This window comes from Durio zibethinus, chromosome 4 (genome assembly GCF_047325235.1).
Source record: "Durio zibethinus cultivar Kanyao isolate XHJ-2024 chromosome 4, ASM4732523v1, whole genome shotgun sequence".
NCBI lineage: Eukaryota > Viridiplantae > Streptophyta > Magnoliopsida > Malvales > Malvaceae > Durio > Durio zibethinus.
Window position 1 is genome coordinate 33,959,741 of NC_143165.1, and position 72,089 is coordinate 34,031,829.

The window sequence follows — 72,089 nt, forward strand, 5'->3', positions numbered from 1 at the left end:
TATAAAACAAAGGCATTGGATAATTAATTGAGAGAAAATGTTAATGAGATGATCTTGAGCTTATAAATTAAGGATCTTTCTTTTATCTTATGAACATAATTTTTGAGCTAAAAGTATGAGGCAGTGACGCAGTGAAATGTTAATTAAACACCCTGACAGCACAGCCGGAATGACTTGCAAAAACAAAACACAATTATGTAAATTAAACATGTTTAAAACTCGAAAGTGGTTGGGTTTAAATTAAAGAGAGATGCTTTCTTTATGGAACTTTAAAAGCCTTTTAGGTTTAATCCTCCCGACAGCAACTTGTCAGCTGTTTCTTTGGACAATGGGTGGGTGCAATGCTTTATGCCGTGATCTTGACTCTTGGTTTGATTCTTAATGGAATACACTATGTGCCAGCTGCCAGGGTTCATGAGAATGACCTAAGTCTGTTTAATCATTCGGCTTTTGGTCTAACATTCAACTTTTTCATCTTCGATTGCTTTCGATGTTTGCAAATTTAAACCGAGTTTTTCGCGTTTGAACAATTTTTTTATTTAATGTTAAAAAAAGTATTAAATATATTAATAATAATTTTTTAAATTTTATTTATAAAATTAATAAGATGATTCATATTTTTAATAAAAATTTTAAAAAAATAAAAAAAAATTAATTAAAAAAATGAGATATATTTTATTTTGTTAACTTTTTTATAAAAATAAAAATTAAATTTAATAAAATATATATTATATTATTTTTAATTCATATATATAATTTATACATATATAAGTTTAGGTTAATTTAAATTTAATTTTTTTGTTTAAAATATGATTTAAAATTTAAATAAATTTAAAAATTATATCCAAATTTATTTAATAAATTTTAATTCTCAACATCTTTTTAAAATTTAAATAAACCTTCAATCTTAAATAATTTAACCTTTGAATTGATGTAATCCAAAATATTAATAACAGGACAAAAGAATACTTCATCCTCAAAGATACATCTCTAACCAAACAAAAACTAGTTAATTACACAAGGACAAAAGGTGATGGTGACTTTACAAAGCTTGGAAAACATATATATATATATATATATAGTTATCCCAAATAAAAAAAGCCAATCAACAAATCGATGAAACCGGTCATAAAAAATACAAAGAAATGAAATTATAGTGAAAAAGCCTTTTTCATGATCAATAAATAATTAATTCAATCAAATAATTAATGAAAATGAAAGCCCCACGGGTGCCACCAGATAAAGCGAATGCCCGTTACAGGGATTACACGTGGGAGCCTTGGATTGGGTGGAGAAAGAAGAGAACCGGCGCGCTAACGTGGGGCATCGCTATCACCCAAAGCCACAAATAAAGAAGTGGGCTGTGATGGCCTAATCAGTAATCACCCGCTTCGTGACTTCGCCTTCATTAAAGTGCCTTCCTTTTCGCCACGGCCTTTTCTCCTTAATTACTGTTTTGTCACTGCTGTCGCCAACAATCATCCCATCTTTTTACAACATTGCCCCTTCCGCTAGCTCCTTATTTACAACAAACTCCAAACCCATTTCCCTTGTCTTCTTTTGATTTTTGGTACAGTAAAGCTTGTTCTATGATTGATGGGTTTTATCTTGTTTTGTTTTTAAACATGTTAAAAATGTGCTGAGGTTAAGAGAGAAGAATTACTCCTTCTATTTTAAAATATTTATCGTATATTAATTTTTATGAAATTAAAAAAATAAGTTTGATTTTAATATATTTAACATTAAAATTTAAGTTTTTTTATAAAATTAAAGTTTTATGATTTTTAATATTAAAAAATATAAAAATATAAAAGTTTTGAATATTTAAAAATTATATATAATTTTGAGATAAAAAAAAACAAAAAAAATGAAATAGAGGGAATATTACATTTTTGGTGTGTAAAAATCCCATCCCAATTGCCATCATCATGTCATTAAAGAAGAACATTTGGAAGAAAGATATGTATTTTTGTGATACAATCATAATTTTTTGGACGTTTATTTATAATATATAAAAATTACGATAAATTTATTAATTTTATTGAAAAAAATAAAAAATTTTAAAAATAAATAAAAATAAATTTTTTATTTTTATTAATATTTATAATGTCTATAAATATCCTAATTTAAAGGGTAAATCTACTGTGACATGATTATTTCGCTTAGGACAAAACGAGTAAAATGGGATATTTAGGCTTTTAGCAAGTAGTGAAAGCTAGAAAATAGTGAGCGTTTGTAACGAAACAGAGTCCCCTGACCTAGATTCCATTATCTGCAGAAGCATAATAACACCGAGAGAGGTTTCAATCATGGAAAAGGAAGAGAAGCAGTAGAGGAAAGGCAGGGGTGGGCTTTGGCTTGGTCTCTTTACCTACTCTTTTGACTCGGTCCTGTTTTGGCAATTTTGCAAAAGCGCAGGGCATCTGATGCCAAAATGGGTGCGAAAATGGTTAATGTCAATTAATAGAAATTTTGTTTACATGCAAGGGTACTTTTGTCAACCTAAAGTACAACCATACAAAGATTTAAATGAAGTTGTATACCATTTAAATAAAAATTATAAAATTATTTATTATAAATAATTAAATTAAAAATAAAATAACAAATTAAAAATTAAAAATTTTATCATATAAATTAAATATATAAAATTTTAATAAATTTTGATATGTTTTTTAAATATACATTTTAGTAAAATATTTAAATTTTTACTTTTAAATAAATATTAATTAAATTTAAATTATAAATAATTTTTTAATAATTTTTTAAATATATTAATTTTTATATTAAAAACCTAAAAATTTTGGCTAAATTTTATCTTCCGGATGGTGGGGATGCGATCACGAAGTAAAGGAAAAACCAAAAAGAGTCATTTTCTTCTGAGTGGAAGTATGCCTTTCCTATCTTTTATTAAATTAATCATAATTTGCATATTTAAAGAATAAAAAAAGATTGGGGGTGAATGGTATGGAATGGATAGAGATAATGGCCTATGCTAGCAGACAATTCTATCTATTTTCTTTTCATCTTTCTTTCACAGGTTCCTTCATTCTTAAATATCCATGAAGTTCTCTGTCTTCTACTACAGCAGCAACTTGTGAGGGTAGTGTCACCTTAATAATACTACTTGTATTAGTCTTATTTCACCTGTAAATTCTGTTGATGGATCTCTACAGGTTGTTACAGGTGAACTCTGGGGTCAAACCTTAATACCCACATGTTTGATAGTTGTCTTCCTGCTTGATTTTAGGAATTTAAGGACTTTCTCTCCTTAAACTGGATTCCTGTCAGATTCTTTTGCCTGGGGAGACGGGGAAGCTTAACTATTTTTTATCGATTTCATATCTAAATTTGGCCCATTTCTTGTTCTGGACTCTGGTTGGTAATTAACAGGATAAAATCAAATTCTGTTTAGAATTAGAAACACAGAATCTTGAAGGATTCTTTGATTTTTTTTTTTGTGTTAATTGAGAAAATTTTCTTTATCTTCGTCAATTCTGGGCCTTGTATTTGCATTTCTTAGTTAGTAGGCTATATTGCTGGATAATATGGCATCTTTTTTCTTTTCTTTTTCTTTGCCTCTCGGGTACAACCCCTTCCAATCAGTCTGTCTTGTAGTCAATTTGGAGTTTGCTGTGTTTTTCTTCTTATCCCAAGTTTCTTGATCTTCTGGTGATGTTGGATTTTACTAGACAGTTTCTATAGATTTGACAGAGGGTCTCTCTCCGTCTAGCTAGAGTTAACAAGCAAGAGCCACGTCAGTCTAGGAGTACTGTTTCTTCAATAAGCTGGGAATTGGTCACTGTTATTTGGATGAGTCTGCTCCATGTGTTTGGTTTTGGTTTAAAGTTGGGGCATCTGCTTTGGTTGTTATGTTGCTGGGTAGCAGCTATGATTTCCAAGAATTGTTTCAATAATGGTGAATTTAAGAACACCAAGGCTGGTCTCCTCGGTGATAGTGGTAGCAAGATGTGGTTCAAATGCTGGGATAAAATCTCAAGCTATAACTTCAAGATCCAACATCACTACTACCAGTATATTGGTTCCAGGAGAGTTAGCAAAACTTGGTGGAAAAAGCTCTTGTTTTCATGGGTAATTGGTTGGACGTTAGCCTCTATTTGGATCTACTGTTATATGAGCTCTCAAGCTACCGAAAAGATGAAGGAGACACTTGCTAGCATGTGTGATGAGAGAGCTAGGATGTTGCAGGATCAGTTTAATGTAAGCATGAACCATATCCAGGCTATGTCCATTTTGATCTCAACTTTCCACCATGGCAAAAACCCCTCTGCTATAGATCAGGTAAGTTAAATCATCTTCTTGTAACTTTTAGTTAAGATAATATAACTAGTTGAGATAGATAATTATGCATTTGTAGTGCTTGATTGCCATCAGTTAGTGTCTTCTTCATCTTGTGCTGAGTTCAAAGTGTCAAACTTGTTGCTTTTGGCAATTGAGCTACTTGATGTGGATTAATCTGGGGTACTCACCTGATGTGATTGATTGCCTATAATTATGCAATTTCAACCAAAATTGGTACTCTTGATTTTGGATCAAATAAGAATTTTGCTAACTTGATGCCCATTTCTGCTTAAGAACGTTAAACACGATTATTTAAGCGTAGAACAAACAGATCTGAGTTTTTTAGTTATTCATTATGATCACTTGTTTTTTAGTCAACAAAGCAAACTCACTTTAAGAACTGTAGAGGACTTTTGCAAGGTACACCGAACGAACTGCTTTTGAGAGGCCCCTCACAAGTGGTGTTGCATATGCTGTAAGGGTGCTCCACTCTGAAAGGGAGCAATTTGAGAAGCAACAGGGCTGGACTATTAAGAGGATGGATACCCTTGAACAAAATCCAGTTCATAAGGATGATTATAATCCTGACTTCTTGGAACCATCACCGATTCAGGAAGAATATGCTCCTGTTATCTTTGCACAAGATATCATTTCACATGTGGTTTCTATTGATGTGCTGTCAGGCAAGGTAGGTTCTTTTACTATTTTCTAAAATGTTCTTATGGTTTTTCTCCAGCCATAACCAATACCGATGATATCACTGAAAGTTGTACTATTTCTAATTAAAGAAAATGGCATAGATGAGAAACCCTAATTTCCTTCAGTAACTTGTACTAAGCTTAATAGAGCTGAAGAGTTAATTAGCTTACTTTCTAGTTTGGAAGAATACTAAGTATTTTCAATCTCTCAAGAGCTTCAACACTTTGACACCGCTTGAACAAAGAATTTTGAATTCCCTCATTACATTCTTAGGTTGTGAATCTGTAATTCCTTGTGTACCAACAGGAAGATCGCGAGAATGTATTGCGTGCAAGAAAATCAGGAAAAGGGGTGCTAACAGCTCCTTTTAGGTTACTCAAAACAAATCGCCTTGGAGTTATCTTGACATTTGCTGTCTACAAGAGGGATCTTCCCTCAAATGCAACTCCTAATGAGAGGATTCAAGCAACTGATGGGTATGTTTTCAGTATGAAAAAAGTAACATGGAATGTTTAATCAATGTCTGCTTGTTTTATAGGAATTAGCATGAGTTGAATTCATTTGGTTCCTTATCTCTGTAAACATGCATACATACATGGAAAAAATAGGTAAAAGTTGGGAGAAGAAATCCAATAGCGTAAGGCTCTAAAATTGATCATATACATCAATCAAAATAAATGCCATGCAGAAAAAGGTGAAACAAGCTCTTTCCTTTTTAACAAGAGGTCCCTGAATGTTCTAGTTAATGGCTTTGGTGATCTCATTCATGATAGTTAAGGAGAAGTTATCCTAATACCATCATTGCTCAATCAGGTATCTTGGTGGAGTGTTTGATATTGAGTCACTCGTGGAGAAGTTGCTACAACAGCTTGCAAGTAAACAAACAATCCTTGTCAATGTGTTGGACACAACTAATCAGTCTTATCCTATCAGTATGTATGGCTCAAATGTATCAGATGATGGATTGGAGCATGTCAGCCACCTTAATTTTGGAGATCCTTTCAGAAAACATGAGATGCGCTGCAGGTAGTCTGTAGATCTTGTATCATTTATCGATATGGGGTTCACCTTCTCTTCATATGGTCTTTTATTGTTGGTTTTTAACTTCAGTTCAACATAAATACTGCTATTTCCTTAATAACAAAGGATTGTAGTAAATTGGCCTTTGCAAGTGACATGTCAACCTATATATAAGTTTCACTGTTATCTATGTCCATAAAACTAGATAACTTAATCTATCAGAGAGGTTCTAAATTCTTTTTTCTCCTGTTTTTAAAAAAAACATTTCAAATGTAAGGAACTTGAATGTAAATCATGGACTAAGTTTGTTCTTCAAATAGGTTTAAGCAAAAGCCACCATGGCCATGGTTAGCAATAACCACTTCGATTGGCATCCTTGTGATTGCATTACTTGTTGGGCACATATTCCATGCAACTGTTAATCGAATTGCCAAGGTGGAGGATGATTGCCATAAGATGATGGAGCTAAAAAAACAGGCTGAGGCAGCTGATGTTGCCAAATCTCAGGTATAAGATATATCTGATTTATACTCTAAGCCATCTGACCTGTTATTGGCATCTGATCCTAATTAATTGTGACCTTTTTGCAGTTCCTTGCTACTGTTTCCCATGAGATCAGAACCCCAATGAATGGTGTTCTGGGTGAGCCTTGAAGCTTTCATCTATTTCTGTGAAATTATCCCTATGTATTGTATAAATATGCTTAGAAATTAAATTAAAAGAACTAGTAGAGAATAAAGTTTACTTAGCTGTGACAGTGAGGCACTATTTTTACAGGAATGTTGCATATGCTTATGGACACGGATTTAGATGTTACACAACTAGATTATGTCAGAACTGCACAAGCTAGTGGAAGGGCTCTGGTTGCACTTATAAATGAGGTTTTGGATCAGGCTAAGATCGAATCTGGTAAGCTAGAGCTTGAGGAAGTGCAGTTTGATCTACGAGCAGTCTTGGATGATGTTTTGTCACTCTTTTCTGGGAAGTCTCAGGACAAAGGAGTAGAGGTGAGATGCCTACATTGCACTGACTTATCATATTTACTCCCCCTTCTCTCCTCTCTTTTTTCATTCTCTTTTACCCTATATGCAGTGTTCATCCAAGAGTCTAACCTATATGCAATTTTGTATAATCAATTTGTGGGTGAGTGCAGTTGGCTGTTTACATCTCTGATCAAGTGCCTGAAATGCTAATTGGAGATCCCGGGAGATTTAGACAAATCATCACCAATCTCATGGGAAACTCAATTAAAGTATGTGGTTGGTTCTCTATTTATAATATATTTAAAATTTCTCAGGACTTGAGAATTTTTTTTATTTTAATTTTTATATATTATTAGGAAGAGATAGAGCTATGCATGATCAATCTGTTTTCAAATTTAAACATTCTGCCTTGTATCCAAAACTATATTCCTTTGTATCCAAGGAAGAATAGTTAACACATTTACAAGCATGTGGATCTAAAAGTTTTAGTTATGTTGAATAGTGTCATGACTTTATTATTTACCCAACAAAGTCATTATATATATGAATGCTGAAACTTACTTGTTAGAAGAATCTTTGAATATTTTTACACTTTTTGTCTTTCTAGAAATCCAGGGAACCAGAAGCTTCAATTTATGTTCAGTTTTATCTAGACTATGCTTTAGTAGCAATAAACTTATAATTTACTTATTTGGTGCAGTTCACGGAGAAAGGGCACATCCTTGTTACAGTTCATCTTGTGGAGGAGGTGATTGATTCAATAGAAGTTGAGACAGAATCTTCATCCAAGAACACTTTGAGTGGTTTTGCTGTCGCAGATAGATGTCAGAGCTGGAAAGGATTTAGAACTTTCAGTCAAGAAGGGTCCTTGCATCCTTTCTCTGACAGCATTAATCTTATCGTATCAGTTGAAGATACAGGAGAAGGAATCCCTCTAGAAGCTCAGTCTCGTGTTTTCACCCCTTTTATGCAAGTGGGTCCTTCAATTTCCCGAACGCATGGAGGCACGGGCATTGGACTAAGCATAAGCAAGTGTTTGGTTGGTCTAATGAAAGGAGAAATTGGTTTTGTGAGCATTCCTAAGATTGGGTCCACCTTTACATTTACTGCTGTTTTCACCAGTGGCTGCTCTAGTCCAAGGGAGTACAAGAGCCAGCAAATCAACAACCAGTCTAACTCTTTTTCCTCAGAGTTTCATGGGATGAGAGCAATAGTTATGGATCCTAGACCTGTCCGGGCCAAGGTGTCAAGATATCATATTCAACGACTGGGAATTGATGTTGAAGTAGTTTCTTACTGGAAACAGTGTTTATCTAGCATTAACAGGGGGAATAATGCTATTGACATGGTTCTAATTGAACAGGAAGTGTGGGACAGGGATCTGAACAGTTCAACTCTCTTCATCAATAACTTAGAGAAAATAGATCATGGTACTCCTCCAAAGGTATTCCTTTTGTCTAATTCTATCAACTCTTCCAGAGCAAATACGACTACTTCTGGTGTCTGTAACTTGACCGTCATCCCAAAGCCCTTGAGGGCTAGCATGTTAGCAGCATCTCTACAACGAGCCATGGGTGTTGGGAACAAAGGGAATCCCCGTAATGGGGAGTTACCTAGCTTGTCGCCTCGGAATATTCTTCTTGGGAGAAAAATTCTAATTGTAGATGACAACAATGTGAACCTAAAAGTAGCCGCTGGTGCATTGAAAAAATATGGAGCTGATGTGGTTAGTGCCACAAGAGGAATAGAGGCTATTGAACTGCTTACACCACCTCACCAGTTTGATGCCTGTTTCATGGATATCCAAATGCCAGAAATGGATGGGTATGTTATCCCTTATTGCATTTAAAACTCTCTGATGCAATTCTGATCTGGAATTAAAATTTGAAAATTAAGATAACAAATTAGGGGAAAAAAATCCTTCTCTAGTTGGTGCAATGAGCATTGAAGATGGCTTTTGTGATGTCTTATGTTTGCTGGCCACTGTTTGCATTTCGGTAGTTTATTGGTTTGCTAATAGTTCCCAAGTGATTATATTCCAACTTAGTCATGTTTAATACTAATAGTGTTTTCTTCACCCCCGTACAGGTTTGAAGCTACACAGAGAATTCGGGATATGGAACGGAATATCAATAATCGTATTCAATTTGGAGACTTATCAGTGGAAACTTATAACAATGTTTCAAACTGGCATGTACGCATATTGGCTATGACTGCAGATGTTATTCAGGCTACCCATGAGGAATGCCTAAGGTGTGGCATGGATGGATATGTGTCAAAACCATTTGAAGCTGAGCAATTATACCGGGAAGTTTCACGATTTTTCTAGTAGGTGTCAGATCAGGATCTGTTTGGGGGACTTCGGCTCGTGACATGCCAATTGCATCAATAGGACTGCCCGCACTCTGGCATACTTTGGGATATTTTAATAAATTCTGAATCTTCCCAACAGTGAGTTCCTTTGACCTCATGTTGAACTCTGCATTTTTTAAGTATTTCCCCTCAAATTTTTTTCCTCGTGAAGATTTATTTTCTTTCCAAGCCTGAGAAAACCCAGCAATTATTTCTCAAACCTTTACAAAATTAAGCATCATGATTTTTTGTTTAGCAGTCTGTTGACATCTTGCCCTGATTGATGTTTTCGCAGGGAAAATTTTGTTTTGTGGCAGATGTAATATAGAATCATGCTTGAATATGGGATTTGAGTTCTCTTTTATTTTACAATGCAGATGCAAAGCGATTTTTTTGCTTGTAAATTTGGTCGCAATTCCAAACCCTTTCAGCAGGTTGGTGAATTGAGATTTCTGTGCAGTTAAAAGCCCTTTGATATGAAGCAAATGAATAATCATCTGCTTCCAAAAGAAATCGAAGAATTTTTTGGGAATCCTACAAGATCCATTCGTTCTTTTGTCTCTGATAAATGGTCAGAACTTCATTTGCGTTCGAATCCTATTGAGAGGTCTACATCGACGAAATCCTATTCCTTGAGTGTAATATAGAAACTGCATCCTCCTTGCATTAGTAATAAAAACTCCCCAATTCAAAGACATACTGCTGTTTTTCTGAACATGATTTAGTGTCTCATACTCACCAATTCAGTTAAAAGAATTGAAGGTTGCTTGCTTCTCGGCAACAGGGGGGGAGATTGCACCTTGTACATTAACCTTGTAATAAAAATAATTGATTTGTACTTCTATTAGGTTGTGTGTGTGCGTGTGTGTTTTTTTTTTTAATTTTGTAACAATGTTAAAGAGTCTGTTGAAACTAGGAAAGAGGAATCCATGTTACTGGTAAGAGTCTGTTTAAACAGTGACAATGTATCTATTTGAGCAATCTCATGATTTTTGCAAAATTTCAGAGCCATCTAGATCTATTTTTGTCACTACTTTCGTAATCAAATTGGATAGAAATCACCATACCTTTTCAGTTAGAAAACAGCACGACTATAATCTGGAAATGCTTGCATTTGGGACGTATATTACATAATACACTAGGTAAAAAGAAAATAATTGGATTAGCTGCAGACCAGAAGGGTGAAGAAAAAAAAAAAGATAAAAGATAAAAGGTGGTCAAATTGACAATTCTTCATGACCCATCAGTACGGATCTTGTCTTTGTTTGGCTACGATTATAAAATAAGAATTATAAAGCTACTAAAGGCATTGAAGACACCCAAGTAATGAGTTGATATATCCAAGCGGCGAAGGAGACAGACTTGAAATCTGTTGGGTTTCGCCCGAGCAGGATTGAACCTTGCTGTCGACGAAATTGTGTTTATCTTATTGTATACAAGTTTGGCCATTTTTTCACCCAACAATTGGATGTTATAAGCAAGGAGAAGTTCAAAAATGTGCAAATGGACCCTTTCCCTCCGCAGCAATAATAATAATAAGCATTATCCTCATAAATATTACACATGATTAAGATCAAAATGAAAGTATTGTGACATTTTAAAATGTGATACTTAACTATTTTGATTTGTTGATTTTTTTTTTTAAAGTGGTTACTTTTTTTTATTTTTTTCATCTCAATTCATATTTTTTTTTTTTAAATTTACTCTCTCTTTAAAACCAAATCAATTCTATCTCTAATGTTTTTGTTTGGTTGGGTTTTAGAAAATTGGTTTGATTTTAGAGAGAGAATGAATTTGTCAATCTAAAAACTGAGTCAAAATCATTCTCAGCAAATAGTAATTTTGATTCAACAAAACCTAGACAATTGAGTAAGCAGAGGCAAAACAATTGAGTAAACAGAGGCAAAACGTAGATAAGCATATAACCAAAAGAGAAGAAATTTTGGTAATGAGTAATTTCAAGCAATTCAGCAACCTGAATTTAACAATCCTAAAAAAATAACCAACAAGCAATTCAATGCTAAAATCTATAAAACAAAAGGTAAAAGATCTACCAACAAAGCCTCAATATAGATCAACAATTAATAAACTCAGAATCGACAATTAACCAAACCCAGAAAAGACTTATTTAGCAATGCAAAATCAACAATTACTTATGAGCAAGCAATCATAAACATACAAATTAACAGCAAAACACTCATAGAAAAAATTGAAAATAAAATAAAAAGTATTCATTATAAGAGTTTTTGGTCTTTTTTTTCGATTGTGGGGCTATTTAGGGTTTTGAAATAGAATAAAAAATATTGTTTTAGGATTATTAAGTGGTGAATAGTGGCAGAGACGATTTGAAAAGTTTTGAATTTTGGTTTGTGTCTTGGAGTGCTCAAATAGAGATGAAGGTAATGGCATCTTTTATCAGATATTAAGCTTTTATTGGCCATTAGGTAGATAAGGAAAAAAAGGAACGATGCCATACAGAGTAAAACGCAGGTGGTGGTTTTTTAACTGATTTCTGGGTTTGTTCTTGAGTTTATAGTATCACTATGTTTGGATTATGGGAAGGAGAAGGAAATAAAATGAAAATAAAGAAAAATAATGAAAACAAAAAACATTTCATTTGTTTGGATAAATTTTTGATTTGAAGGAAAGAAAATAGGTGAAAACTCAATAACAGTTGATTTTTATTATAATTTTTATTTTTTTAATACTCTAATTTGGGGGAAAAGCTAAGGAAAGAAAAGTTAAAAAAAATTTATTTTTGTAAAAAAATTATTATATCTAGGAAGGCTTTAAAATCATAACCTATGAAAAGTTATAAATTGAAAAAAATTATTATAGTGAATCATTTCTGTTTATTTTTACTCTTTATTCAAACAAAAGTTATTAGAATTCTTTTTCTTTCATTTCATTTATTAATTTTAATTATCTAAACAAAATGTATATATATAATTTCCCTTTCTTTAAATTTTTTTTCCCTTTCTTTTGCTTTAAAAAACTTTCTTTTCCTTTCTTTTCTTTTATTAATATTTATTTAAACATTGTGTTGAAACTGGTAGAGAGAAGTTAAAGAATGTTCAAAGTATTTGGTTTGGTTAGAGAGAGAAGTTAGAGAGAGAATTATTTTGGTTTTATAGAGAGAATATGAATTTTCAGAAAAAGAATATGAATTGAGATGAAAATAAAAGAAAAAATAAAAAAAATAAAAAGTAATGGCAAAAGCAATGAAAAAGGTAACAGAAAAAAACAAATCAACAAATCATAAAACAGTTAAGTGTTAGATTTTAAGCTTTAAGGGATATTTTCATTTTGTCTTTAACTACATGGTATATTTCTAAAATTAACCTTAAAAATAATATAAATTTTGAAGAGAAATGTGATGGCAAGAATAGAAGAAAAAAGAAGCATAGAAGAACAACATTATTTAGAAAAAAAAAAACTCATTTCTCCTTTAAATTGCATATCATCCCATTTCTTTATTTCGAATATGATGTTACTAATTTATTTAGCTAAAAAAAAAAAATCAACCAAACAAGAATTTGATTTATTGTTTTGATTGACATCCAAGATGTATAGAGTAAAAAATTTTCTCTTATAACGAAAAAAGTGTAGACAGGCTGAGTTAAATTTAAATATAATAATTTTAAATGTAACACGATAATACGATATAAAAATGACATGAAAAAATCATATGTGTTTAGCATAATAGTGTTTCATGTCTTACAGGTTGAGTTAAATTTAAATATGATAATTTTAAATGTAACATGATAATACGATATGAAAATAACATGAAAAAATAGTATGTTTTTAACATAATATTGTTTCATGTCTTAATTATGTCAATACGGTTAAGATACAACATTATTTATGTTGTGTTCATATTAAATAATAATGATATGCTTAAAACACGATACTATTCATAATATAAATTTTTTAAAAAAATTAAATTAATAATCATATTTATAATATTATTTTAATATTTAAATAGATTATAAAATTTTAATTTTTAAATAATGTTATATGTAATACTAATTTAAATGATATTTTTTATTTAAATAAATAAATTAATCGTGTTTAATTATATTATTCAAATATAAATTTATTAATCATGTATTATTTTTATATAAATTAATTATATCGTATCATATGTAATATAAATAATAAATATATCATATTTACATTTAAGTTATTTATATTATTTAAATATTTTTATTATACATATGTTAAAATTCTTCTTATTATATTTAAAATTGTATCTAACACAAAAAACGATGCGAATTTTCAGATGCAGTAAAATTGACGCAAAAAGCGATCCGCTGGTTGATAGACGGTAAAGAGGGTCTATAAAAGAGGAGCGTATACTATATACAGTGACTGATCAAAACTTCGAATGAATAAAAACACGCAGGCAGCCACCCGTTAGATTTCTTTTTCCTATTCAAATTCTGCCGTTAGATCAATCCTCCTATATATATAATATATATTTATTTGAGCAAAAAAAAAACTTATACCTATTTATAAAAGCCACACATTTATTCTTCACTACCCTCTGAACCGCTCTCTGAATTTGAAGCGACCGCTCAAACTCAGATTAAAAAAAAAAAAAATAGATGGATCCGGACACAGTGGCGAAGGCGTTCGTCGAGCACTACTACAGGACGTTCGATGCGAATCGGGCCGGTCTAGCCAACCTCTACCAGGAAGGCTCCATGTTGACCTTCGAAGGTCAAAAGATCCAAGGTTCTCAGAACATCGTGGCTAAGCTAACCAGCCTTCCTTTCCAGCAGTGCCAGCATAACATCACCACCGTCGATTGCCAGCCTTCTGGCGCCGGAGGCATGCTCGTCTTCGTCAGTGGCACCCTCCAACTCGCCGGCGAACAACATGCTCTCAAGTTCAGCCAGGTAACTCTCTTATGTCCTTGCATCTTTCTCTTTTTGGATTTTTAGGGCTTTTAGGGTTTGATGTGTGCTCCGTGATCGATCTAGGGATAATTTGTGCCACTGTTGATTTCATCGGTCATAACGGTGGTGTTAATTTCGCGGTGCGATTTGGTGGAAGTTGGAGTTTGGATTGAATCAATGGGTTTTTGATCTATTCATCGGGATCTTAATAATCGAATTAACTGTGATGTCTATACTGTTTACCGCTCATTACATTTTCAGGAATTTCATGTTTTTCATTCATTTTGAATTTGTAGTAATTGAATTAAGAAGGGAAAAAATTGTAAGCAATCTAAATAGTGAACATTGTCGATTTCGTGGAACTGTGTCATGAATATATTGCGAAAGATATGGATATTTTGGATCCACCATCTCGCCAAAGAACCTGCCGAGCCTCTGCATATTTACATGTTCATCTTCATTATTTATGACAATTATTTGGACTCTGTGGGTTCTGGGTATTCCTATTATCTTGCCTTAGGGTGCCGTAGTTGTTAGTAACTGTATGATTACCATGGACAGCAATCAAGGGATTTCCTCTGTTTCCTGTTGTTTGTTATCCAAGGGCTAGCCTTTGCTGTTATATATTTTCTTCTTGCCTGCTTATGTTTTTCTCATGATTAATTGACAGAGTGCACTCTCGTTGCTTGCTTTCTGAACAATTATCTGGCATCTCTCTCAATGTTGTCTCTTGGCACACTGTGCAGGATATAAAAGAAATCCACTGTGACATCTCTTCTCCTCGCCTGGAGACATTGATTTTTTCCTTGTGGCTAATGTCTTGCTTTCAAACTCGTATAAGTTTCGTCTATGTTTATAGTTAACTGTTCTATGTTGTCCTAATTATTTGTGCAAGACATGTTTTTATCTTTTGTGAAGAAATTAATAGATTTCTCATCCACCAATGCATTGGTTCTGATATTTTGACATCATCTTGTTATCAACTTTTACTAATGAATGTCTCTTGTCATGCTTTCTGCTCTTAGATGTTTCATTTAATGCCAACACCGCAGGGAAGCTTCTACGTGTTGAATGACATATTCAGGTTGAACTATGCGTGAAGACACAACCAGTTCCATTAATCAGGGGATGGGAATACAATGTCAAGGATTTAAACAAGTTTGCTTATCTTTCTGTTAAGTTTTAGGCATTTTAAATGAAAAATGAAAAAATTTTGGGTTGATAATGTTTCATTATGGTTTCCATGGTTCTCCATATTCAAAAACTTCTTTGTTGTGATTGGTTTAGCTGGTGAAAGACGTTGTCTTATGAATTGGATATTGGATATTTGAAGACTTATTTTAGTTAAGCTTGCAGCTTTCAAACAGATTTTGCATTAACGAATCACAGATATTTGCAATCTTATGCTTATTGTGTATGGTCAATTTTTGTTTCATTATTTTGAGTGATTGACCCTAGTTCATGCAGAGTTCTGGACCCTTGGTTTTAAAAACTGGGTGGATTATATTTATACTTTGTTGGTAGTCTTAAAGCTGTGCTATTACAGTTAATTTTCTCCGCCCATTAAATTTAATTGTTGGAAATTGGTGGTGGAACTGACATCAGTATTATCTATAATGGATGATCAAGCATCCATAAGGGGATTATTTGCAGAGTAATGTGCTCCACCAATGTTGAATTTGGTAGGAATGCACTTTGATGTTGATAAACTGTTTGCAGTGGAAATGTACATTATTGGATTTGAAAAACAAAGGACAGCAATATTTTATTTCTTGAAACCGAAACTGAAAGTTGAATCAATGAAATTTGATTTCTCGAATCCTAAATATCCCATCTGATTCCCATCGGTGAAATGGTTTATCGTACTTTGCTACTAACGTTTCAACAGAACAAAGAAATAAAAGTGAGAAAAAAGTATAAATTTCATCTACTCAAACCTTCAATGGTTCAGTGTCCACTGCTTGATCCCAAATGTGGAAACTCAATGTGGGGAAGGTCGGGAATTTTAACAGAGGAGAGTGAAGGGTCAATAAGGAGAATATCGTCGTGTTTTGTAGATAGAGAACGTTTCTCTCCGTCATGGATGTTAATCTCAGGACTTGGCAGCATTCCTACAAGCATACTTCCAAATGATCTAAAATGGTGACTCAAACCTTTTTTAACTTTGAGAGAGAGACACTTCAGAGAGTTGCCAGATTACAGTGACAACAATCATCACTGAAAGCAGGCAATGAGTTATAGTATTCTGCCTCTTAACAGCTTTAAGCTCTTTCACTATCTACCAATTTTCCTACATCCAGTTTCCACTTGACTGCCATTTTCACTCTTTGCCCTGCTTTATCAACCCTTCGGGACGTTACCTTTTCCTTCTAATGATTCTAACTATTAAACAAAAGTAAGACAACATCAATTTCCTTTTTCCCAAGTTGTAAAAATTACATCAGATCAGATATCTATACCGTTTGAATTTGGTTAAACAGTGATATAGACAATAAAAATCCATCTTACAGGGGATTTAACCTATGGGGTTGGTGTCTCTGAAGCCCATCCGTCTTTAATTATGTCAAGGGAAAAGGAAGGTAAATTAGTCGAAAAACGAGGTTCCGGTTGATTCCTATGAAGTTGCTATTTTTGTTCTAGTTTTAGATTTGTCATGTACCTAGCTGAGAGAGCAATCTGTAGAGGAGCTGCTCATCGTCTTCAGAGAGTTTATTATCCCCAGAGGTATCTTTGATTGTGTTTTCTTCAATGAGTTTCTGGATTGCCAGATTGATCAGCTCAATATCTTCATTGATTCTACTCGATAAGGTTGAGAGATGGAAATTTCACTATTTTGGGGGGATGAATATGCTGCTTGATAATTTGCTTGGCTTGGAGCTTCGACAGGTGGAAGTTGCCACTTCCAAAAGCTAAACGAAAGTTGGGGTCACTCGGCAATGATGTGAGTGAGCTTGCCAGGTCCACTCGCCCATATGGGAGTGCTCGAAACAGCCTATTCTTGCCGGAGTAACAAAATTCGGTTTGAAACAATTAAATCGACTATAATTAAATAAATTTGATTGATTTGTTTCAGTTCATTTATTTTTAATTGTAATCAATTTTTTTTATTGATTAAATTGATTAACTTCATCGATTTCTAATTTTTAAAATTAATAATCAAATATTTCGACTTAATTAATTTTTTAATAAATAAAAATAAAAATTTGAGATGAATATTTTTATTTATTTATTTTTTATAAAATGTTGTTAAAATTATTAAATTTTTTAATAATTTAATTTAAATAATATTCACATATTAATTTTATTAGATTAAATTTGTGATTAAATAATTATTTATAATAAAAAAATAAAAAATTCAGTTATTTAATTGAATCGATCAAATCGAATCGATTTTGATCGATTTATTTATGATCGGTTATTTAAAATTGTTTTATTAATTCGATTATTTGTTGAATGAAAATAAATTAATTCGATTATTGATTTTTTTAAACCAAATCAACTAACTTGATTAATTGCTCATCTTTACTTGACGGTGGATTACAACTTAACAACAATATATATACATATATATATATATATATATATATATATATATTGTTTGTTGCAAATTACAAGGAATAGAGCAAGGGCATTTTTTAGGGAATTTTAGGTCACAAAAGATCAATCAACCCTATCAGAAATAAAGATGTAAATTTTATTCATATCTAGTAAAAAATTAAATTTTTTATTTTAATGGAGATGTGAATGAATATTATATTATAGGTATAATGATTGAAATGAATATGATTTTAATTTTTTATTGAGTATGAAGATTAAGAGAGATAATATAACATCCGTCCCATACTTATATCCTATATATATTTATATATATTTAATAAATAAATTTTTTATTAAATAATATAAATTATTATTTTACATTAATTAAAATTAATATATTTTTATTGAAAAATAAATATTAATATATTTATAAAAATTATTTAAATATACAAGATAAAAATAAAAATATTCAAAAAATAAATTTAAATTTAAATTTTTTATTTTTTAAAGTTACGACATAACATAACGATTACTTATACCTATTAAAAACCCGTAAAATAAAGATAAAGATAGATTTGAAATACCATATCGACACAAATACGAGTATAACACAAAATTTCAAGGATAAGGATGCGGAATTTTTACTCTTCCCATATCCACGACTGACATCCCTAATCAGAAATCAATTATAGTAATTACTAATTGCGAGAAGCATATACAGCACAACTGCAGGAACAATAGGCAAATCAATCCAAGTTACAAGTTACGCGACTACGCCTAAATGCAGGCCATTATACAACCAATCCAGGAAATTATCAAATTAGGTTAAGAAGAAGAAGTTTAGAGTGATCAGAAGATGCTCCCATGGAAAATAGAAAAGATCATCACTTTCCATATCATAAATATCACCTACAGAAGTTGATGCCGCTGGTTCATTTGTGTTAACAAGTTCAGTCTGCAAGAATAGTTGAATATATTTAGAGTTATAATCCCATTGCAAAAGAAGTTCCAAAACCAGGACATTAAAACAATAGCATAACTTTTGGAGGGAGAAAATTCGGGTCTTGAATAACACTTTCAACCGGAAATTTGTCACCCTCTAAAGCAAAAACGTCCATGATAAGTTGTAGGTTTAGGATTTTGTGTGTTTTAAATCTTTTGTGACCACTCCTTGCTACCAATATCATAAATTCTACAGTCAACAGATCATTCAAAGCAGTAGGTCAACTTACCTTAGCTTGGCGATATCTTTCAAGCATCCTGCGATATTGTTGACGTCCATCTGGAGAATCAACCACAGACAACACACGTGAGACAGCCTCATCAACAGCTAAGCCCACTTTCTATTTGCGGAACACTTTTGAGAATGCCCTCATCTTCACTTTCATCAATGGAATCCGGCTCACTGCGAAAACCTCGCAAGCCAACACCTTTCCGTCGCTAACGAAGTACAACCTTATCTAGAACACCAACAGCCCAACAGATTAACTTGTAATTCTTCCTGACCTGATAACCTCTGACACAGGCCTGATAAAGAAGGCAAAGAAAACAATTTTGAAACATTCCATCTCATAAACCGACACGGAAAATAAGGATTTGACGGGGGAAGAGGGAAGAGGGAAGTTCCCTGTATCTTTTCAAGCAAGCAAATTCTGACAAATAGCAAGATACCTGTATCTTTACAACTTTCTGGCGAAGTGCCAAAAATCTTTGTGACCTTTCCAGCCTCTAAATTTCTTCTGAATATATAAAGCCGCTGAATTGTCTTTTATGAAGAGATTTTGACACGAAGATTATCGTTAATAAAATACCTTTCTCTATAGTTAATGAAAAAGATTTTAAACTTTGTCCTTAAATCTCTCAGAAAGAATAGATTGATTTTCACACCAAACTTATTATTTGAAATATATTATTTTGAAATCTAAAGAAAAAAAAAAAAGTTAATGAATTTCCTCATCAAAATATTTTTGTTTTTTCTAACGAATGTAGAATGTCAATAATATGTACAGCTCATGATGAGGTTAATAAGGGATGTAGGCACATCTAAGAGGGACAAAACCTTCAGGGGCTTTTGAATGGAGGAATGTTCGATAGCTTTAAACCTTCAAGGGGCCTAAGGCAGGGGGACCTCTATCCTTGTACTTGTCTTTTATGTGTATATAATTTCTTAACTTGAGGATTTTGGAAGCAAGTGAAGAAAAGAGATGGTTAACTTATAACCATCCATAAATGGCCCTCATTTTTCCCATGTTATCTTCGCGGATGACATAATTCTTTTTGGAAAAGAAGATAAAGGTACTGTTGAAGTAATGAAGGAGGTTACCAGTTCCTTTTGTAATGAATCTGGCCAGAAGATCAATCTTAACAAGTCACGTATTTTTTTCTCAGCTAACACTAGCCACAGTCACAAGAAGAGTGCAACAAATATCTTACAAATCTACGAAAGTGAAGATTTAGGTAGATACTTAAGGTTTTCCCTTCATAAGGGCCGAATTAGTAAATATGAGTATTCCTTTATCATTGATAAAGTTAAGGCCAAGTTGACGGGATGGAAGGTGGGCTTGCTATCTCTTAGAGAAAGATTACTGTTGATTAAATATGTTATGTAAATTATCCCATCCTATTACATACAATGTTGTGCACTACCCTCAAGTATTTGCAAGGAGCTCAATAGAATCAATAGAAGATTTTTTATGGGAGACTTAGAGCAGAAGAAGAAAATACACTTCTTAAATTGGAAGGAAATAACCAAGAATAAAGATAACGGTGGACTAAGATTAAGGGATGCCAAGATACATAACCAAGCCCAACTAAATAAGTTGGTATAGAGGTTTATCTATCACAAGGAAGAACCCTGGGCCCTAACCATTCAAGCTAAGTATCTAAGTAGTGATGGTAGTAAAAAACCAAAACAAAACCCCATAATAACATGGAAAACGATGAAGTGGGTAGGTTTTGTCCTCGAAAGAGGTCTTGGTTGGGTCATCTAAAATGGGACAAACACCAGTTTTAGGTATGACAAATGGATGGGGGGTGAAACAATACGATCTCTAGTCTAGGGACCCTTTTAATAGCAATGAGGAAAGAATTAAGGTCAAAAAAATTTTACATGTTCTTTACCTTTAGTAGGAGTGTCCGATCTTCTTCCAATTATCATTGTCAATAATTGAGGCTATGAGAGCTTTTCCTGCTCAGTTATATGAACACAAAAAAGACATATCTTATTGGATAGCTACTGCAAATGAAGAATTTACTACCCACTCAACTTACGATCTTATAAAAGGAAGAAGTGGTAGTGCTAGAAAAACTGAGTTTAATTGGATTTGGAGATTGAAGGTTCTACTTAAACTCTAATTTTTTGTTTGATAATGTATGCATGAGATTTTACCTATGAAAGGTTTTCTCATACAACATGGAATAAATGTTCAAAATAGCTGCATGTTATATGGCCAAGGGCAGGAGGACATTTAGCTTTTTTTACGAGAATGCCAATGGACCAAGCACGTATGGAGGAACTAAAGAGAGGTTATGGGCCTGTCTTTGGGTGACGATTTTAGGGATTGGGTCCAACTTAACACTACTAACAATAGAAGATCGAAACACCATTCTATTCCCTGGGGCTTGTTATTCATTCTTATCATGCGAGAAGTTTGGCTAAAGAGAAACCATAGGACTTTAAAGGGGAATAGCATAATGGTGGATATAGTTAAGCATGCGATTATGAAAGTGAAGGAATTCTATGCCTTAAACTAGAGATAGGGGAGAAACATCCAAGTCTCTGTCATTCCTATTAAATAGAAACCACCTGAGTGTGGACGTTTTAAGCCAAACATTGATGGGTCCTTTATAGGAAATCTAAAAAGAGTAGAGGCTGGCACCATCATTAGAGACCATACAAGAAAATGGGTGGCTGGCTCTACTAGATTTATAGGATATGGAACAAATACATTGGCTGAATTATGGGCTCTTAGGGATGGGTTAATGTTGGCTAAACAACTAAATATTTCTAACTTGGATATGGAAATAGATGTTGTTGCTGTCATTTCTTTGATAAAAAACCAATCCACTCCTAACCTGCGTTTGCAATCTTTAATTGATGACAGCAAGAAGTTGCTATTGGGAATTAATTGTTGTGAAATCATGAATACCTTCAGGGAGAGAAACACTTACACTAATGCTTTGGCTTGTTTTGGTAGTGATCGCTTTGCAAAATATGAATGTTATGCAAACCCTTTTGTGTTATTCCAAGACACTTCTGTTTTAATTTTGAACCTGCTTGCCGATGATGCTACAAGGAGAATTTTGTACCATACTATTTTATGATGTTTATCTAGTTTTAGTTTCTTACAAAAAAAATAATATGTACATATTAGTTTAATGATTTATATTTATTTATTTATACCTAAATGAACATATTTTATAAGTAATATATATATTTATAAGTATTATCTATATATACTTATATTTAGATATACGAATCCTATAAGTAATATGTATATATCCTATAAAAAAATAAATCAGAATTAGGATTTTAACATTATGATAAGATATACATGTCATTAATAATTTAGAATATGATTGATCTTATATTAAATAGAAAGACTTAATTATTAGTAAATAGATTTAATTTTTATAATAATTTTATTCATATTTTGAATAATTATGTTTGAAAAAAATAATTATAATATGATAAATGATCATAATTATTTGAATATAAATAAATAATTATTTTTATAAATTATATTTATACAAATAATTATAATCATTTGAATAAAAATTTATACCTATTCATTTATTATAAATAAAATTTTACAAATTTTTGGCGAAGTGCTAGAAAATCTTTACGACCTTTTTGGCCTTTAAATTTCTTCTGAATAAATAAAGCAACCAAATTGTCTTTTATGAAAAGATTTTGACACTTAGATTATCGTTAATAAAATCATAGTTATGCACATTTCTCTATGGTTAAGGAAAAAAATTTTAAACTTTGTCCTTAAATCCTTTGACATATCAAACTTATTATTTGAAATATATTATTTTGAAATCTAAAGAAATAAAAAAAATAAAGTTAATGAATTTCCTCATCAAAATATCTTTGTTTTTTTTTTTTTGAATGCTTGTAGCACGTCAATAATATGTACATAATAGTTGAATAATATATATATATATATGTATATATATTTATACCTAAATGAATATATCTTATAAGTAATATATATATTTTCTATAAGTATTATGTATATATTCTTATATTCAGATATACATATTTTGTAAGTAATATGTACACCTTATAAAAAAAAACAATAAGTCATAATTAAGATTTTGACATTATGATAAGATATACATGTTATTAGCAGTCTAGAATATGATGTATCTCACATTAAATAGAAAGATTTAATTGTTGGTAGGGATGTAAATGAACAAAACTTTTGATGAATTATTCGTGATCAAGTTTGGTTTATGTTCATTTATTAAGTTTAATAAACGATCTTGAAGAATATTTTTATTTTTGTTTATTAACTAAACATGAACAAAGATTTGTTTGGCTCATTTATATTTATAAACAAGCTTGTTTAAAGTTCATTTAAAATCCATTCATTTATTATTCATTCATTGTTCGTTGCTATTCGTGTATAATAATACTAATAAAATTATATTTTTATCTTTTACCATAATTCTATTTTAAGGTTCATTTATATTTATTTGGGTTCATTTAAGATTTGTTTGTTTAAATTTATTTGATTATGGTTTATTTATTGTTCATGAATATATTTGTTTATATATGTTTATAAACATGTTTATTAAATGTTCATGAACGATCTCATTTAACTTAATTGAATGAACACAAATTGAATATAAACAACCTATTACTTAAATGAATGAATATGAATGGATAGAACAATTTTCTTAGTGAATATGAATTGAACATAAATACCTCTAAAAATAAATGAACAAACCACAGATATATATATTCATTCATTCATATTCGATTCATTTACAACCCTAATTATTAATGAATAGACTTAATTTTTATATTAATTTTATTTATATTCTGAATAATTATGTTTGAACAAAAATAATTACTATATGACAAATGGACATAACTATTTGAATATAAATAGATGATTGTTCATATAAGTTATGATTATACAAATGGTTATAACCATTTGATAAAAATTTATGTTGATCATTCATTATAAATAGAGGAATAATTATCTTTAAGAAAATGTTCTTCGCAGTTTAAAGCCAAACTTCTTTTTTTATTATTTATATTTCTTTATTTGGGTTTTTTTAACAATCTAAAGGCAATTATATAAAATTCATATTTCGCATGAGGAAGATACAATAAAAAGAAATTAGCAAAATTGGCTTTAGAAACATGTATAGAAAGTTTCAAATATCCAAATGGTTTATTTGTGAAATACATCTTAAAGATCAGATAAGTTCTTTGTTTTTATCTTTCTAGTTTTTATAGTATATTAAAAGAATTTATGTTAAGAATTCATAAGAGACTTTAAGTCTTATTGAATTTTGCTTTTATATTTAGTATATACTTTTGATCCTAAATTAAATTATTTAATTTATACTTCATGATTTTATAGTCTGTTTTATATGGATTTTCTAAATCATGGCGTTGAATAGTCATAAGCCTAAAATGAACATGGAGTACTTGCTAACTTTGGTTATGAATCTTCAGTAATCTTGTTATATTTTGATAAGATCATGATTAACAAATCAAAATAATAAAATACTCGTGAATTATTCTAAGGCATAAAAAAATTGTGAATTTATAAATTTTTTCAAAAAAGAAGCATGTATGTGTGTTCTTATCATAAAATCATATTTTATGGTCCATATTCCATTATTGCATTTTATTACCAAGAGAATAATGCATTATTCATAGTATCTAATTTATATAATATTGTTTCAACGATTATTTCTTATTGATTTTGTTTATTTTATATAAGAAATAAACATATTATTTAAGATAATTTCAATTCAGTTGGAGTATATTCTTTGTAACTAGTTAAAATGCTTTTTATTTGTTTGGTGAAAATTTTCTTGTATTTGATAATTTCAACACAAATTTTATATATACTATTGTATTGTTATACGTGAAATTATGGTTGTTCTTAATGACATAAACCATGGTGGATATAAAACTAGTGTCCATGATAAAATAATTTTATAAGTATCTATGAGTTGATATAAAAGTTTCAAAAAAAGATTATAAAAACATGAGTTTACTAAAATAAAATAATTTTAAGGGTGTTTATATTTGACATCATGCTTATTGATATAAATTCTTACATTGAGTTAAAATATAAAATTTTTGAAACTTTTATGAAAAATAAATATTAAGATATAGAATATTTCTTTGTCATATTTCACTAAGGATGGATTTTGAGGTCTCTTACTTAAAAAAAAAAATCACAAATTAGTGAAAAGATAAATAAAATGATAATTTGATTAAATATATATGATATCTTGATAATTGAATGAGACATTCTTTAATAAAATAATGGAAATTTGCACATAGAAAGGGTGAAAAAAATCAAAAGCAATAAAAATGATCACTATAGTGTTATAAGATTTTAGTATAATTTTATAAGCATTTATACAAACTAATAAATAACTTATTAAAGTAAAATTATAAAAAGGTCTTTAAATAAAGATTAAAATGGTTTAGCTTATTCAATTGTATTGAAGTATAATCGTATTAAAAATGTGTAAAAGTATAGAAATAGAATTGTTAAAATTTATGAATATAGAATTGTAGCTATGATTAATACCAATTATTTCTTAAAATGATAAGAATGAGGCAACAATGTCTAAAACAAATAAATGATATACAAAATGAAAAGTTTGGATATATTAACCCGATTAAATGATTATATTAGAGATTTAATCTAAAGTGAAACTAATTACCTTAAAAGCAATTGAATTCCAAGATATTTGATTAGTAATACATCAAGTAGAATCGGTTTAAACCCTTACTATTAGACACTAATAATGGAAACCAAACTTTAAATTAGTAACTTCTAATTATAAAGTTTAATAGGTAAAAATAAGTTATTATTATGTGTCTGTTAAACATTAGTAAAATCAATTCAAATTTTAGAAATTAGTGTGATCCATTGCATAGAGAAGATGAGTTTTTTATAATCTTAATGGAGTATATTAGTTAAATGTCTAAAGTAATTGAAACATTATAAAAACTTTACCTATATAAATATAGAGGTAGTACTGCTTCATTAAAAAGAATTAAAATCTTTATTGTAAATGTTTATGAATAGAATAAACATATAGCCATAATACTGTTAAAGAGGTTATAGACCTCTGACAATAGTTTAAGTAAGTATTATGTATGTTATATCATCAATTTTAACACTAAGAGTTAAGATTTAATTTGCGAATATCATCAACTTCGTTAAAATTATAAGGTATATATGGTAATTAAAAGTTTAAATTAAGAGATATCTTATTATATTTATAATATTTATTTATGTGAAATGTTAAAAATTAAACACAAATGTTGCAAACTAAACTTGTTTAAAGGTCGAACTACTTACTCAAGCCTAAAGGCTTGCCCGAGTTTTGAAAAAGCTTAGACAAAAAATTAAAATCCGTTAAATAGGTTTGGACACAATTTTTAGGCTTTGACAAAACATTTAAAACCTGAACTTGACTTGTCAGCCTGAATTCACTCATATATAAATTTTTTATTTTTATATATATGTGAATTATATAAAAATTAATTCACATATATATAAATTAAAAATAAAAATGATATAAATTTTATTAAACTTAATGTGTATTTTTACATAATTTTTATTTTTAATTTTCACATATATAATTTTTACCTTTTATATATACATATATATATATATATATATATATGAAAATTAAACATAATCTCATTAAACTTAATTTAATCACATTATTTTTTAAATTTTTATCATATAAATTAAGTTTAATGGATGGGTTTGAAATTTATTTTTTTAATTTGGGTCAAGTTTAAAAAAATTTTGAGACTCAAAATTTTGGGTCGAGTTGAGCTTGGACAAGCATATAAATTATTAATATTAAACATTAGCCCAGCTTGACTTGACCTATGAATATTTCTATTCCAAACTAGTGAGAGATTGTTGATAATTTATAATGTGGTGCATTTCATATTAGATAGAAAGACTTATAAATTTAATTTTTGTATTAATTTTACTCATATTCTAAATAATTATATTTGAATATAAATAATTATTAAATGATAAATGATAAATGATCATAACTATTTAAATATAAATAAATGATTGTTCATATAAATTATAATAGTAAAATGGTCAAAACCATTTGAATAAAAATTTATTTGTTTATTCATTATAAATAGATTTTTTAGTATAATTATTTTTATTAATTTTGATTTTAAAAAGTTTAATACTTTGTGATATCTTAAAGATATAATTATCTTTTAAAAAGTATTCTTCACGTTTCAAAATTAATTTTTTTTTTATTTTTTCTAACAAATTTATTTGTATCTAGATATCATATCTTATATCATAAAATATACATATCTTATTAATACTATAAATATCTTATAAAAAAACAAACAAATTAAAATTAAGATTTTAATATTACAATGAGATGTACATTTATTTATAACTATAATCTAAATGAAAATATTTTGTTTTTTAGTATAATAGTGATAACTTTCATTACGAAAATATCTTTTATAGACTCCATATTTGGACAGGACGTCCACCCACCTGACTTGGCTGCCATATCCGACCTTTCTCCTTCATTACAAATTTTCACATTGTTTTTTTAATGACTAATATATATATATATATATATATATATATGTAAGGTTCAAAATTTAAGAAAAATTTATAAATGTTGGGCTTGAATTTTAATTTATTAAAAATGAGAAATAAATAATTTATCTTAAATCCTGAATTTTAAATGACTCATTTCTTCTTTGAATTTTATGTCATCCCATTTCTCTATTTCGGATGATGTGATTTACATAATAATAATAATAATAATAATAATAATAATAATAATAATAATAATAATAATAATAATAATAATAAAATTATTAACGAAATTAAAAAATAAAACTATTGTTTTAGGAAAAAAAATTTTTGCTTTAAATAAATTTTATATATAAAAAATGGGTGTTGGCATGTAGATTTTTGTTTTTTTTTTATGATTCAAAGTCAGCCGTTAGCTTAATCCTTGTTCTCTCTCGTGCGTTAAGTTGAAGCAACGGGCTATAACTCATATTGTCACATTTGTTAAGAAAACATAAAATATTCATAAAAAATCACCTCCTGCATCAGCAAAACGATGAACATTCAAGTAAAAATATATGAAGAATCGTTCACTCGCTTCTGGTATATTTTCTCTGCTCCTCTTTCTCGCGTGAATAGAAAGAAAAACAATTAGATGGATCAAGTCATTTCGTCGTTACAGTCCTATCTAGATTTTCTCCACCAGGAAGAACAAGCAATGGCCTTTATGGGTCACTACTACAGAACTTTAGACGTGAACCTGGCCGGTCTAGGCAATTTCTATGATGGAGGCTCCATGTTGACCTTCGAAGGTCAAAAGATCCAAGGCTCTCAGAACATAATGGCTAAGCTCACCAGCCTTCCTTTCCAGCAGTGCCAGCACAACATTGCCACTGTCGATTGCCGGCCTTCCGCCGGCGGTGGCATGTTTGTCTCAGTTAGTGGTATACTTCAAATCGCCGGCATGCTATGAATTTCAGCCAGGTAACTCGTGTTTTTGCATTTTCTCTTTTTGGTTTTTTAGGGCATTTCTAGGGTTTTGACGTGTCACCGTCGATTAGTGGTTTAATTAGTTATGGATCTTTAAAGTTAGCTTTTGAAGTTGGTGTCTTGATGGAATCAAATGGTTTCTCATCCACAATGCTTTGGTTATGATATTTTGACATCATTTGTTATCGACTTTTTACTAGCCAAGGTTTCTCTTGTCATGCCTTTTGCTTTCAGATGTTTCATTTGATGCCAAAACAGCAGGGAAGCTTCTATATATTGAACGACATATTCAGGTTGAACTAAGCATGAAGACGCAATCAGCACCGATTAATCAAGGATGTAAATAGATTTTCAAGGATTTAAGCAAGTTTGCTTATCTCTTCAGTTTTACGCATTTTAAATGAAAGATGGAAAACTTTTTGGGTTGATTAAGTGTCGCATTTCAGACTTCTTTGTTGTTTCCTACGCACCAAGAGTTCATTTTAAATCAATACATCAGCCAATGTTTTGCCTTTATGATAAGTTCCCAGAATTCCAGTGGTTCCTTCATGTTTTAAGTAACCAAAGCATACATTTCACAGAAATTCCATCTTGCAAAATAGATGAAATGCAGGTGGTGTTTGACAAAACCTTAAGCCTTTCATGGACTTCGCCGACAGTTCTTCCATCCTTCTTTTTACGCCAACTATGACCATCTTTACAAAAGAAACGAACAACCCTCTTGTTGAAAAGAAACAAAGATATAATTCCAGTTTAGCTCAATTGATATAAAAAGAAACAAATTTATGTTCAAATGATTCCCAATTTAGTTAAATCCCTAAACCAGATTTAATCCAACATAAACAGTAAAGATATAAAGTCAAAAACAAAAATATAATTTTTACCTGATTGCGCCTTATTCCATTTCGGTAAGAAATTAAAAAAAAAAAAAAAAGAACTGTAGAGGAAAAATATACGATTGTGGCCATTTGATCCGGAGATGTGTACTGGACCGAGGAGAAAACGAAGCTGAAGCCAAAGTCTGGCCGTAATAGGAATAACCAGGGCCGGAATAAGGTAGGAATTATTGGGGAATGGATAAGTTAATCCTACACTGGATCACACCTGAACCAGGTTAAGTCTAAGACTCTTTAACAGTAAGTCATGCGGAAAGAGATTGGAATTTGACTTCAAAAGTCAAAATTTCTCGGCTATTGTATGGCTGGGGCTTATATTGTGGTGGAATCACAATCACTCGAACCACGAAGGTGCGCTGAAATCTGCTGCTGCCCATATAAAGTGATGAGTTAGGTGTGTTCCTGACGCGGCAAGGTTTGACTGGTTATTGTAAATAGTAGGCCGTTTACGTATGATCCCGCTGGACACAAGATTCTTTTGTGGCTTAGCTAGCAGGAATGAGGTCCGCTGAAAAGATTCTCAGATGTCTAAAGGCTACTCATGCTCGTATACTTTGGGTCACCATAGACAGAGTCCAAAATTGTAGTAATTCATCGGCAACCTACGAGGGACATAACATACTTTCCAGTTTTGACAGCGGTCAGAGAGGCAGGCCCCAAAAATTTCCAATGGTGTTAGACGTTAGGTGGTCATGGAGAGTCTATTTTTATCTGTAAAAGGTAGGGATGAAAAGGTCGTTCGGTTTGGGCAATGCATTAACAATTAGTATAGGAGTAGGAAGTGGCCTGCACGTAGCCTAGATTCATTCATGTTATCCACTTACAACACACTACATACTACAATCAAAACTTAACAAGGATGTCTCTAACTTACCGTACTCGATCCGTTTCTAGATGAAATAATAGTTCCTTCTGCTCCAGTTTTTGTCTTCAACAACTACTGAAATGATAGGATTGCCTTAATTATTGTGGAAGTTTCTTGGTGTCTGCCTCGTGGGAGTTGCTGATGTTCAATGAAGGAAGATCTGGAATGAAGTTAGGTGAGATTGTTTGGCCTCCATAATTCTGGGTGCCTTAGATTTTAAGTGCTTTTGGAAATTTGGATTTCAAAGGTGTAACCTTTTCCTTTCTTTGACATGGGGTTACCACTTTGTATTGGCCCTGCCTATTAGTGTCTGTAATCTAGTCTGGGCTGAATCTAAACTCAATGCAACTCCATCTTTAAATCTTTCTCGCCTTTCTCTCTTTTTTTGGGGGGGGTATTGGAAGATCCTTTTCTCCCAGCAGAGGGTTCAAGTCCAAGCCCCCAATGGCCTGACAGGCTCACAATAAGTGGTTCAGATCAACCTGTCTCGTTCCGACTAAAACCAATGTTCAAAAGCTTTCGAGTTAGAACTCGATCAATTCTCTTTGGACTAATGGATATTGAAACAAGAAATTTCAGAATCCAAGGTATCTAGTTTATACTCTACTTTGATCTTGGCTTTCCACAATATGCCTTCGGACAGCACCGTTTGATATACTTAGGGTTCATGTAGATTAGATTAACTCAGCAGACGCGGTAAGATTAAAAATTGTAGTGATGAGATTAAATTAGATAGAGAAAATATGTATTTTGATACAAATGCAACAGTGAGGAATTTTCATTTTTATTCTAAGATAGCCGACTACTCAAGAATCCAGACATCCAGTTGCTCCCCTCCAATCTGTAACTGAAAGGTAACAAGGGGCCATTGCACCGCGGAAAGCTACAGAAATGTAGCCGATGCAGTTAACCCAAAAACGATGCGGTGCAGTAGAATCCAAGCTAACCCTTAATAAGTATGAATCCTTGAAAAAGTGTTGTTATAGACATATAGTGGAGAGTGTAGTCAAGTCAATGAAAGAACATAGTGGTACATTTTCTCCACCTTGTCAAAGTCTTACCTGCTTAAAGTAAGCTGGCAGAAAACGACTGAATTCTTTCATGGAACAGTATAACATCAACTTAAAACAATGCCCCTTACATGATATTAATTAGTTGTCATGTGCTCATGTTTCCAGTTGACTACATAACCAAGTTGATTTTGCCTTTCAAATCAAGTCCAAAGATAGTACTTCCATTTCAATAATCCAGTCCATACGTTTCACTTGAATATACCAAAGTACCAAACGATTAACAATGAGTATTTGTTTTAATTTACATTGAATAATACGTAGTCGAGGATTGGCAGATCAAAGGGATAAGGAGGAGAACATACATGGACCCCAAGAAAATGAAAAACTGGCTCCACTTCTCGCGTGCATTATATGGTGAGAAAATGAATTTGAAATCAAAAGGGAGCTGGCAGAGGGGACCAACTTTTGCGACTTGGTCTTGTTATGACCAACGAGCAATCCAAGTCTGATCTTCACCTCTTTCTTTTTAAGTGTTCTCCTATGAAATTAACAGCATCAAAAGGTTCCATTTTACTTTTTCTGAAACAGTTGGAGATTGTTGATTTACTCGAATCATTGCCAACTGATATCACAAAAATTAAAGTTTTATACTTAATTAAACTAGTATTTGGAATTTTAGATATACCACCATAATACGTTTGTGTAAGCATTGAAAGCAAGTTATTCTGGTGCCAGTTGTCAAGTGCAGCTACAACAGTACATAAAAATGGGACGGCGGCAGTGAATCCAAATGACTTCATCTCCTAACCTTCGCCCCACACTACTCTCCACACTCTCTCTTTATCTGCCCCCCCCCCCCCCCCCCCGAGTTTTTTCTTTGCTTATATACTGACTCTCAAGACGCCATTAATCAGCTCCACCAGTCACTTCCCCTGCATCTCACCCAAGTTGTCAGAGACCTTGTTGTAGGAGAAACAATGTTGAATTGGGGTCCTGTTTTTGTGGCAATGGTGCTGTTCGTGCTGCTAACACCAGGGCTGCTGTTTCAGCTGCCAGGCAACCAGAGGTGCTTGGAGTTTGGCAACTTTAAGACAAGTGGTCCTTCGATTCTGGTCCATTCCCTGCTGTATTTTGGGCTCATTTGTGTCTTCTTTATTGCCATTAAGGTTCACTTATATCTCGGTTGATGATAAATGTTGTCATGTATAATTTGATTAAGGATGTTGTGGACTATTATCTTATTCCATGCCAATTGTAATTTCGTTATGATTGCTTGTTTCATGTTCTAATGTTGAGTCATGAGCTTAATGCGTGGAAATTTTAAGCTCTTTTATATTGTTGTTTCTGTTGTGTCTGAATTGCCAAGTATTTTGTTTTCAATTGAAAAAAAATTGCTTCTTTGTGCAGTTATCAAGCTAGACTTAACTTTTTGCCTGATGGACTGACCAGAAAGGTGAATTCAGTTCACAACTTCAGATCATATGCTGCAATAAATGACTTGGAACCGCAACCATTTTGTCTACAATCCACATAAAATAGTGTCTGAAATATATATACTCAAGTAACCTCAATCCAGGTTTCAGCTAGATCTGAAGCAATAATGACGGAGATTCAAGCAAGCAATGCTGGTGTAACTTCCCCCAATACAGCGATGTGGCCAATTTCATGAAAAGGATATCTTCAGTCAGAGAGTTTGGAATATTTACTCTGGACTGGTTCCTTTAATGTGGTTCATGACCGCATGTAACTGAGAATAGTTTGATTTCACGACTAGCAAATAATTAAGAATAGGCAATGAACAAAAGAGAGATGCTCTCTTTGGTGGGGTGTCTCCCAATTCCCTCTTTTCTACAATGCTGCAAGCAATACAACTTTTCTTCAGTTTTTCTTTCCCTAGAAGAATGGAATACTAGATTATGCCTTGATTATATGGCTTACAGTTACTACCAAGAGGGAACTCCTTGTATCCCATTGGCCATGCGACTCTGCTAGCTTTCAAAGTGTAAAAGAATCAATTTTTAGCCATTTTATCAATTCAAGGAATAAAGTGGCCTCTTGTAGTTCATGTAAATGCTCCCCAAGGAATAAACAGATTTGACTACATTGGCATATTCTTCTTCAATATATTCTTCAAGATATTTTTTACCCTGAATTTCCTGCTTGCAACTTGTGTCAGCCGATGCTGTAAATCTTTTTATCAAAAGAATCTACATGCTTGTCAAAAGGAAAGAAGGAAGAATTTTGCTTTACTAGCATTCGAATGCCAATGTTGTAATTTAGTTTTTAAAAAAAAAGTGACAACAATCAAATCCAATTCAGCCGTGAAATGTTAGAAAATGATTAAGACACACCATATAGACAGGCCTTGATATAATGCACCAACTGCCTTTGATGTAGGCTGCTGCTAGATTTGATTGGGCTTAATTAATCAACATTATGTTAGGCACTAGTCAGAATCCACTTCTTAAGACCAAAGTTTCAAATTAATATCTCAAATCATTCCACTTTTCATCTAATGATTTATGCTACTAATAACTATATATAAAAATCTGGCCTATAATCGGCATTTTCCAGGCTCCCTAACATTGCGTGAGCTTTACAATTTTTTTATTTTTTATTTATTTTGTAACGTATAATGTTGAATCGATACCATGTTCAAGCTTGTCTTCTAGGTTAAGCCTCATGTTATTATCGTGATAATGAAAATTGTACTTTTTTCTAAGCAAAAAAACCCTTGAATTATTTGTTGGCAAAATCCAAGTGTTATATATAAGGAAGAAAAGAATTGTTGTATGCAGTTGCTGGCAATTTCAGATCAGACCTCAAAACTTTGAAATTGAAATCACGTGACATATTGCTTGCAATTTGGATTTCTTGCATCTTCTGGAAAAGAGAAGGAAAATCGCAAACTCAATCTCGGTTCTTATTAATAAAGGGGTTTTATATTCGCAAAGACAGACTATCACACAGTCGTTAGAAAGTAACGGACGACCATAATGCTGCCACGTAGCCATTGCACTGGCATCTGTCGAGAACCCACGATGTCGACGTGCATGTATATTTTGCTGCCCTTTCGCCTTTGCCTTCGCCTTAACCCTGATTCTTTGCTCTTCACATAAACTCCTCGTCTGCTCCGAAACTGATCATATTAATTCCTTGCTTTCTTTTTTCAACGACAACTCACGGTTCCATCTTTTCAGAGCTTCATCAACTATATAAGTTTCCTTGTTTTTGATTTTCTTTCCTTCCTCATCAATCAAGAGTAAAGAAAAAGCTTGGATGGCTGATTGGGGACCGGTGGTGATAGCAGTGGTGCTTTTTGTGCTGTTAAGTCCAGGGTTGGTGTTTCAGTTGCCAGGGAGGAGCAGAGTCGTGGAGTTTGGGAACATGCAAACGAGTGGGATTTCGATTCTTGTCCATGCCATAATCTTCTTCGGACTTATCACCATCTTCCTCATCACCATAGGCGTTCACATCCACACTGGATAGCCACCTACTTTTAGAACTCGACCTTCTCACTTCTCCATTTGGTTCTTTTTATTATTGCTATTATTATAGTATCAAAATCTCGTGATTTGTATTTCGTTTCAGGATCTGGTCCTTTTTTGCGTTATTGTTTATCCTTCTTTTTAGTTAATGTACTCCTCCCGGAGAAAGTGATGGCTTGCTTTTGTTGGTTGTGAATTTTGATCTGTTACTCTCAATGCGCTTTGTAATGCAATTGCAGTTGTAGAAATGATTGGACAAATAGCAAGATGGAGCTTGTCGTGTTTTGACTCCGTCTCTGCCTTCGGCAAGATATCCGATTGCCTATGCTCTTGCCCCACTAACTGCCCATCAGAACTTTGTTTTCACTGTGTTAAGCTGAGTTGAGTTGATCAATCACTGACAGCTTCGGTGATCAAACAAAACATCAAAGAAGAAGACAGTTGGCTTATGTTGGAATGGCTCTGCCATTAATAGAACTAAATATAACTTGAACAAGGTTGAGGGCAAGTCGTGGAAGCCTGTGGCAGCAAAGCCCTCTTTAATAGACACCTGTCTCTTATGTGTCAAATTACCATTTTTCAAGAAATTAACTGCTTATCCATTACAAATTGAATATAGAAAAGAAAGGGAAACAACCCTCCCAATTCTTTTCGCAAATAAGAATACACTCCACATGATCTGTTAAATCCTTGGATAAGTCACTACTTCTACTAGACAAAGAAGCCATACCCACATATTTCAATAACATTTGAAGAGTTTCAACCACATTTCCAGTATTAATGCTCGAAGAAACCTGGTAAATTCATTATTGTCCCTGTATGTAGCAACAGGCAGCAGCACTTGACAGGCAGCACCACTTGCAATAACTCAAGTGCTGCTCGATTCTCCATCGCGCTATCAAACAGTGTCTGAACCACCTTTTCTCTTCACAAAAGTTTCCATGCTGCAATGTCGAATCATTTTGAAAAGAGCACATCAGCAATCTCGTAATTGTTACGCATATTTAATTGATTGAAGAAAAAGGGAAAAAATAAACAAAAAAGCAGTCTGTTCAACTACGGACGACCATGTTTCATTTCATGCAAACAAGGATAAAATTAGCTGCCCAAACAAAAATCTGTTGTTTCTTCACAAGCATTTGAAAACTTGTTGTACCATGCAAAACATAACTGATGACAAATGAATACTGAAGAGCAGAGATGTCAGATACAACATATTAAATTATTTACTGCAAAAAAGGTCAACAATATGAAATCATGAACCTACTAGAACCTTAACAAATTCATACTATTCAGCCTCAAGATCAATTTATCTCTTGAGTTAGATCCAATTCTCAAACAAAAAGTCAAACTGAGACAGTCTGTTTCAAAACAGATTCATATTATTCAACCTCAAGATCAATTTATCTCTTGAGTTAGATCCAAATCTCAAATAAAAAGTCAAACTGAGCCAGTCTGTTTCAAAACTTCACGCAAATTTGATCAACCGAAAACCGTTTAGACAAGTCACTACTTATTATTGACTTATTGGCTTATTCCTCCACTTGTAAAAGAAACCCATCAATCAGCAATTTGTCATATCTTTTACTTGCTAAACCCATAATATCAATGATTGCGCTTCATTACATTTCTAACCAACAAAGTACAGAAAAAAAAAGGAGATTTTCTAAAAGAAAACTTAATGTGAACCAATTTAATTCATTCTTACACATACTTTCACTCTTAACAAAGTTTTTCAGTATCATAGGAAGAACAAATTCACCATTTGATTGCATAAAAGGTTCACAAGAAGCATGCACCAAAGATCAATGGATAAAGTTAAATAAAGATCGGACAAACTGGAAAGCATATTTTGCTGAAGAGTAAACAAACAACATATTTGAAAGTGTTTCTAAATATTCCACATATAACATACAGAAGAATAGTCAGGTCTTAAGGGAGCTTCCAAAATCCTGTCAATCATGATATTTCAGCCAATAAAAGGTTTAGTTACCTGTTGTTATAAGGATTAAAAAAAAAACAACCACCTGAAAGAGAGTAGTGATTAAGCTCTGTCTCCTAGTTTCTTAATTGCCACGGGTAATCTGCAAATTTCCTTTTCCTATGATTGATGCTCACCTCTCAAAATAAAGTTCATCATTACTTTAGTAACAGCAACGACCCTCCATTCTAAAATATCCGATGCTAAATTTTAGCAGAACAGGTGAACAAGCATTTAGCTAAGACTGATAGATCACATGTATTGCCAAAAAATGCAGGAAATGAAACAGATGAGATTTAGTTCCTGTGACCCAAAGAGATAACATGGGGAAATATGAGATTGAGTTCACAATAATCTATTTAGTAATCTAAAACAAACGATATTCACTTTTTTTTTTGCATCTTTTATTCATTCAATCAACTACCAATCATGAAAGAAACCCTCAATCTCCAAACCTACCAACCAAAGAGATGAAAATAAGGAGGGGCGGAGGAACAGCCCAAAGCAGACAATCAGAGAATAAAACGAAACAAAATTATCTCAAAGATGAAACCTCCGAATCAAGAAATCAAAAGGTAAAAAGTCTAACATAAGACAAAATTAAATGTAAAAGACAACACCAACCCGTGTATACAGCATCGACTAATTTTTTTAAAAGGATTTTAAAGAAGAATTAATAAAAAAAATTACCGGGAATATCCTTTGGCGGCGAAGGAGGGGCCATGGCGTAACAAAGAATAGAACGACCTAACATGGAAACCGTGGAAACAATCCCGGCAACGTAAAAAACCATGACCAAACCAAGAACCCAAGGCATCAACATGAACCCTATGAAAAAAGTTACAGATCCGCACAGTATCAAGGAAACCGATATCCCTAGCATCAGCCAAGCGAATCCCGCCGGCGTTATCGTTGTCTTTGTCGATGTCACTGGGGGATGAGTCCTCCTCGCCGGCGCCCGTGATTGGTCTTCGAAAGGCATCGGCGTCGGCGGATATCGTAGAAGATTCAGAACCAGCGCCGACAGCTCGTAGAAAACCCTTGACTGCTGATCCCGGTGTCGGTGATTTTGCTGTTGCCTTCCCATCATTTTTTTTTCTGAGACAAAATCCTATGGAAATTGGAAAATGAAAATTTTCTAAACCCTCTAATCTGAAGAAAAATTAAACAGATTTCAGATACTCAGAAGTATTTTTTTCCTTTTCTTTTTTATTTTTTTCTAAAAATGAGGCAACTGGATAGAGCCAGGGACAGATATCTAAACAGCTGTTTGATTGGAGAAAAATTAACAACCGGAGAGTTCTGATAGGCAAGCTTTGTTTGTTTCTCAGGAACTCCAGAGGGAAACCGTACAAGAAAGTGACGCGACGGTTTTACAAGTAACAACAATGATTAAAAAAACTTATTTCCAAATTCTTACACTTCTAAATTAATTTCCCATTTACCAGTGATTTTCCCCATATCATCATTATACCATATTTGTTCTACTTTCTAATAAAAAAAGAAAAGCAATTGAAAGACGCAAATTTATTGATGTGAATGAAAACCACCAAACATGTTGAACGTGTGCGTAGAGAATCCAATTGATGTGGGAACGATTTGGTTTCAAAGTTCCAGCAAATTCCTTCAAGCCTTCACCAAGAATGGTGTTGGGTGCACCCACAATCTCAACTGCAATTGATTGTTTGAGCCATTGCTTCCGTCTTGAATTATCATTTTTTTTTTCAATTTTTTGTGCTTTATTCTATTAAAAATTATATATCTTTTCAGCTATCGGTTCTGAAATGTTTTATAAATATATCTCAAAATTTTCTCATAATCATTCATGGTATCTCATTTGAGTTTTCTTTTTTTTTTTTTTTGGTAAAAAATTTGAGCTCATTATTATGCATTTAGTCCAAATCTAATTTTAAGTTTGTTATCTCAGAGAGATGAAGTGTTACTTTTTGATGCCAATCTTTCAAATCCTTGTGATGAAATCATGATATACTAAAAAACAAAATTTTTTAATTGGCATAAGAGAATTGGATCATAAATTCAGAACCAACAAATGGGTTTGATCATAGTTCTTTTTTCTTTTGTGGGTTAAAATCTTAGGTATTTTCATTGAATCTATGTGACTAATGTCATATCACATTAGTATTGTTTACTTTAATGTTTAATAATTAATTGGTAATTAGATAATTTAAAAAAATATAATTGGTAGCTAGATTATTGTTTATGCATGTACTTATGAGGTGGGTTGACAGTTACACACGTCATCTAAACAAAACCGAAAATAAAGAAAACCATTGGGTGACACGATATATTGGGTGACACGATATGAACGAGACATGAGTGAAAAAGAAGCATGCCGTTGGCAATTGGCAACAGTCATCAATCATATAGTAATCTTGCTTGCTTCCAATAATATATTGATGCAAATTGATGATATGAAAATAGCACGTCTTCAAGATTCCATTGGCTGCTTAGGTTGTGATAGTCATGTTAACATATATATATATATATATATATATATATATGAACGTGAAAGCCATAATATTCAGCTATGTAATCTCTGTAGTATCCATTTGATATTCATTTCTTACTTTTTTATTTTATTTTATTTAAATTTAATTTGTTGGTGAATGTTTTTAGATTTGCAGTAAAAAAACTTGATACGGAGGAGTCGAACTTGGTTTTTTTATATGCATTTAATATTACAGTCAATGAGATATTTAAGATTTAGAGACAGAAAAAAAAAAGATGAAATGTATTTAGAAAACTACGATGAAAGAGAAATGCTCAAGTTTTATATATTTGGACTTCTTCTTTTATCTTATATATAACATGAAAAATGATAACTTGATTGAAATGGTTAATAATTAATGATAAATTTTTGTGAAATTCAAAAAAAATTTATGTAGATGATTGTGAATTATATTTAATAATTTTAGATAAATATAAATTGTATTTAATAATTTTAAATAAATTAAAAATTAAAAATTAAATTTTAAAATGATATCTTGATGAATCGATAATTAAAATGTCAATGAGTTTTTGAAGAGGGTTAACCAATTCTATAACGAAGTAACGTGGCAGTTGGATGTACACTAACTCAGCTGGATATACACTGATTAAACATCCAAAATGCTTGACCTTCTTGGCCGAACAAATAGAATCCAATTCATTGGAGGATACTTTTAGCTGGATCCTTTCCTGAGTTTCAATATTGTAGATTTTTATGACAAAGTTGAGTTTCGTCATGTTAGGTTGTTGTTGGGTTAAGCTATCGTGGATAGCCGATGAAGCCATGGATGAATCATGGCGGAGGACGGTAAAACATAAATTTTGCAGGCTGCAGGTCTGCATTGTGTTTGAAGAGGAAAAAAGGAAAAAAAAAAATTTATAGGACGTGTTACTTGCATACCTGGGACAGCATTATACGTAATAAAATTACTGTCACGTGAATAATTTAATGATGATTTCTTCACTTTGATTTGACATATCATAATTCAAAAAAATATAAAATTAAATTTATTTGAAGATTCGAATTTTATCGTAGATTATTTTTTAAAGTTATCTTGAATGCATGATTTAAAATTATTTATTTTAAATTATCAGGTACGATATATTTTATTTTGATTTAAAAAATTAAATAATTTATCTATTTTAAATTTTTTTTTATAAAAATAATATTGTTCAAATTATTATATACAAATTAAATTCTAATTTTTTAGATAAGTAGATAGATCATTCCCCATAATTTGACTTTAAAAAAAAATCTTAAATATATAAGTCATTTTTTATACCTATAACAAGTCTTTTCCGATATTGATTTAAACAAAAATTGGTTAGCAAAGTTCTCTTTCAATTTGTTTGAAAAGTATTTGTATTTTAGTCAGAAAAGAGAATTTTATAAAAGGAAATAAAAGGTTAATTTGTCTGAAAGGTATTTACAATAACAAAATTTTACATATTCATGTACTCACATGAATTATTTATTATTCTAAGCAATGTTAAGTGCTAATTAAAATGATATTCAATAAAAAAAATAAAAGTGATCCATTTTTTTTTTAATTTGATGAAAATAATAGTTCATTAAATATATTTTTTAAAAATATCAATTAATTTATTGCATCACACGTCAATGATTTTTGTATAGTATTTCGTTTTATATACAAAACTTTTAACTTTCCATTTTTAAATCAACAATCATTTAAAAATGTTTCATGTTAAAATATGATAAAAATTTGTCACCATAGATATCTATGTCAATGTCCATATATAACAAAAGATGGGAGGAGCACCGACAAGATATATTTTATTAAATTTTTAATAACAATAGATGAAATTTTAGAATTTAAAATATTTTTAAAATATTGTAAAGTCAAAATTAAATTTTAAAAATTATAAAAACAACAAATACTTGATGTATTTTACTCAAGTATCGGATCCTATTATTTTTTATGTCCTTTATATTAGCGGAACTATCAATTGTGGGATAAAAATAGTACATTTATGCTTTACGCATGTGTAGGTTAATTGAAGCGGTGACTTGTAAATTTTAAGGTCCACTTGAAAAGAGAGCAACCCAGTTAATTTATACTTTACTAAACAATTTTTTTTTTTTTAATTTGATGAGCGAAACCCTTTACCAGACATTAATGTGTCATGTATTAACCAATATTTCAGTAATACTTTATTGAACATTTTTTTAATACTTTACTAAACACGAGTAGTCGAACATGTGTAATAATACTAATATATCAGTAACCTCTTCATGTTTACGTTTCTTCCTTATTTATGGATGGCACTAGGTCGATCGAAATAAATTTTTATTTATTTCGAATTTGATTTAATTATATATATAATTCTTGAATTCGATTTTATTTGATTTAAAATTTTATTTTATCAAATATTATATAAATGATACTTGATATAATTCGAAATTAATAAAATATTATTTTTTAAATAAAAATATTATTTTTTAATATTAATATAAAATTAAATAAATATATAAATATAAAATTAATTAATTAATTAAAATTTTTTATATATATTAGGTTAAGTAAAATTGGATTTACTTAAAATCAAAATCCGATCTCAATTTTTTTTTTCTACCACTCGATCTAATCAGATCAATTATCTAATTTAAAAAATAAAAAATTAACTCTACAAAATCGAATCTAATCAAAATTCACTGGATTTGAGTCAAATTACCTTCCCTATCCCTGTTTCCCCACGTCTAAACTCTTACGGGTTCCAAAGATTGTCGAGGGTGTGGAGGAGCAAACAAAAATACATCTGATCTTGTCCTATTAGTGGTAGCATGTTTCATTGCACCGGTTCCAACTATTTAGTTTTAACTACATTAATAAACAGTCGAATTTGAGTATCATTCATCACAAAGTAAGAAGAAAAACCAGAGAGAGAGAGACATGGGATTGGAAAAGGAAGAAGAATCTAATAATGGACTCACCCTGACAACACAGGTTTAGCCGCACAAGTGACGGACATGTGAGCAAAGTCTTAGAAAGAAACATCTTTGAGAGGTTCCCAGAGACTTACTACAAACGACAGCCGGTTGGCAATGCGCAGGAGGATAGGGGAAAGAAATACTTCAGAATAAAACAAGCTTATTTACGGTGTGACCTAATAATCTCTGCATGCTTTTAGTTGGTTACCTGGTGCGTGGTGGCTGGTGCTTAAAAGGTGACACAGGGCTGAGTGGCAGTCGCTCCACCCCCACCGCACCGCACCGTTTGACCAAGCACATAAAAATAGGCTAACTAACCTATTACTGTCTTATCGAAGCAGACTAAGGGTTTGCAGCTGGGATAGATGACCCAAATGTTTGGGATCGTTGAACCCTATCACCACTTCATTCTTGTCTTCATTCTTGTCCATTGCTGCAATCTGTAAGTCACAACATCATCCCAATACTTGTTGAGTTATTCTTTGTATTTTTTTTTCTTTATCTAAATATTTGTTTGCTTGTTTTAGTGACAATTATGTTGAGTAAACACAGAGATTAGCTCTGAAAAATCTTCTACCTCTGTTTCTAAAAGTTCATTTTCTGCTTTCAGCAACTTTTCCTGCGTCAAAGAGGAATAGTCATGGATTAGAATAAACCAAGGCTTTACTTTATGCTGTCAACACACACGCACAAACAAATATAATGGCACTGTTAACATAACCAAAAGTAACTAATTATGCTACGCTCTGTCTTGCTATTACGTTTGGGCTTGTATTTTCTCTAGTTTAGGGTTATTTTCTTCTTAATTTTTCATCTTCCTCCTTGCCTTTAATCCAATTCAGTTCTGTTCCTCTCTCGATATCTTTACTTCTGTTTTGACCATCCCTAGTGGAACAAAATATGTTTAATTGAAGAAGGCTGAATGTATAATATATTAGGCAGAGCAACTACTTTTAGCCATGTAGTATTACAACACCAATTCAGTGATATTTCTAGAGAACTAGGAGTAAAAGGGGAAGCTTATGGTTAAATAATTTGGTTGGTTGAGAACCGAAAAAGAGCAGTGGCATTTGACATTCAGAATTAGTTCTAGATAGCTTAGAGATTAGTCTTGCAAAAAACTGGAAAATTAACGGTTCAGCCAAAGAAATTTTGGATTCAACCTATAAGAGAACTTCTGGGTTGCATAAGTTGACAGCTTCAGGTCTGCCGGTTTAAGAGGTCTGAAGTCCCATATTGAGGATTTTGAAAATTGTTAACCTTAAGAGCATGCAAGCAATGTTTAATGGGAAAGTTTCAGTGAAATCAGGAATCAAGGAAAGAGACCCGTTGCAAACAACAATTTTGCTGTGTTCAAATATGATCAAGCCTAAGGGACATGGTAGATAGAGGGACAAGGGAGAGATTGTTCATGTTTTTGGGACCGTTTCAGAGGTGTAAGAATCCAAGTTATGATTTAAGTTCAATTGATAAAGAAAGGATTATGAACCTATCAAAATGAAGTCCAGAGAACGGTGACCTAGACATCAATAGCCTGAAAATTTTCTAGTTGGGTGATTGTAAACAGCTATATTAGTACAGCAAAATATCTACACTTTTGACAACATTATAAAATAACAAAAACCAGCACGGCCAAGAGGTTAATAGCTAAATTCTGACTATAACCACAACGGTTGCATACCTTTTCTTGGAGGGTCATTATGGACTCCATCATCAACTGTGTCTGCAGAAAAATTCGATCAGGTAAGAATCTTAATAAACATGACAGATAGGACAACTCTCCATATCACTAGCATTCTTGTCCAGCAAAATCAGGAAAAACAAAAGATTTCACATTTGATGTGCACAGCACAAATTGTAGACAAAGTCACTTAAAATTCTTTAGTAGAAGAATTCTCAAATGCATCAGAATGATGGTAGGTCTTAAGTAATAACTCTTCGGATTTATCCATTCCCTCTCTTAGGCAGAAGGAAGCCCATCCTGTAAAAGAAACAAACTAACTTTGGGCGGTTAGTGGATTCTTTGGCTGGCAATCATCTTTTAGATGCTCTTGACATTCCCACTTGCTTAAATTTTAGAATCTGAGTTCCATCTGCTAGATCATAATAGTGAAAGAGGATTCTAGCAATTGGTGAGCAAAAGAATTCAATGCAAAATACTTTCATTGTTTCAAACCTGGAGTAAAGGTGGTTGAGCATCTGTCAATATTTATGGATGGATTTCAATAAACAACATGTTGTTTTTGTTTTAAAAGAAAAAGTTTGAAATTCAGAGAATGCAAGTATCAACAGTAAAATTTCACTTACAGGAGCTGCTAAACCATGCAAAAAAAAAAAAAAAAGAAGAAAGAAAGAAAAAAAGAACTGAAATAGAAAGTAGATTTGCAGGTAGTTGAGCTCTGAACACTAACGATGGAGCATTTCATATCCAGGCGGGCAGCTCAATAAATATGGAGAAACAAATATATAGTTGATCTTCTCTATGATTCAACTATATTGTACATACTCAAATGAAAGCTAGCAATGTTTTTTTTAAGAGGGTGCTAGGGAAAATGTACACTAATATAAGAAAAGTGGCAAATGCTTAGTTGAGGTTTTGCAAGAGATTTCCAACTGTAGCTAAAACAAAAGAACAGGTGTCTTGGAACAAAATAAGTAGTTTGCACAAGATATTTTCCCAGATGTGCAAGATTTTCCTCAATATGGGAGACTGACCTTTCTAGCTCTTGTTTCCAAAAGTGCAGTATCAAGTTGTTTCTCCATTACGCTCAGCTGCTCAACAGTCGGTTCTTCCAGTTGGCTGTCAACACATACTGATATGTCAAACAACTTGTAGGACACCTTTTAGCGTACTGATAAGGAATAAGAGAAGTCACCTTTGAACTATATGCAGTAGCTCTGTATAAGAACGGAGCTGTAGAAAAAAAATTGACAGCTGTTTAGCAAATATTGATGAAAAATACCACATAGAACACTCCTAGAAGCCTATAGCAATATAATATGGTGAAACTGCTCATTAGCTTGATAACTTATGTGTAAGTCCATTTTAATCTTTTCTTTTAATAAAAGCCTCTAACATTAGAAAACTTCAGTTTACTCATTAACTGGATGCCAAATAGGCAGTTAAATAATTCCATTATATGAGATTAGCAGAATCATGTTAAAAGCATATGGAGAACATGACTACTCATAAAGATACTAGAACGCAAAGTACAAGCAGCATTGATGTAGTTAGAGAACAAATTCGCTTAACAGAAACCCAATCTCTAGGCTTAAACATATATACTTGTCTAGAATATCAACCTGGATGAAGCTCACATTATCAATGAGCACGAGCATATTAGTTAAATGACAGTGAAGCAAACTCGGGTTGATTGCTCATCACTGTCAAATGTCAAGGATGTCTAAGCAACTGATCTATCTATGATCCTATAATCAACAGACAACAGCATAAGTTCCTATGGATGGCTGAACCAATTATAATTTAGCACTTAGCACAACTGAAACTTACATTAGTTTGCACAACCTCATATTCTCATGCAAGTTTATATGAAAGCAATTATTGAACAACAGTTGGGCCAAAATTTGTCACACATTTCAAACACTTTGTGGATTCACAAGGGATCTATATCCATTAGAACCTCATCTGAAATCAGCTTTGAAGCGAAAAGCTCCTAGATAAACATGGGTTTTCCATTAGTGATGTTCAGGTACACAATTCGTGTGCAAGTAGTATGCAGAATCTTAATTGCACAAGTAGGAGCAATTTAGTTGATAAATTGTTAAATCATTTGAATTACCTCATTTAAAACAGATGTTTCTCAACGTGTGGTTAACAGCATTAAGCTCAAAATAGAAGGGAGAAGGATCACTTACTGCTTCATTAACATTTTTTGAAGCCTCGGATTCCAGTTCACAGTGTCTATGATAGCGTTCAAGAATCCTGGCCAAACTGGTAAAAAGTTTGATAGCATCAGTCATTATAACAATTACTGGATCAAAGCTACTTGGTATTTACATGAAACAAGTTTCATGGAAAAAGTTGCACAAGTTGTGAACATTATAGATAAAGATTGGCTACCTTTTATAAACAATGCTATGAACATTATATATAAAAATTAGCTACCTTTTACAAACAATGCTACAATAGATTTCAACTTCAGGAGTTGTATGAGGCAACGTTATAAAACAGGTTTCAACATTTATGTCTATGTTCAGAGGGGACTATTCATACATTGACATTTGTGACAGAAAAAAAGGGGACAATTAGGCAAAATAAACTAAGGTCTAAAGAAGAGTAAATGCAGTACTTGGAACAATGGAAGAAGTTTTAGGAATAAATTACTTAAAACAAGTGAACTCACAAAGCACAAATCAACAAACAAGTAAAAACAAAAGACCAAGGATAGGAACCAGAATATATAGTTGCTAGCATCATCTCTTTAGAAAGTTCCTTCACATCAGAGTCCTCTTTCACTCTATGCAAAGAAAAACTCTATTATGGTGCATATCAGTCTCTCCATCCTCAACATTGTATAGCCCTAATAGATTTAGGCACCAATAAGATTCCACAAGCCTAAACCCGAAACTTACCACCAGAACTCATCTATTTAAAACAACTCTTCAAACCTGTAACGTACAGAATAAAAATGTCCACATTTCCACCCCAAAATAAGGAACAAAAAGAAAGAAAACTGGAAGAATGGAAGTGAATATTAGCCTTCTTTCAGACCTAATTTTGTGACAGATTTATTAATTAACAGTAGGGTTCCACAACCACCCCCTCGTTCCCCCATCTTCTTGAACAAGCAACCTTAAACAACATAGTGTAGGTATCACCCACTGCCATAGATTTGGTGTGCTTTTTCTCTTTTCTTTTCTTTTCTATGTACTGGATTTCGAAAGAACAACGTCAACTCTTAGTTGTTTCCTCAAGAATTACGTACCATACACCACATTATTGTAACATTTGTTAATGCTAATTAACTTGCTGCTATTTTATCAACAAAAAGACTGCAATCGTGCCATCATTTATGCTATTTCTCAATGTTAAGAACATGTTAGACTTCCTCCACAAAGAGAGAGAGAGAGAGAGAGAGAGAGAGAGAGAGAGAGAGAGAGAGAGAGAGGCACAAATAAACTATTTAAAGGTTCTAGGTTAGGCTTTGATTCCTCCACCAATAATAGAACCTCATCCGCATCAAGTAATCTAAGCATCTGAAAATGAAGTAATTTATCCACTCAACTACAAGAAACCAATGTGGGAATCCCTATTTGACGATAGAAGAGGACCAACCAACCAAGCTAGACAAATCTTGCATTGATAATTCACACCAAACCAAACATCAGCTTGGAGATCACTTATTGAGCAGATATCGCTTAAGAAATTCACCAAGCAAAGGTCCAAATGTACCAGTTTGGACTGGATTATAAGTCCCCTGTTGCGTTACTTTTCATTCTATAAGGGGTTCCAATGCACTCTCATGCACAACTCAACTTAAGCCTACTAGTTTAAAATCACTCAATCGAAATGAGATTCCCACCATTTTCCTTTTAGAATATCTCATAAAAGTATATGACAATCAAAGTAAAGAGTGATCAGTGTCAAGCCCTAAACCATCACCTTATAATAACCCTAAATGGCAAGACAAAAAAAGAACAAAGAGTTATTAGATTTAGTATGCCCATTTTTTTTTTTTTTGAAATCTAGAAAATGTTACGTTGTATGACATTTAAATACTATCAATTTTGCAGATCAAGCAATATACATTTTTTTGTTGGTTACTATTGTGGAAATCTAATTTTCATCATAGCTTGATTAGTTGACTTTGTCTACTTTAGTTAAGTCTCTTAATTTTAGAATAAAGAGTGATTTGGGTAATTACACCAAATCTATTAATTATTTTCCTATTATGTGTAGAGAGTAAATCTTCCCTTTGATTAGCTGTTGTTTTTGTTTTTTTTATGCATGAAAATCTTAGTTTTTCTAGGCTAAGAATATTCAATCTTTACCCTATATATTTTTTCATGCAATTCTAGCTTTGTAATAAAAAAAAAAATGGAAGAATAAAAGAGTTTTATTCCAAAAATTTCATGGCATTAGAGCATGATTTGAACCTTTGAAATTTTGCACATTTGGAGTCTAGCATGGCTAGCAAAAGTAAGAGCTTGGCATCGGATGTTATCTCAAACCCCAGAGCTATGGTCATTAGCAACCCCAAAGTATCTAAAGGATCAGTCCTTTAAATTACAGGGCACAAACTCAACAAACAAACTATATTCAATGGTCCCAGTCTGTTATGATGTTCATGTGTGGAAAGGCAAGGAAAATTATCTTACTGGAGCAGTTGCACCTTCAGAAGAGAATGGTGCGAGGTTCAAAAGCTGGAAGTTGGAGAATAGTATGATGATGCCATGGTTAATCAAATTTTATGACCAACTAGATTGGAGAAAATTTAATGTACTACAAAACAGTCAAAGAGATTTGGGATGCAGCAAAGGAAACATACTCCAATGTTGACAACATTTCAGAAATTTTTGAAATCAAGAGCATTCTTCATGATCTTTGACAAGGTGTAACAGAATACTTCAACCTTCTGATCCGACATTGGCAGCAACTTGATATTCTCAAAGAGGTGTTATGTAAGTGCCCGATGACGGAAAGCAGTACAAGAAGTTGGTTGAGAAGGATCTAGTCTACAAGTTTCTACTTAGTTTTGACAAGAACCTTGATGCAGTCCAAGGAAGAATCCTTAGCACCAAGCCTTTGCTGAGTATTCGAGAAGCATTTTCAGAAGTTTGTAAGAAAGCCAAAAAAAGGTAATGATTGGAACACAAACAGCTACTCCAATCCCTAAAAATTCAGCCCTAGTTGTCTAAAGATCCCAGTTGAACAGCGGGGATAGGCAAAAGAAAGGCAAACTTTGGTGTGACCACTATCAGAAAATTGGACACACAAAAGAAAAATGTTGGAAGATCCATGGGAAACCAACCAACTGGAAACCTTTGCGATCTTCATAAGACAGAGAAAGCCATTGCAACTTAGCTACTACTGAAAATTCTGCCTCAGCCAAACCAAATTCTTTTAGCAATGAACAACTGGAGTTTTTCCAAATGGTGTTTCAACAATCACTATAGAACATTATCACTCCTATTGCAACATGTTCTTTAGTACTAAAAAATAATTCTCTAAATGCCTTAAAAGTGTAAACTAGAGAAATCAATTTCATGGATTGTAGATTCAGGAGCTTCAGACCATATGACTAAGGATGCATCAGTATTTAGTTAATACTACCCATGTCATGAAACTTCACAGTTTGAATTGCTGATGAATCATTTTCAAAAGTGATAGGTACAGATTCTGTTATTATTTCCAAATATATAACACTTGATTTTGTTCAGTTGGTCCCAAATTTAAGTTGTAATCTATTGTCTATAAGTAAACTTACAAGAGACCTTAAGTGTATTACTAAATTTCTCCCTAATGTGTGTGAATTTCAGGATTTGGACTCGAGGAAGATGATTGGCAATGCTAGGATGTGTGCAAGACTTTATATACTAAAAGCTAATAAATCTAAAAGACAATATCAGAAGATCACTTGTGTGGCTTCATCCTTCAATAGTAATAAGGATAGTGCTATCATGTTGTGGCACTATCGGTTAGGTCATTCAAAATTTTGTACCTCAAAAGGTTGTTTCTCCATTATTTAATAAAAATTCAAACGACTTTTGGTGTGAAGTTTGCCAACTATCCAAACATACCCATACCACATATCCTAATCATCCCATCATTTTTCAATGATACATAATGACATTTGGAGTCCTTCCAGAATAAATAACATTATTGGCTGTTTGTCACATTTATTAATGATCACACCAAGGTTACTAGGGTATTCTTTATTAAGGAAAAATTAAAAGTGGGCTAGCTAATCCTGAACTTAATATGATCCAAATTCAATTCAAAAACCAAAATCCAAGTGTTGAGCACCGACAATGTGAGAATATTACAATTCAATCCTTGGATCATATATAATGAAGCATGATATAGTTCATCAAAGCTCGTGCGTTGATACTCCTTAGCAAAATGACGTTGCTGAAAGAAAAAATTGACATTTATTGGAAGTTGCAAGATCCCTCATGATGGCTGCCCATGTATCTTAGCATTTTTGGGGTGAAGTTGTTCTTACCGCTACATACAATATGAACAGAATGCCTTCTCGAGTTTTGAAATTTTAAAGCCCTTGTCAATTCCTTCTCGGTTCTTATCCTCACCTTCGAATCATCTTGTCTATTCTCATTAAAGTGTTTGGATGCACTGCATTTATTCTTACCAGGCAACAAAACCAAAGCAAATTAGATCCCAAATCCATCAAATGCATATTTCTCTGATACTTCTCAAATAAGAAAGGATACAAGTGCTACTCACTAGTAATAAAGAAATTCTACCATTCCATGAATGTTACTTTCTTTGAAAATCAACCTTACTTTTCCAAAACTGTCATTCAAGGAACAAGAATATCAGTTTTGAGAAGATCCAATTATTGAACCACCAAACACTTCTCAAAATCTCTTTCACATCCAAAACATTCAACCAAATCCTCCAAGCCCTAAGTCCAAACAAGGGAAAACAAACAAAGAATTGATTATCTGTTCAAGAATACATAAAACTCATAAAGATCTAGGAGAATTTACACCTTCAAAGCAAAACCAAGAATCTGAATTGATTCCGGAGATATTTGAAACTCACACAAGTAACACCCTTATTGAATCTGATTCTATTGAACCTCTTAATGCTCTTGATCAACTGATTGCTCTAAGAAAAGGTGTGAGTTCCTATACTCAACACCCGATATGTAATGTGGTTTCTTATAAAGGTTTATCACCCAATTACCGGCTTTTGTTACCACACTAACAATATGAAGATTCCCAATAATATTCATGAAGCACTCATGCAACCAAAGTGGAAGATGGTTGTTTTGGAAGAAATTAGGGCCCTAGAAAAGAACAAAACATGGGAGATTTTAGAACTACCCAAAAGGAAAATACATTGGGTGTAAACGGATTTCTACTATTAAGCACAACGCAGGTGAAAGTATTAATAGATTCAAAGCTCCTCTGGTTGCAAAAGGATTTACTCAATCCTATGATGTTGAATACGATGAGACATTTGCTCTGGCTACTAAACTTAATTCAATTTTGGTGTTATTATCATTGGTTCTAGATTGGCCATTCCACCAACTAGATATCAAAAATGCATTTCTTAATGGCGACCTTAAAGAAGAAATTTACATGGAAATCCTTCCAAGATTCAAAAACCAAGACAACTCTAGCAAGTTACGTAAACTACGAAGGTTTTTATATGATCTCAAACAATCCCCACGTGCATGGTTTGATAGATTAATAAAAGGGGTAAAAAAGTATGTTTTTTCACAATATCGCACTGATCACATCATGTTTGTCGAACATTCATCCAAAGGAAAAATAGCCATTCTTATCATCTATGAAGATGACATTATTTTTATCAGAGACTATGAGGAAGAAATTAGCAACCTAAAGAACCTCCTAACCAAAGAATTTGAAATTAAAAATTTGGGACACCTCAAATATTTTCTTGGCATGGCGGCAACTCACACAAGGAATGGCATCTTTGTTTCACAGCATTAAGTATGTCCTAGACTTACTAAAGAAAGCTGGAATGCTTGGATGCAAACTTGCTGACACCCCTATGGACACAATAAATAAGGTAGGAATGGAAGAAGGAAGTCCACCAATGGATAAGGGCAGATATTAAAGACTTATTGGGAAACTCATCTACCTCTTTCATATAAGATCAAATATTGGTTTTTCGATTAGCATGGTAAGCAAATTCATGAACCCAACCAAAGAACACTTAAGGGTTGTCTAGCAAATCCTAGAGTACCTAAAGAAGAGTCCTGGCAAAAAGTTATTTTTATGAAGACATCATGTCGAAATGTTGAAATTTACTTGGACGCTGATTGGGCTGGATCCATAACTGACCTAAGATCAACTATTGGTCATTGTACCTGTGTGTAGGGAAATTTGGTTACATGATGAAGCAAGAAGCAATTTGTGGTGGCTAAAAGTAGTGCAAAAGCTGAGTTTAGAGTTATGTCTCATGGCATATGAGGGAATTTGGCCAAAAAGATTGCTAGGGGAGTTAAAGATCTCTGTGGAAGAATCCATGAAGTTGTTCTACGACAGCAAAGTTGCCATAAGTATAGCAAAGAATCCTGTTCGTCATGACAGGACCAAACATGTGGAGATTGATCTTTACTTCATCAAAGAGAAGATAGAGGGAGGAATTATTAGATTAGTTTATATTCCCACAAGTCTCCAAATTGCAAACATACTCAATAAAGCCCTCTCTCAAAACAACTTCAAAAAACTGAAGTCTAGGATAGGCATAATTGACATTTATCACCTAGCTTGAGGGGGAGTGTGAAAAATCTAATCTTCATTATTGCTTGATTAGTTGACTTTTTCTATTTTAATTAAATCTCTTACTTTTAGAATAGGGCATGATTTGACTAATTATACTAAATCCATTAGTTATTTTCCTATTATATGTAGAAAGTAAATCTTTCCTTTGATTAGCTATTGTTTTTGTCTTTTTTTTTTTTTTTAATGCATGAAAATCTTGGGTTTTAATGCTGGGAACATTTAGTTTTTAGCCTATATGTTATTTGATGCAATTCTAGCATTGTAATAAAAAAATATGGAGGAATAAAAGAATTTTATTCTAGAAATTTCTTCAACCATCAATAAACATTTTCATTTTTGAAATGAAACACCTAACATATAAGATGCTTACACTAAACATAGTAATCCTTATATTGTTAGTTTCTTTGCATTAATAGAGCAATCTTTTCAGCTAATCATCCGAGTGACACGCTAAACGCCAAAATCCTTTCCTAGTAATCTTGAGCTTCTTAAGAGTTTTATCTCAACCAACATCTTTACACAAACTCCATCCTCCTCTTAAATCTTTAACAACTTACATTTCCTACAACATAATATCCTTATTGCCTTTTTACTAAGTTTGCACACATTAACAAATATCAATAGGTTTATTTTCTGTTCTATAACATGTATATTGATTCATCACTATGTGAATTATGTGATAGATTAATATTATGAAAACAGGAAATGTTAAGCAATTACACAACATTGTCATTATTATGAAATTAAAATTATTTTCAAATACTTACTACTAATATCAACCAACTTTTTGCCTCATCACTATTCTTATAGTTACCACAATCACATACAACCCTAGTACATTTTATTTGAACTGACTACGAACACTATAAACATTCCTACTAATAATATCACCATTTTGACCTATTTATATAGGTCATTACAAGCTTTCAAACATTTCATATTTGACTACTTGTCAACACTATAATTGCTTTTCCTTATAATACCACATTGTCACTTGTAACTGTTATGGTCAATAGGATTATTTTCCTATATATAAGCATTGGATTTTATTATAAAATCCATATGCAAGTTTAATTGATTTTGCATGTTTGTCTACTAAAAGCGAGAAAGTCAAATGCCAATTGAGCTTAGCTCAGATGGCATGAGCTCTTCTACACATAGGAGGTGGTTAGTTTGAGGCGTAATGCCCTCCACGCAAGTAAGGTAAGTAGATAGGTTTGGATGAGCTTTACTACACTTAGGAGGTAGGTAAGGTAAGTAGATGGATGAGGTCTTTTACACTTGGGAGGAGGCCATGGTTCAAGGCATAATGCCCTCCCTGCAAGTAAGGTAAATAGATGGGTTCTGAGAGTTTCAAAGGTAGATTAGGAAATTTAGAAAAAAAAAAGAAAGTCAAATTTTAAGTTAACATAAATAGTTAAAGAAACACATGGCAATTAATTAAACTCAATTGTGGAATATTTGAAATCCACCCCATGTATTAGGTAATAGTCTTTGTTAATAACCCATTAATTTATGTGTTTTTATTGTGTTGTAATATTTATCAAAATTTACATATATTTTTATTATTGTACGAAATGAATATTGATCTATTGTAATATTTAAAGCATACACTTATAATGATGCTCCATGTGTTTTTCAAGTCTTTGCTTTCTAACAAGTTTAAATAAGGTTTTCCTTCAAAAATTAATACAAAAATTAAGGGATTTTTAACATAATATTTCTAGCTAAGAGACAAGCATTTAGCTATAGTTTAATCATACAAAAATTTTATTTATGTGGATATACTTTATTTAAAAAGTTTGGCTACAATAAGATGTGGTTAGGCAGCCTTGAAATTAGTGTATGTTCAAACAATATTTACATAAAAAGAAATGAGATTAGTTACTTAAGGGACAAAATTCAAATTCACAAGGTATATAACCAAAGAAAATCAAACCCTAACTTGTATAAAAATTCAGAACTAGCTAACAATCTTTAGCCACCATCACTTTATTGCAAGCTATCAGATATCATGACACCAAGCTCGTATTGTCATCCAACAGGCCTTCCCAAGTTTTGATGATGGTATTACCTCTAATTAAGCTCACTCTGCCTTGTTCCACTCCTTTGCAATATTAAGCCCATCAGATGAAACTTGCATAACTAGCTAGACAACATTTTTATTGTGTTTATCAACATAAATCCAAACAAATAATAAACTTTATTGAGATAAAAGTGCCTGTTTGGTGTTGGAAAATAAAAAATTTATCTAAATAGCGAACAAGATCATAAAATAGCATAGGTAGATAGTTTTCTAAAGTTGCCAACCTATTCTAAAGAGCAAAAAACTAATTTCTAGAGTTTTGTACTTGAACAAAAATTAAAATGATTAAATCATGTTATTCTCTAAGCCTTCAAAACGTTGTATGATTTGGTATCTTAATGAAAACATGAGTAATAGTTATAAAAATTTTACCTTTATCTTCACATTATAAAAACATGATTTTTCTACCTTTATGCTTTTGGCTTAAGTTCTGTTAAAGCCCAAAACCTAATGTTGTTCAACCTACTTAAGCTAACTCAAAAAATGTCATTCTAGCTAACAACAACAAAGTTCAAATGTTCTAAAATTTTTTATGTAAGTTTTGGAATTGGACCACACAAGTGACTTATTCTTTTTGTAACATATAGCTAAAATTAATTTATTGACCTTATTATTTTTTGTCTTTATTCTGTTTCACAAGAAAAAGTAGTCTTTATAAGAATAATAATATTTTTGTCAAAGTTCATAAGGTGATATGACCTAAGCTAAAAAAATTTATTGACACCTTATTTGGTTCCTAAAAGAATTTCAAAATATTAATTCATTGAGAAAAAGAGAAACAATTATGTGATATTGACCTCAACCTGACATTCTTTATTATTATTATTTTTATTTTTGGGGGTTTATAAAATTAGGGGATGGAGAAGGGATGACTTGGTTTGAAGCCAAATTTTTATGTCTTATTCAAGACTTCTTTATTATTAGGTCAAGAAACTGAAGGTGACATTCTTATTTACATCCTATAAAAGTTTTTATAGTGAAATAAGCATTGAATTAGAATTCCAATGATTTGCCTTTAAGATATTAATTTTTTGGCCAAAAACAAGCGCTTAAGACTTATCACTTTTCTTAGTTCGAATGTTAAGGTAGATCAAATTTATAGATGTGATAAAGGTGATTCTCTTCGATTTTCATGCAAACCAAAAAAAAAAAAAAAAAAGCTACTTAGAAAAATGAGCCAAACAATACCATATTGATAGTAACTCCAACTAAAACTTCTAATTCTCATGGCTTCTCCTCTCCATAATTGTTCCATTATACCTTTGTTCTCAATCTTCATTTTCTGAACAACTCTTTTTTTATCCACATTTCTTAACAACTTTAACTCTTCACCAAATCCAAATATTTGCTTATGTCAAGTCAATATTTGTTGACTCAATTTCAACCCAATTTTCAGATAATATCCTTTTTCTTCATAAACAGGCAAAGTAGCTTCCAACAAAATACTAATGTTACAACATTCCCTAATATCATCATACTTCTTTTTCATCTACCATCATTACATCATCTTTCAGTTTTCTTGCATCACGTTATATAAATTGATACCACATGCCACCAAAATGAAGGCAAATTAAACTCTCATCAGTGTCAACATTTTTCTTTTTTATCATGCTTTCTTTGAACTAATTTTATAAAAAAATTACTAAAATTACACATCATTCCTCAATATCATCATATTTCTTCATCTACCATCAGTAATAATCTTTCTCTTTTCTTGCATCACCTTACATAAATCAATGCCACATGCCACCAAATTGAAGGCACAATTAAACTCTTATCAAGACATTTCTCTTTCTTCTTTCTTGTAATCTTTTCTATTGTATTAATTTCATCAAAATTTATTAAAAGGAAAGAGATCAAGTTATATAAAAAAAATTTACAACTTTTTACATTTTTTTTAATCATTAATTTCAATAAATCTTAAGGATGAGAGATAAGTAAAAAAAAAAAAAGAAAGAAAAATAGTTTACTCTCATCCTTTGCATTTATTGAAATCAATGATTTAAAAAAAATATAAAACTAAAAAATTTTATACTGAGTTGATCCCTCCCTTTACTAAAATTATACACTCGTCTTAGTTTTCTCCATTGGTGCCTTACCTCTTTGCTAAATTCCAATAATCATCGATAGTCAGTGTTTAATTAACAATTATCAAATTAATTTCTAAATCTTTATTTTCCCAAAAATAAAATCCAATCAACTCCCTAACTGCAATAAAATTGAATGCTCACAAAAAGTAAATAAATAAAAACTAGCCAATATGAAATCGTATGTCGTTACATAAGGTAACTTATATAAGATTTACGACTTTGGCATCCCAATGACCTCGTTGCAAACCCCATGGAGACAAGTGCATGTGCATATTTTTTAGGCCTAAAACACGAGAATGCCATCTCAAATAAGAATATCTAAAGGCACCTTAAAATTTCAACCAAAAAAAATCCTCAACTTGAATTACTACAAATTCATTTACTTTAGTTCTTGACATCCACCTCATAAAGCAAGATCCTCCTTTAAGTTTATTGCATTTCTCTTGCCCTGAGCCCAGTTCTCCCGCAGCCTTCCTCTTGTTAACCCCACTAAAAATGTCTCTATCGGGGATACGACAATCCTCGATTTATTATCCCCAGCAAACGTCCCATGTTTAATGTTTCTTTCGCATAACTTTATGACCAGCACTGAAGAGGACAGCCGTACAGGCAACGGACCAAACCAAAGCCCTTGTCTACTTCGTTATCAGATATGATAAAAATAAAAAATACTATAAATAGATTGCTTCCTATGACCTAAGGGAAAAAAATGTCATTCCGTACGAATATAGCGAAGTGACTAGAGAAACCCAGCAACACAAATCTGATTGCTGGATCTTCTCTAGGACTTTAATCATTTTGATCGGTCACATACAAGTGGAGGAAATGCATTGAATAGAATACTATAATGTCATCCAGGAGCAGCAGCAAGTCAGCAACAAAGAACAATGTTTTTTTAACGCAAAAGCAAATATCATAAAATTGCGTTAATTTTTGAAGTTTGAAAAAAATAAAGTTAAAATAAAACACGATATAAAAAGGCAAATTTAACAAGAGCGACAAATTTAAAAAAAAATTATATTAAATTTATTTATATAATAATAGCTGACTTCGACATGGAAAAGTAATAAAAAGTAAAACTAAATCATTAGGGCTTTTATTATTTTTATAAATAACGGACTCGCATTTTGAGCCGTTCTAGACATAAAATAATAGAAAAGCACTTAAGTCCCTAAAAATAGGAGCTCTAGATCCCTAAGGATCAATTACGGCATTAATGAAGAAGAGAAATTATAGTATATAAAATAATAAGTGCAGAGAAAGAAAGGAAAGGAAAAGACGAAAACGTACGCTAACAACAAAAAATGAGAAAAAAAAATCAACTTAGGTATTACTAAAGCTGTTTGAATTATCTTTTTTGACTTTCCGTTGACTCACTCGAAGACCAAAAGGCAGAACAAAAAACAGAAAGAGAGATGTAGAAAAAAGAGGGATAGGGAGGCCGAGAAGCGCGTACCTCTCGGAGCTAGAGAACTCGTAGAGCTTGCCGCCGCTGGAGAAGATAACGAGAGCGATCTCCACGTCGCAGAGAACGGAGAGTTGACGAGCCTTCTTGATCAAGCCTGAGCGCCGTTTCGAAAAGGTGACTTGGCGGCTGCTCTTATCTTCGATTCGCTTCATCTCCACCTTCCTCCTCCCCATTTTCGGTTAGTTTTTGCCCTAATTGTTTTGTCTTCCGGAGAAGAAGAAGAAGAATAGAGAGACTAAAACAGTAAGTTGATGGAATAATTGATATAACTCGGCACTTAGGGGCAGTAGTAGAAGAAAGTCAGTAGGTCAATGTATGGTCTTAGTAAACGTATATTTCTTTGACACGTGGATTACAGGCGTGTCGTCTTTCATTGCGGCCGCTTTTTCTCTTAGTCGTTTCCATTTATTTACTTCTTTGCTCTCCTTTTTTCAATGGTTTTTATGGAGAGACCATTTTGGCATTTTCTTAGTTGGATACAGATTTGTTGGTTTGCCTGTTTATTGGTAGATTTTTTATTTAATTTATTTTTTTATTAATTATTTATTATAATATTTTATTTGTAACTTCATAAAACAAAAATTAAAGAATTTTTTTACGTTATAAAATTGATTAATTTTAAGCTTTTTGCATGTGCACCAATTTTGTTTTGATATTTGCTATAATAAGAAAGTTTTGCAAGTCTACAATCTAAATTTAGAATTTTTTTATCAATGTTAGTTTAAGTGATAAAAAATTAAATTTTTTTAAAATAAAATTTTAATTTTGAATCTTATAAATAAAAAAAAAGTGTTAAGAGAGTTTATATTTTTTATGAGATCTGATTTAGTTTGATTTCAAAATAATCGAAATTTAAAATGATTATTGAATATTAAAAAAATTTTGACAAAAAAATTAAAATTTTTAAGTAAATTTAAATGTTGAATTTGCAAATAATAAGAAAATAAATCATATCATATATTTATGAATTTGTATATTATTTTATTTTCATCTATTATTTTTAAAACTTAATTTTTGCATTCACAATCATCTACTTAAATATTTTAGTGATATATTTTATTTAAAATTTTAATGATAGTTAATGATAGTGATATTCATAATTTGATTTTATTCGAATTAATTGATTAAATTAAATTAATTTTATTAATTAATTAATTATTAAATTAAGTTTGATCAATTTAAAAATAATAAATTTGATTTAATTAATAAAAATAATTTAATTTAATAAATTTAATTTTAAATAATTTAATTTAAAATTAATTAAATCAATTGAATAAATATTTTTAATTAATAAAATAAATCAAATTTATTTTTTAAAAATTATATTTAAAAATTAAATTATAAACATCATAATTAAAACTCACGCCCACGTGAACCCCAGATGATTGGTTAAGTACTATATAGATAAAAAGTCGATATGTACCATGTCCCGTCTTACTTACTGCTCTTGAAAGGTCAAAATAATAAACAAACCACCAACACTTGTCGGTTTGAATGGTTAAAAAATTTTAATTAAGAAAAATTTTGATTTTAAATTTAATAAATAAAAAAACCTTTTAGATAATTTGTTTTTGTAATTCGATTTTAAATTAATCAAAATTTAAACTAATTTTTTAATATCGAAAGATTTAAAAACAAATCAAAAGATAAAGTAATAATTAATTAAATGCGATTAAAACTGGGGGGGCCGTGTGGGGTAGCAGAGTCCAGATACTGGAATGTCTCTCACCTCAGCAGCGTGTGCATCATATTTTGCCACGTTTGGAAATTCACATGCGATTTTTTTTTGGTACATAATTCACATGCGATTTTCACAGTATTCACTGCAATTGGGAGTTGCGAAGCGCTAAAGGCGGAAAATGAATAAAGACAGCTTGAGACAAGGCCCGCGGTGGCCCCACTTGTCCCCTCACAGTCCCGGGCCGGATCCAGTGTCTGAAAGCAGAACAAATTAATCCTGCAGGGTTGCGGGAAAGACTAAACCGCGGGAGGCCGGAGGTCTCGGCCACAGCTTTCCGTAGCCAATCATTGTTTTCGATCTCTACTATTTGATATAGGTCCAAAGGTTCAAAAAGCTCCTACATAAGAATTAAATAATTAATTTTTTATTACAATTAATAAAACCTTCATATTTATATTTTCAATTAAATAAATCTTAAATTTGATCAAAATTATTTATACCATTAAGTTGAATTACATTTGAAATTTAATAAATACATAACACATGATGTAAAAATTTTTACCAAGAGCCATGATGGAAATTAGGACATGAATCAAGTTAGCTCGAGTTACCTATCGATTTTTTTTTTCAAAAAACAAAAAATTAAGTTTTTTTTTTTCTAATTCATTTCTTTATCTTTTTTTTAAAAAATTTTTTTGCTCTTTTAAACTTAAAGCTATCGACCAATAATTTAAACATAAACTCAAAATTCTACAGTCGATCATCATCACCATTATAGTACTCCACCATCAATAGTGTCATTGTTCACCATGTTACGATTAGCAATGGTGTCGAAAATCAGTTCCCTTTTTTCTTGTTTTTCTCGCACCAGATCAAAACAATACCTAACTTTATTGAAACCTAAAAAGCTGAAAACCTTCCATCGTTAGCCTTTTTCTTTTTCTATTGTGACTTCCCCTTTTAGGGCATGAGGTTGTTTTTGAGGTTTTTTTTTTTTTTTGTTAGAAGTTTGATTGGTATTCGCTTGATGATTTTGGTTTCAGTGGAAGCGGTTTAAAGCCTTTGGAAATGGGTGAGAGATGGAAGCTACAAGCTAAGGTTCTTTTAGTGGTTTAAAGGGGGTTTTTGGTTGAGTGGAATAGGCTATGGGTGGTTTTTTTTTTTTTTTTTTTCAGGTGGTAGGTTAGGTTGAACAATGGTGATTGCAATTGTGGGTTTCGATGGTGACAAGATTATATGGGCTTTTTTATTTTTGGTAAGAGGGACAGTGGTTAAGGGTGTCGAGTTTTGTGGTTCTCTGTTGGTGACAAGAGGTTTCAGTTGTTGGTCTTAAATTGTCAGTGATGATGATTGTTAGTTGTGAGTGGTTGATTTTTTTAAAGTATGAAAGATTTGGCCTTAGGTTTTTTTTAGAGTATGATGATTACTAGCTTTCAAGATTTAGCTTTTGGGTTTTTAGAATTGCACTTTTAACTTTAGAGATTTGGCTTAAAAGGTTTAGGGTTTTGATTTAGTTTTAAGGGTTTTCAAAATTGCAATTTCAACTTTCGAGATTTTGTTTAAAAGATTTAGGATTTTAATTTTGTTTTAGGGTTTAAGTATAGAATTGAGTTGGTTTAATTGACTTTATGAAATTTCAGATTCGAGAAATAGATTAGAGATTTTAAAAGGTTTAAGGGGTTTCTTTAGTTTATGTAATTTGTTTTTTTATTTCTAAATATTACAAATAAACCTCAAAAAAAAGAATTTTCAATTTTTTTTTTACTTTTATTTTACCACCAATCATAAAATGTCACGTGTATAATAAATGGTAGGAAAAATCTAACCAAAAGCCATGATGGAATTAGATTTCCATGTCATGTGCCACGTAGTTATTAAATGCCACGTGGAATTCAACTTAATAGCATAAATAACTTTCATCCAATTTAGGGTTTATTTGATCAAAAATAAAAGTATAAAGGTTTTATTAATTACAATTAAAAATTAAGGGCTTAATTGATTATTCAATTTTTGTTTAGGAAATTTTTGAACCCTTAAACCTTTAATGTACTACTTTTAGTCAATCAAGTGCGTATTCTTGAGTCCTACCCAAAAAAAATATTTTTTTATTTAAAATTATCTTATCATTAAAATTTAAATGTTTTATTAAAAACTTAATTTTAAATATCTTTTAACTAAGGTATTATTTTGTTGTTATACTATTACTTATAGTAATATAGTATCCAATTTTTATTAATTTAATATTTTAAGTTAAATATAATAATTTATGTATTTATATTGTGTTTGTTTTGTGTCAAATGTGTATAAAATATAAAAATTGTTATGTCATAATTTGTATTGATTTGTTAAACAAAAACATATATTTTTTAGATTTTTTGTTTAACTATGTCATGATTTTTTTTTTGTATTATTTTGTTTCATGGTATCATGTCATATTTAAAATTATTAGATCTATCTTGCACATTTATTAAGCAACTACTTATAAAAAATAACATAAAGTTTAATGTAGTAATTAATAGGTAATTTGATGATTTTGTATGATATTGAGAATAAGAAAGTTTTAAAGCATGCAAATGCTTTTTTTTTTTTTGGGCTAGCTAGACTAGAAAAGATCTACATTTTAAACAAAATTTTAAACCATAATTTCTACATATATGTTTACTGACAAACATGAAATTGCTAATTATGCTTTAATGAACTAAGCCAATCCATGTTAAATATTAGTTTTGTGGATAAATAAATTCGTTAAATTTATTCATGTTTCTCCTTTGAAATATGTAAATTGAAACAATAATAATGTGTTCTAACCATTAAAAACAAACAAAAAAAAATTGTAGAAACAAACATGGGATATAATTCATAATATAATTCATAAGAGTGATTTCACGTTTGTCAAAATGCATATAAGAAAAGATGCTATAGTTAATGAGGTTAGTAATATGGTTTCTACGGACAATTGATAAGTTAATTTTTGTCCTGCAAAGCATAAAAAAGAAAGAAAAAAATGTTATTCCAACTTTTCGATTATGGAACTTGATTTTATTAATTGTCTTGATCCAAACATAGCAAACACTTTTGCATGTTGATTTTCCAATATCTATTACATAATATAAAAAGTTGTCCCCAATTGATTTTAACATGGATAACTCAATAATGTATTAAATGGGGATTGGGTGATTAGTTTAGGTAAAAACTCTCTTCAATTGTTTCTTGCTTGGAACTATAAAGCAGAAGCTTTTTGAAAAAAATTTCAAAGATGAAAAAAAGGCTTATAGAGAAGCTTTAAAGACTGACATGGATGAAAATAATAAGCAAAAGAAAGAAAAAAGGAAAAAAACAATAAAAAAAGGGTAGAGGAAATCAGTTGTCGACATCCATAAATAACATTTTTTCAAACTCACTTGTCAGTTAGCTAGACTCTGAAAAACTTGACCCTTCTGTTCGAGCAAGTCCGAGAGTTACGTTTATTGTGGTTGCAATAAGAGTAGCAAATCGTCATTTTTTAAGGTGTTATGCTTATTTTCTTTGTTTTCTTCGTCTATGTGAGTTTTTTTTCTTTTCTTTTCAGATTTGATTTCTTGGTTTTTTTGCTCTTTTTTTTATGGTTTGTTTTTTGTTGATGTTTTTTTATTGTTGCTTTGACATTGTTGTTTTTTAGTATGTTTGTTGTTTGATTAATTATTTCTGTGTCTCATGCATTGTTAAGATTGTTGTTTTTAGTTGTTATCAGGTTTTTTGGTATTAGTTTTGTATTTGAATTTTTTGGTCATGCATGATGTGATTTTTTTTTTGTTAAATTGTGTCTTTTTTATTTAGGTTAGTAATTGTGAGCTGTGAATTGATAGAAATTATTAGTTTTATGTTTGATTGTTTATTTTTCACATATGTTATTTTATGGATTTTGAATTGATGGTATCGTGATGATCGACATTGTGTTTGCTAGAGGGATATAAAAGAAGACATAGTTGGATAAATTGTGATTGATCATATCAAGGAAGATTTGACCTTGATTGATAAAATCAAGTAATTTTAACCATAGATCAATTATTTTAAGTGAACTTTTCAATTTATCTATTTTTGTCTCTTTTTATTTCTTTCATAAAAACATAACGCTGTTTGGAAATTTAGATATGGTAGCATGTTGAATATCAACTTATGTGCTTCATGCTCTTACAAGTTCCATTTGGGTTTTACTTTGAATACTTTTAAAATTGATATTGTTTTTGAACGATCAAAAAATAATTAATGAAAATTTGTAGGGTAATTATGGTGACAATGAAAAAGATGTTAGAAACCCAGTTTCTTGAAATTGATGTAATTCTTGATAATTACCCATTACCCTTGCCAAAATGGTTGCTTTCAAAAGTGGTTTAAGTTTTTAAATTTGGAGTTATAGGGATTATAATGGCAAGTGAAAAGATATTTCTTATGATTGGGATTATGGCACCACCGCCATGGTATTATTCATTGTGTGCAAATAGGTTTGGGTCCATTGTAACTGTTTGGCTTCTTGGAAATGTAATGCAGCTTTTTTCTATAATGTTGAATTGGTTATTGACCTTTCTGCTCTTATATGTCTAAATTTTTATGCTTTCAATTGAATTCTACCTTATAGTTTATGATTTCAATATGGTTGGATCTTCATAAAAATGAGATCAAGATTGAATTTTCTTCTAATTACCCCTCTAATAATTGAATTATTAATATGATTTCATCTTTATAAAAATGAGATAAAGATTCACCAAGTATTTTTGTTTACAGGAGAAGATTGAGGGATTTTTGTTATTGGGCATCTTTTTTTTAGCCAAATTTCTCAAAATCTTTCTCAGTTGAAGTTTGCCATTATTATTGTCATCCACCTCCAAAAAATACTATTCATTTTTATCTTTACAAGTAACCCTTTTTTGTGTTTCTTTGGTTGATTCCTTATACACTAAGCTCTATTGTGATGTGTGATGCTTAAACTAACAAAGTTTAAAATTGTTTATGTTTTCTCTAATTTTTCATTATAATTCACTGTATAATTATTAATTGTAGCACAAGCATGTCTAATGAATTGGGCCCCATATATCCTGAAAGAGCCAAATTAGCAACTGCTATTGTTTTAGGTATTGGAATGAGTGAAAACCTTATGGTTAGAATTTTAATAATTGGGTTGCATACTTTTTAGGACCATTTTTATTAGCAATGAAAAACAAATGGACAAACAAGTAGCAAACATGATGCTAATTGTTGCCACTTCCAATTTCTTATTAGGGATTTAAATTTGCTTTCAAGTGGGTAGTCAAACTTGTATGTATTTTATTTCTTTAATTAAACATAAATAAAGTACAAATAACAAGACAAGTTGAAATCATTATATAATTATTATTTTTAGGTCTTTTGATTGTTTCTTGAAAATTTTTTTACTTGGTTTTATGTTTTCTTAGGAACGATTTTACTTTGGTGATAATATATTGCCTTGCTTTGAAAGTAGGATACCTTTACTTAAAAATAGGTTTCAATAACTCCCTGACTTTGACAATTAAGATTAATACCCTTTTTTTTTTTTGTTATGTCTTAAAATAAAAGCGAGTGATAGTTATCACTTATGCTTTTGTTTATGATATTTGTTATATGTTGATTAAAAGATTTTGTAATGAAAGTACCAAACCTTAAATTATGAATTCTCGGGGATAGAGAAACTATACATTTTAATGCTTCTCTGATGTGATAATTTCTTTGCTTTTAAAGTTCTTAAATTAAGAAAACGTAAATTTTTTTTTTCTTTTATCAACTTTTATTATATATGATTTCTATATGTTTTTTTTTTTAAATATATATGCATGTTTTTAAAAGTGTGGCTAAAGTATGTGAGTGGCAAAAGATTATAGCATGTATAAATATATTATTCTTTTATTTAGTGATGCAGACACCTAATTTTGTCCGAAACAGTCTAAAGTCATGAAATTGGACCCGTTTTATGAAACATCAAAATGGAGGCCAAAATTGGTGCTTTAAAGTCATCAATTTTCTAGTTCGAAATAAAAGGACTTGAAACTAGAGGATGAGGCCAGAAATCAGTAAAAAAAAAAGGGCCCAATGACGAGTTTAATTCATATCCTAATCATGATCCACAAGTAGCCTATTCTAAAGGGCCCACTTAGAAGCTCAAAATAGGCTTAATTACCAAAAAAAGATGAGCTCAAATTGGTCATTAAAAATAACCCAAAACCAAACCCAAGTGAGAAGCCAATTTGGATTTATTTAAAAGGCTTTATGCATAGGATTTTATATAGGACTTTTTTTGGGATAAAAGAGAGAAGAAAAGATCACATGGGGGTTATAAAAGGTTAAAATGACAAAACAAAAAGTGTAATAAAGAAAGGAACAACCAAAAATACCATTTTAGTTTTGCATGAAAAAATAAAGTAGACAATCTCGACATGGAACAAGCTGAAGATTGAAACACCAGCAAGCTATAGGAGACAAAATAAAAGGTCAATAGCCATTATTGGTGTAGAAAATAAAAGACAAAAGAAAAACTTAGGTAATAAGAAGTGGGGGGCATAAAAAAGTTGACTAGAGAGAGTTTGAGGAGGAGGTCTTTGGTTGAAAAACAATAAGAAAAAACTTGAAGGGAAGAGATTCATGTAACAAAAAAAGAAAGGCTCTTGAAAGAAAAAGAACAAGATTCAAGGGAAAAAAAAGGCAGAAAGAAAAAGCAGCTTAAAGTGTCTGATTAAAAAAAATAAAAAAGAATGAAAAAATAGACTAAAAACTGAAAGAAAAATGTGAGAAAATTTCTTAGGTGACTAACAGGACAAAAGTAAGACCAAAATGAAAGGAGAAAGAAAAGTGAAATGAAAGGATAGCTTTGAATGAAGAAAATATATGATTTTTTTCTTTGAAACAAAGCCAAGGTAACTCTTTTTATTTTTTTTCCTATGAATGCTCAAACTTTGTTTTCTATTGTGCATGGCTCTACACAATTTCACGTTGGACACTATATATATTTTATGATTTGTATGTGGGAGAAAATAGTTCATGGACTTCGCAGCCCCATCCTTGCTAGTTTAATGTCATTTGAGGCATTAAAAGAATTTTTTTTATAGTGAAATGGCCTCTAAAATAAGGAATAAAGGTCTGTATGGAGAAGTTTCTAAACTAGCTTTTGTTTTCCATCATCAGGTTTTAGCTTTGTTCCTTTGTAAAATAAAATAAATAAATAAATAAATAAGCATAATACGTGTCTTCTTTTTTATATAATCGAGTACCTGTCTCCCATCAATTCATTTTTTGCTTTGCATGTGGCCTTTGTCCATGCTTTAAATACCATTATGCTAGCTGCATTTTGCTACTCCTCCCTTTATATGTGATTGGCTTACATAAAAATTCATGAAAGTTTCCTATTTTAGATAATTTTCTTTTCACATCGATAACTGAAAGCTATTTGAAGTTGAAGGGAAAGGTATTTAATGCTAGTTTTTTTTTTCTTTGGTTTGCTTTTGTTACAAGTAGTCTATCTTAGGCTTACTACTTCTTTCATATAAAAAATCTTAAAATCTCAAACTTTTTCATTATTTTAGTGTTATCCTCACTTGTAGGTCTTGTGTTGAGACTTTAAGAGTTACCATATACATACACGTTTTCTTCGTTGCCATGTTTTTTTCTTGTTTGTAGAAGCTAAAGGTTTTGCCTTCTCCATCTACGCCTAATTTACTTACAAGGGCTCAGGCTTTATTTATTTTTTTACATTGAATGGTTTTTTTGTATAGGCACCATTTGTTTGTGGTATAAAAGAAAAGTTAAAAGATTTTAGATATTTATTGGTCTTCTTTTAAAATTTGTTGGTTTAAGCTTAGCAATTGGGGTTTTCTGTTGCATGCTAACAGGTCTAGGGTGAAGACTACGTAATTAGGTTTTTTTTTTTTTAGGATTAAAGCATGAAAAAAAAGAACTTACAATAATCAATATTTAGATAATAATAAAAGGAATATAACAGAAGGATTATTAACAATAAAAATAAAAATGATAAGCATAAGCATAAAAAAAAATTTGTATCTAATGATGAGATATTAAAGAATTTTGAGTCGTAATTTTTTAAAATCTCTAAGTGAAGATATTTTTCTAGAAATACTACCAAAGTAATAGAGTATTTAGAAAAATATTTTGTTTATCTATTTTTCTTCGATTATTGTACATTGAAAATAATATATGATGATTAATATTGTGATCAATTAATTTTATTTATTACAAATTTTAATCAAAACTAAATAATAGGATTATAGCAATAATTAAGTAAAAAGTGGATGAAATTTTTAAGGATGAGATTCTAAGGAAGTCTAAGCAGAGATTTCTAAAATATCTATAAGTGAAAAAATTTTTCTAAAATACTATCAAAGTATCGAGGTATTTAGAAAACTTTCAATAAAAATTTTTATTTACTTTGTTCCTTTCAAAAATTTTAATGATAATTGTAAAATAATTAAAGAAAATTAAAACAAAATTAAAATGAATAACAAAATGTATAACATAATAATAAGTAATATATATTTTTCGTGTGAATATTCTACTTTATTGTTTGCATTATATAATTTTAAATGCAAATGACATTTTCAATGATAGAACTCTGATAAGTTTGAGTAATGATTTTCGAGAACTTCATAAATGAAAAAAATCCTCTAAAAATTACCAAAATATTGAAATATTTAGAAGTTTCTTTTTAATACAAAAAACTTCTATGTTATCATTATTTTCTTTAATTTGACAAGTCTTTTAGATAAAAATATGCTTTTTTTTAAAAATAAATTTATGGATGATAATATTATTACATGATTTTTAAACATTAAAACGAACAAAAAATCTCCGAAGATGAGATCTTAAATAAATCTAAGTAGTGATTCTTTAGGAATTTTTAAATAAGAAAATCTATCTAAAATGCCGCTAATATATTAGAGTATTTAGATTAATTTTCGATAAAAATTTTTCAATTTTTTTATAAATGGTATAGAAATGAATTTTAAAAAATACTATTTTTTTAAAAATTATAGATATTATATTTTATGGTTTTTTAAATATAAATACTGAAAATAAATATAAAACACCGATGATAGCATTTTTGAGAATTTTGAATAGTGATTATTAATGATTCCTATGTGAGATGATTCATTTTAATATTGTTAAAGTATTAGAATATTTTTAGAAAATTTTCAATATGTAATGTTTTTATTTATTTTTCAAGCATACTAAAAAAATAAAAATATAATTTTAAAGAAAATTAAGGAAATTAAATTTTAAATACTAAAATTAAGACCCCTTTTAATTAAAATCAAAAGATAATACATGATTAATTGGTACAATTTTAAACAGATGGTAAGAATATTAATCTTTCTTCACACATAATTAACTTTTAAACACAAACTGTTTTCGCAAAACCAAAAATCATCTTTTTAATAAAGTTTTAATTAATTTTAAATTTTTTTTAAAAGGATAAGTTTTAATAGGTGTCTAATCACACCTAGCAAAAAAAAAATTAGTGACGACTCCATCTTTTGATTTCAAATTCATCTAACAACTCCCAAAACCGTTTCGACGACTTAGCGACTTCACCGTAGACGTTATTTTTAATAGAGAGTAAGGCCAAAAATTAATAATGTATTATCTTTAATTTTGTTTTAATAGTCTTAATTGGTATTTAGCCTTAATTTTCTTAATTTTAATTCTTTTTATTAATAATGATAATAATAATAATAACAATAATAATAATAATAATAATAATAATAATAAAAAGAAAACAAAAAGTTACATTTCATTTTACCCATGTCATTTATTTATTATTTGCTTTTTCATTTTATGCTTTGTATGTATTATTATTGTTTACCTAGAATAAAAATTATACTACTCTGTTCCTTTATTCACACACGTCACATTCATGTCATTGCATGAGCTCTATACTCGAGCTGTAACCCTTTTAGAAGGGAATAAAGTATCCATACTCTCGTAAAGTGATAACCTCTGCAATAACAAGCGAAATACTTCCACTTAAATTGAACCATTTTTCTTTTATAGCTTATAATGGGTGAGAATTAGAGTGCTTTACTAGTCCAAAAAATATGTCAGTGAGGAATAGTTTGGAGACCTTTAGATGTTAATTAATTCGAACCAAGCATATAGTAAACATAAGAGCCAACTCGAGGTAGAGCCATACCCTTTTGTAGACCATCTTTATGAATTAGAATAAAAAGGGGAACGTTTGTATTGTAGTATTTTTTTTAAGAAAATCATAAATGTAGGCATTCATACTTGTTTTAATTTTTCAAAAAATACAATGAGATCTTTATCTCATTTCCTTTTCTAAGAAAAATTTTTCTTTTCATTTTTTTTTATTTTTCAAGCTTTTATTATTATATATATTTTTCTCTTTTTCAAATACTAACGTCTTGTTTTTTTTTTCTTTTATATTTTTTTGTATAAATTACATTGGCTTGATATAATAACATGGTAGGGTATTTCTCCGAGACATCTTTTAGCAAAGTTACTTTTCATGGATCTCATAGTATTATAGATCTGTTCTTCTTCTACAACTACCTTGTGTGAATCATACAAAGAGTTGTATGAATAGTCTAAGAAAATTCAGCAAAAGGAAAAAGATTATTGGTTTTGTGTCGGGGTTACTAGAAAAAGTACACCTGAATCTTACCCAAAATAATTTGAAAATTTTAGCTACCATATGGAATCAGATTGGTGAAGCTAAGAAGGAAAAGTTTTGTGAAAAATATAAATAGATTGCATTTCTTATCTTAGTAGTGATTAAGGAACATTTTATTCAAGCAACTATTTAGTTTTGGGACCCGTCATATAGATATTTCACATTTAATGAAAAGGATTTGACACTGACTATTAAGGAATATTCAATTTTGATAGGATTGGAATTACAGTACCCTGATAAGATATATGTTAGAAAATCAAAGTTAGGGTATCGTAAGAAGATAGCTAAATTGATGGGAATAAAGGTAGAGCCATAGATGCTTTGGCTAAAAACAAAGGTAAATGTGTCGGCTTATCTTGGCATTTCTTTCATGATTTCATTTTGGGATACTTAGAAGATGATTAAGGCATGACAGTGTTCACCTTAGCAATTTACAGTAAGGTGATCTTTTTAAAAACTTTGGGATATATTGAATTGGTAGTAGTTGATCCATTTGAACAAATCGATAGTTAAGTGATTAATCCTGTTCTAGCCATCCTAGTTGAGATAATCAGATTATTGAACTTTTGTTGTTGAAATGAAAGATGTTTCACAGGGAGTGCACAGCTACTACTTGTCTAGATAAAAAGCTATTTCATATGCAAAAAAAAGTACTTTTTTCGAGCCTTATCTTCGAAATAGAGCCCTAGTCAAAGAGTTTTGCCTAAGTTAGTGGCTAACATTAAAATTAAAAAAAAAATAAGTAGCATTATTTTAAAAGTTTACTGGTGATCAAATCAAATGAATGGTACCATAAATGCCTCATATGCCAATGTTATATCGAGGTAAAAATGATCTATGGGTACTGCTTTTAGGATTGTGAGGAGTGGTAAGTTATATTCTATTAATGATGTTAAGGTAATTTAGTATGAAATAGTTTGTCCTTGCCTCATATAAACTCGCCCTAGTAGAATTTGCTTATAGAGAAGTAGGCTCGTCAAAAATAATGAAACAATCAGTTCAAGTATAGAAGCAGACTCGAAAGCTAAGATTAAGACATATTCTTGACAAAGTCACTCCTGATTACTTGATTTAGAAGGTAAAGTGTTTTAGGGATATTGTGCTCCCTTCAAATGATTTCTCATTTTAACAAGTGAACCCGTAGGCAAAAAACCATTGTCAAAAGTTGAGTTTGTTAGGCAAAAACTTGAAGCAAAAAAAGAGAAATTAAAAAAAAAATTGAAACTCTTAGAAGAGAATGGACAACTAAAATATAAAGTGAAAGCTCAAAAAATAGACTCAAAAAGGTAATACAAGATCAGGATGTGGCCCAAAATGATCTAAAAGATTTGCATTAAGAA

The 72,089-nt window shown here is 31.1% G+C and overlaps 6 protein-coding genes and 2 pseudogenes across 11 annotated transcripts; 4 read left to right on the forward strand and 4 right to left on the reverse strand.

Annotated features, from left to right (window-relative positions):
- Positions 1-2,961: 2,961 nt before the first annotated feature.
- Positions 2,962-10,200, forward strand: LOC111287113 (histidine kinase 3-like). 2 transcript variants are annotated; one of them, XM_022877356.2, is made up of 11 exons: positions 2,962-4,299; positions 4,706-4,987; positions 5,305-5,474; positions 5,812-6,024; positions 6,339-6,525; positions 6,609-6,660; positions 6,796-7,025; positions 7,172-7,270; positions 7,702-8,825; positions 9,090-9,452; positions 9,649-10,200. In XM_022877356.2, the coding sequence occupies exons 1-10, from the start codon at positions 3,811-3,813 to the stop codon at positions 9,328-9,330; spliced, it is 3,087 nt and encodes a 1,028-aa protein (XP_022733091.2). In that variant the 5' UTR covers positions 2,962-3,810; the 3' UTR covers positions 9,331-9,452; positions 9,649-10,200. The 2 variants fall into 2 exon arrangements, with proteins under 2 accessions (XP_022733091.2, XP_022733093.2); XM_022877358.2 differs by having other exon boundaries at positions 9,731-10,200.
- Positions 10,201-13,855: 3,655 nt separating this feature from the next.
- LOC111288188 (nuclear transport factor 2A-like) lies at positions 13,856-15,602 on the forward strand. 2 transcript variants are annotated; one of them, XM_022878966.2, is made up of 2 exons: positions 13,856-14,254; positions 15,307-15,602. In XM_022878966.2, exons 1-2 carry the CDS (start codon positions 13,961-13,963, stop codon positions 15,352-15,354), a joined length of 342 nt encoding a protein of 113 aa, XP_022734701.1. In that variant the 5' UTR covers positions 13,856-13,960; the 3' UTR covers positions 15,355-15,602. The 2 variants fall into 2 exon arrangements, with proteins under 2 accessions (XP_022734701.1, XP_022734700.1); XM_022878965.2 differs by having other exon boundaries at positions 13,861-14,254; positions 15,280-15,602.
- Positions 15,603-16,201: 599 nt separating this feature from the next.
- On the reverse strand, positions 16,202-17,076 carry LOC149519352 (uncharacterized; annotated as a pseudogene).
- Positions 17,077-18,466: 1,390 nt separating this feature from the next.
- On the reverse strand, positions 18,467-20,948 carry LOC149519353 (calmodulin-binding transcription activator 4-like; annotated as a pseudogene).
- Positions 20,949-32,198: 11,250 nt separating this feature from the next.
- LOC111288431 (uncharacterized) lies at positions 32,199-33,482 on the forward strand. Its single transcript, XM_022879316.2, has 2 exons — positions 32,199-32,512; positions 32,754-33,482. The coding sequence occupies exons 1-2, from the start codon at positions 32,324-32,326 to the stop codon at positions 32,763-32,765; spliced, it is 201 nt and encodes a 66-aa protein (XP_022735051.2). The 5' UTR covers positions 32,199-32,323; the 3' UTR covers positions 32,766-33,482.
- A 691-nt stretch (positions 33,483-34,173) lies between these two features.
- Positions 34,174-35,143, forward strand: LOC111287958 (uncharacterized). The gene has a single exon (XM_022878653.2). The coding sequence runs from the start codon at positions 34,626-34,628 to the stop codon at positions 34,833-34,835; it is 210 nt and encodes a 69-aa protein (XP_022734388.1). The 5' UTR covers positions 34,174-34,625; the 3' UTR covers positions 34,836-35,143.
- A 248-nt stretch (positions 35,144-35,391) lies between these two features.
- Positions 35,392-38,493, reverse strand: LOC111287957 (uncharacterized). Of its 4 annotated transcripts, none has more exons than XR_016341737.1 (3): positions 37,506-38,482; positions 36,953-37,118; positions 35,392-35,778 (listed from the first exon to the last, which is right to left on the reverse strand). XR_016341737.1 is itself a non-coding variant. In XM_022878651.2 (2 exons), exons 1-2 carry the CDS (start codon positions 37,903-37,905, stop codon positions 35,762-35,764), a joined length of 417 nt encoding a protein of 138 aa, XP_022734386.1. In that variant the 5' UTR covers positions 37,906-38,493; the 3' UTR covers positions 35,392-35,761. The 4 variants fall into 4 exon arrangements, 1 of the variants encoding a protein (XP_022734386.1); XR_016341736.1 differs by having other exon boundaries at positions 36,862-37,118; XR_016341735.1 differs by having other exon boundaries at positions 36,828-37,118.
- A 3,748-nt stretch (positions 38,494-42,241) lies between these two features.
- On the reverse strand, positions 42,242-58,669 carry LOC111287258 (agamous-like MADS-box protein AGL70). The gene is made up of 7 exons (XM_022877664.2): positions 58,367-58,669; positions 46,150-46,225; positions 45,150-45,187; positions 44,989-45,073; positions 43,955-43,996; positions 42,851-42,892; positions 42,242-42,713 (listed from the first exon to the last, which is right to left on the reverse strand). Exons 1-7 carry the CDS (start codon positions 58,549-58,551, stop codon positions 42,603-42,605), a joined length of 579 nt encoding a protein of 192 aa, XP_022733399.1. The 5' UTR covers positions 58,552-58,669; the 3' UTR covers positions 42,242-42,602.
- Between the last annotated feature and the right edge of the window lie 13,420 nt (positions 58,670-72,089).

Coding starts and splice junctions, on each gene's coding strand:
- LOC111288431 (XM_022879316.2), top strand. CDS start 32,324: ATGTTGAATTGGGGTCCTGTTTTTGTGGCAATGGTGCTGTTCGTGCTG.
- LOC111287957 (XM_022878651.2), bottom strand. CDS start 37,905: ATGATGGGAAGGCAACAGCAAAATCACCGACACCGGGATCAGCAGTCA.
- LOC111287958 (XM_022878653.2), top strand. CDS start 34,626: ATGGCTGATTGGGGACCGGTGGTGATAGCAGTGGTGCTTTTTGTGCTG.
- LOC111287113 (XM_022877356.2), top strand. CDS start 3,811: ATGAGTCTGCTCCATGTGTTTGGTTTTGGTTTAAAGTTGGGGCATCTG. Junction 4,300..4,705: donor ACCCCTCTGCTATAGATCAG/GTAAGTTAAATC, acceptor TAAGAACTGTAG/AGGACTTTTGCAAGGTACAC. Junction 7,026..7,171: donor CTCAGGACAAAGGAGTAGAG/GTGAGATGCCTA, acceptor GGGTGAGTGCAG/TTGGCTGTTTACATCTCTGA.
- LOC111287258 (XM_022877664.2), bottom strand. CDS start 58,551: ATGGGGAGGAGGAAGGTGGAGATGAAGCGAATCGAAGATAAGAGCAGC. Junction 45,074..45,149: donor CTACTGCATATAGTTCAAAG/GTGACTTCTCTT, acceptor ATGTGTTGACAG/CCAACTGGAAGAACCGACTG. Junction 42,714..42,850: donor ATGAACTTTTAGAAACAGAG/GTAGAAGATTTT, acceptor TGTGACTTACAG/ATTGCAGCAATGGACAAGAA.
- LOC111288188 (XM_022878965.2), top strand. CDS start 13,961: ATGGATCCGGACACAGTGGCGAAGGCGTTCGTCGAGCACTACTACAGG. Junction 14,255..15,279: donor ATGCTCTCAAGTTCAGCCAG/GTAACTCTCTTA, acceptor TTCTGCTCTTAG/ATGTTTCATTTAATGCCAAC.